Raw genomic sequence first — 71,855 nt, forward strand, 5'->3', positions numbered from 1 at the left:
TGCAGCGATTCAGATAAAGTTCTTTAGCCTAGGGGGCTTTGGTAAAAATAAGTACGATACGATTGCATCCTATGCAGGGCTATTATGGCAATTAAATGAGTCAGCACATGTGAAAGCATTTGGAATGGTGCCTGGCACAGAATAGCGCCTCAGCATTTTATTTCCCTTGGCAAGGGAAATAAATATTTGTCTTCCTGATGACAAGCTTGAGAAAACAGACAACGCTATGAGTGTGTATGCATGCATATGGGCATATGTAGATACACGTGTAAACATGTTAGCTAGGTGGACTCGGTCTATAATTTGAATGTAACTGTAAATAAGACTGTTCTAGGGCTTCAAGACTGAACACATAGAGTTCAATCAGGCTGGACACGGAAGCCACCTGGGTTGAGCTTGCATGGGGATGGGGTGGGGGGTGGGGGGAGGGTGGGATGGGGGGGAAGTGAGAGGGGGGGTGAGGAAATAGCACAAGGCAGCCATATGAGAAACCTGTTGGGCTCACTGCCTTCTTTGCATAAAGACCCTAACAACTCTGCAGATAGACACAGTCTAATTTATCAATATAACTAGAGCCCAGGAGACAGACTTGACTATACTTGTAGACTTTGTGTGAAAGGAGGAGAACCTGGAGGAATTTAACTCAGTATCTTCCCAGCCCAAAGGTGAGCTTGGAGGAGACTGTAAGATTACTGCTTAATAACTCGGGAAATCCTCTGCCTGGGAGGCTCAGTGTGTCATGCCTTTAGGGCAATTCATTTGAAGAACTGTACCAGAATCCTCTTAACAGTAGTAGGGCAGATGTGTGAGCCAGGAAACTTTGATTTCAAAGAACTGGGTTTGCTGAGTTCTGCCTCCCAACACACAAAAGACAGTTTATGTCCTCTGGGAACTTATCTCGTCAAAGAGATCACGAAACTGTAGTTTTATTCGTTCATATAATTATGCAATAAACATCCAGTGCTCTTGATACATAAAACCCTGTCCTCAGTGTTCTGGGGAATACCCATGATGCAATAGCAGTGAGAGCCAAGTGAAATGACACCTACTCCTAAGTCCTTGAAGAGTTTCCGAAAGCTATCTGAGCCATGAGCAGAGGCTTTAATGGAGGAGGTGGTGAGAGAGGCAGGGCATTCCTTTGGAGAAGCACACACAATCACACTATGAACACGTATTCGGGGAATTTCTTGGGAAGGGATATGATTAGAAATATAAGCGGCCACTGCCAGTTGTTAAAGATAGCAGAAAACTAACGCTGCCGATGCTGACAATTTGCTCCTAATCCACAGAGAAACAATACTCAGGAAATGGAGCAAGAAGTCAAAGACTGCCTGAACCAAACCACGCAAATCCTGGGATTGTGGGTGGACTTCATTCAAACTCCAAGATAGTAAACTTCTTCTCTTTCATTTTACTGTGGGGAAATGCATCTTCTTTTTCGTAGCTATAATACTAAGGGTGTGGCGTGTAAAAGAACACTAGCTTATTTTTGAGTCACAGAAGGGATTCTTAACTTACATTTGTCAACTTGCTGTTTTTTAGTGGAGGTGCTTTTATGTGAGGTGAACACTACCCCTCGAACGTCAATGGAAATGTCTTACTGTAAATGACCAGCTTCTGAGCTGGGTTTCTCAACTGCAGACACCTTACTCTAGGGCAAACCTAAAAGTGCACTAGAAAGAGAGTTGAAAGTAGAAAAAAAAAAATGGTTGAGACCAATGACAGCATCTAAACTCTGTCTAAAAGGCAAGAATGTTTCTACCTGTAATGATTCTTCTAACATTACTATACTAAAATTTGACTAAAGAAGAAAATGACAGCAAAGGAAAGTGTACACACAGTTACTCCCACAAAGAAGTGGTCTGAAAGAAACTGCTATGGATGTATTGTAAATCCAGCTTTAAAAGTGATTTAACAGACAACAGTGGAATATGTAAGCCAATCCCCAAGTGCCTTGGTACAGCTACAAGATATATATTTAAGGTTGTATATAATGCATTCCTAACTTATTTTGTGAGCACTTTTGAAAAATATACATGCTGCTTTGTAACTATACATTTCTTAATAAAAAAATAATTCTCAAACTAATTTCTTATTCATGGTGTTTTTAATTTGGTTAAGGAATTTTCACACATACTTTTTCTAAGGGACACCAAGGTTGTTACATGTTTACCTCCACTCCGGCCAGCATCCCATTGGCCACAATTCCTTTTATATGCTACTAACCCCCCCCTCCCCCGCAGGAGAACAAGTCTTCATGAGCAGTTGGCTGCCATTAGACACATGATTGGAGTGCTTCATTTTCTCAAATATTTGCACTAATTACTCCTTTCCACTGTGAATCTTCCCTTGCCTAAGAGTAGATACAACAGATAAAAAGGGAGCAGTGGCTGCTAAATTCACTCCTGCACACCTGTTGTAAGACACCCTCCCTTTTACACTCAGAACCCTCTGAACATTGGTGGGAAAGGCAACTTTGGCTCTAGAGCTCAGCCAAGTAAGGGTATATATGGAAACAGCTTGTCCCCCTCTCCCTGACTCCCCATAGAGATGTTCAATGAAATAATGTTTTGAGTGTTGGAACTAAGCCATCAAAGAAAAGCTTAATGTCCCCAAACCTGTCTTACTTGCCAATGAGGAGCTAACAATAAACATCCAATGAACTACTCAAGAAGCGCTTGCTGTGGGCCAAGGGTTCTGGGCTGAGGTTTGAGTGGAAAACAGATACAATAAGAAGTAAGATGGGGCCGGGATGTAGAGAGGCTCAGAGTGGAGCTGAATGGACACTTGTCAATAGTCCTGAACAAACTGACTGGTGCTGGCCAGCTAGTTTTCTTTTACTTGGAGTAAAATCAGGTCAGGCGCACATCCAAAAATCATCCTCTACAGTCCCTGCCCAGAGGTTTAAGCATCACCCTAAGGAAAACTCTAATGGGTCTAGAAAAGGGCAGCAATTCATTCACTTTCTGAACAGAAGTTGTGGGGTGCTGATTTATGAATCCATTACCTCTGTCTTACTAGATGTTCACTCTACCTTTTACTAAAACATGAGAAAAAGTATTATAGCAGTTTTTCTTCTACCCTTAGACCCAATTGCCCTAAAAGTAGAGAAGAATGCCCTCTCTAAATATCACTAAACATCTCTGAGCGTTATGCCAGAAAATAGCATTGAGCTGTTCTGGAGTTTCTAGTGTTCTCTCTTTTCCCATACTGAATTTGTGTGTGTGTGTGTGTGTGTGTGTGTGTGTGTGTGTGTGTGTGTGTGTGTGTGTGTTATAGTTTTAAGAACATAGACTGAGGGGCCAGCAAGATGGTTCAGTGGGTAAAGGCCATCACACGTGTGTACGGGCACACACACACACACACACACACACACACACACACACACACACGGGGTTGATCTGATATATTCTGATGTTAATAAAAGGCCTTTACATCTGGGCAGGGCAAATGGGATAGACATGGCTAAGGTTCCTGGCCTTGGGGAGACAGAGAGAATCTTGGGAGGAGGAGAGTCTGAAAGAGAGGAGAGGAGGAAGAAAGGCTGCCATGGGTTAGCTGGAGGAGAAGCACATGGCCGGCATGGATGGAGGATTTGGCCCAGATGAAGAACATTAGCAAGTATATGGGATTAGGGATGGGAGGTAGCTTGATAGAAATTATTAGAAGCAGATGGTATGGGATTGGGGCAGGTATCCCATACCTGCCCCACTATGGGAAGTAGTTTAGGGGATTAATGTCTGCCCTGCCCCAGGTTGACTAAGGCTATTTTAAAACATATCAGGTGTCTGTGTCTTGATTGATTGATAGCGAGTAACACTGCCATAATAATAATTATAGGCCTAATGATAAACATTAGTGGGGCCATACTGGTAAATTACAAAAGCAAGTGGTACTCGATATGAGGCAATTATTATGCAATGCTGATAATTTAACAGCAACACACACACACACACACACACACACACACACACTATTGATACACAGTAAATAATAATTAAAACAGTATCATCTGCAGGCTGGAAATAGCTCAGTGACAAAGCACTTGCCTGGCGTACTCATGGCCTTGGGCTCGATCTCTAGCAGCACCCCCTTCCCCCAGTGACAAAAGAGCAAACAGGAATAGCTTCTGGCTGAAATTGCAATTTCCAAATATAGCTGCTGCACTTGTTAATATCCATTATTTGAAGAAGACCAACAGTGGTGGTTTGAATAGAAATGACCCCCATAGATTCGTCTTTTGAATGCTTGGCCCATAGGAAGCGGCACTACTGCAAGGTGTGGCTTTGTTGGAGGAACTGTGTCTCAGTCTCCTTTTGCTGCCTGCAGATCGAGACATGTAGAACTCTCAGCTCCTTCTCCAGCGCCATGTGTGCCTGCACGCTGCCATGCTTCCCTCCACGACGATAATGGGCTAAACCTCCAAACTGTAAAGCAGCCCCAGTGAAATGTTTTCCCTTATAAGAGTTGCAGTGATCAAGGTATCTCTTCACATCAATAAAAACCCTAAGTGAGGCACCGGTTGACCAAGTTGCAATGGCTGTTAGTATGAAACCTGTTTTATGTGACGACAATAACCTCTAACCATACGTCCCAGGCTCTGCACCTCTAAAAATAAAGCTTCTGGCAGTTTCAGGTTGTAGAACTTAAGCTACATAATAAGTACAGAGCCCTTGGAAAATGCTAAGAAAAATATTTTAAATGTCTCTCTTCAAATGCTTCTTTGATATCAAGTGAGAGAAATAAGGACTGGAACAGAGATGGGGCAGAACCTGGCAAGCCTCTGCCTTTGGGCTTCTAGTGCCTTTGGTGGAAAGAAGGCTAGGCTTTTTACGCGTGCAACTCTTGATAACCTGGCAGTTTTAATTTCTACCAAGTTGGTAGAGTTCATAGCACAGAGTGCCAAAGGACAGAGGTGCACTGAGGAAGAAACCTGGAGAACTCTGGAAGATAAATTCTTGGCTGAGGACAGCGCTTGCAAGCATCTGCCTTGAGAAAGCTACACAAGAGAGAGGAAGAGACGTCAGACAATTAGAGGGAAGAGTGTCCATTACTCACTCTAAGCCAGGAAAATGGCCTGTCCTCACCATCACCAGGCAGATGGGAAAATCTTGTAGCGCATTAGGCTATGAGTAGGCTATGTGCTGGCTACTTTGATGTCAACTTGACACAAACTAGAGTCATCAGAGAAGAGCGAAAATACCTCCATAAGATCCAGCTGTAAGGCATTTTCTTAATTAGTGATCAATATGGAAGGGCCCAGGCCATTTTGGGTGGTGCCATCCCTGGGCTGGGGGTCTTAGGTTCTACAAGAAAGAAGCAAGAGCAAATCATGAGGAGGAGCAAACCAGTAAACAACACCCCACCATAGCCTTGAATCAGCTCCTGCCTTCAGGTTCCTGCCATGCTTAAGTTTCTGTCCTGACTTCCTTTGATGATGAACAATGATGTGAAATGTAAGGCAAATAAACCGTATCCTATCCAGCTCCCTCTCTACTTCCTCTTCCACTGTCTATTCTGCTTCCCCATCTGAGTGAGATTCAAGGAAGGCCTCCCTTGGACCCTCCTTGTTACTTAGCTTCTTTGGGTCTGTGATCTGTAGTATGTTTATCCTGTAATATACAGCTAATATCCACTTGTAAGTGAGTACATATCATGGGTGTCTTTCTGGGTCTAGGTTACCTCATTCAGGATGATTCTTTCTAGTTCCATCCATTTGCTGCAAATTTCATGATTTCCTTGTTTTGGATGGCTAAGTAGTAATCCATTGTGTAAATATATTATATTTTCTTTACCCATCCTTCAGTTGAGGGACATCTAGGTTGTTTCCAGTTTCTGGCTATTGTGAATAAAGATGCTATGAACACAGTTGAGCAAATGTCCTTGTTGTATGGTGGAGCATCTTTTGGGTATATGGCCAGGAGTGGTATAGCTGGGTCTTGGGGTAGTACTATTTCCAAAGCACCAGATTGATTTCCATAGTGGGTGTACAACTTTGCACTCCCACCAGCAATGGAGGAGTGTTACCCCTTTCTCTACTTCCCTGCCAGCATGTGCTGTCACTTGAGTTTCTGATCTTAGCAATTCTGATGGATATAAGATAGAACCTCAGACTCTTTTTGATTTGCATTTCCCTGATGGCTAAGGATGTTGAGCATTTCTTTAGGTGTTTCTCAGCAATTTGACGTGCCTCTGTTGAGAATTCTATTTTTAGTTCTGTACCCCATTTTTAATTGGATTATTTGGTTTGTTGGTGCCTATTTTCTGGAATTCTTTATAGATTTGGGATATTAGCCCTCTGACAGATATAGGGTTGGTGAAGATCTTTTCCCAATCTGTAGGCTGCAGTGTTGTTCTGTTAACAATGTCCTTTGCCTTAAAGAAGCTTTTGGGTTTCATGAGGTCCCACTTATTAATTGTTGATTGTAGAGCCAAAGGTGTTGGTGTTATGCACTGGAAGTTGTCTCCTGTGCCAATGAGTTCAAGACTGGTTCCCAATTTTCCTTCTAATAAATTTCGTGTTTCTGGTTTTATGTTGAAGTTTTTGATTCACCTGGACTTGAGTTTTGTGCAGGGTAATAAATATGGGTTTATTTGGAGTTTTCTACCTGTAGACATCCAGTTATATCAGCACCATGTATGGAAGATGTTTTCTTTTTTTTCCATTGTATGGTTTTGGCTTCTTTGTTAAAAAATCAAGTGTCCATAGGTGTATGGGTTTATTTATGGGTCTTCAATTCAATTCCACTGATCAACCAGTCTTTTTCTATGTCAATACCATGCAGTGTTTTTTGTTTTGTTTTTTTTTTTGTTTTTTTGGTTTTTTTTAATATTGCTCTGTAGAATAGCTTGAAGTCAGGGATGGAGATACCTCCAGTTCTTTTATTGTATAGGATTGTTTTACGTATTCTTGGGTTTTTTGTTTTTCCATATGAAGTTGAGAATTAGTCTTTCAAGGTCTGTGGAGACTTGTCCTGATATTTTGATGGGAATTTCATTGAATATATAGATTGCTCATGGTAAGATGTCCATTTTTGCTTTGTTAATCCTACTGATGAGGCATCTTTGCATCTTCTGGTATTGTCTTCAATTTCTTTTTTTCAGAGACTTGAAGCTCTTGTCATACAGGTCTTTCTACTGCTTGGTTAGAGTTACACCAAGATATTTTATATTATCTGTGGCTATTGTGAAGGGTGTTGTTCCTCTAATTTCTTTCTCTGCCTGTTTGCCATTTGTCTACAGGAGGGCTACTGATTTTTTTTTTTTTTTTTTACCTCAAGCCCTGCCCTGTTCTTATCAATTAACTTGGTTATTTCACACCTAGGTGGAAGACTTCTTTTTCCTCTTTCCTGTGAACTCCACTGTGTCATCTCAACTTTAACCTTCCTTTCAACCACAGCTTTCCTCTCCTTGCAGCACATGTGACTAGCTGGCAGGGTTCACTGTCAGCTCCTTCTTCTCATTACCTGTGGAAAACTAGCTCCTGCATCACTTGTCTGTTGGAAATACACACTGGGCTTATTGCGCAAATCTCTTATTTCTACTCCAGTTGACAATTTTCCCATAGAATATTTGTTCCTCGTGGTACAACTCAGCTAACGATGGACAGATGATCTCCTACACCCTCTATCCCCAGAGCAGCAGTGGGACAGCCAGAGAGAACGAGTCCCACAGTGGAGAGAGTCAAGGACTGACAATGAAAAGAGTTGATATGTGATGCTTGTTTCCCACTATCTAGCTACATATTTACAGTCCACAGTGGTTCACTTGTGAAGGAAATGAGGAGGTAAATTAAAAAAAAAAAAAATCCCTAGAACCATGGGCTGGAGAGGTGGCTCGGTGGTTAAGAGCACTATCTGCTTGCTCTTCCAGAGGTCCTGAGTTCAATTCCCAGCAACCACATGGTGGCTCACAACCATCTATAATGAGATCTGGTGCCCCCTTCTGGTGTGCAGACACACATGCAGTCAATACTGTATGTAATAAATAAATAAATTAAAAAAAAAAACCTAGAAACCTTACATTTCTACCATATTCAGTTAATACAATAAAAAAGAAGCAAACATTTACAAATTGGGTAAGCCCAATGAACAACTATCTGAAAAGTTCCCCCAAAACTTAGTTGTCTGCAACAGCAACAAATATTTATTAGATGATATAGTTTCAGATTCAATTTTAAGAATGGCTTGATCCCTGGTGCTGGTTCAAATCTCTTTGGTTAAGGTGTCAGTCAAACACTGGGTGATAGTGGTGCACATCTTTAATCCCAGCACTCAGTCTCAAGAAGAAAAATATTAGCTCCAAGCGACACCGCGACGGAGCCATACATTTGTCGGGATATTATGAATCCCTAACTCATTGAGTCAAAGTGAAATGTATCATCTCTCAGCAGTGTGCCATCTCTGCCATACTGTCCCATGCTCTACTTCCCCTTTGTAGTTTGAGCTTGGTTTCGGCGTCTTTAGAGGCATCTCTAAGGGAAAAGGGTAGGACCCTTCATCTAATCACAGAGTAATTTATAGCAGGCATAGCAAGTAAGTCAGGAAGAAGTAAACTCTGGCTAACTGCTGAAGCTGTAACTCCCAATGAGTCCACAACACCCCCTTTCAAATGACGCAGCACAGCGGTTAACACACACACACACACACACACACCTGCAACCATGCTGATAGGCTTCATTTAAATTTTTAACTGTGCTTCACTGCTCAGCGATCAGGAAGCTTTCCGAGGCTCAGGAAGGTTTAGAAGGTTGCAAGACTCACAATATCCCTTCTCCCAGAGTTTTATAAGCAATCACAGTTGCTGGGGAGTGGATAATGGTGGTGGAGCTCACTGCAATTTAGAAGCACCAGGGATGCCCCTTTTGTGAGCTGTCACCCATGCTAGGGTAGCTTCTGGGTTACCCATGCTTCTGTAAGTGAGCTCCCAGTACTCATAGGTTCACCAACCAGGGTTTGGGTAGAAGTGTTTTGTTGTAGGCATCTGTTCCTATGTCCCCAGTGAAAGTATCTCAATTAAAAAAAAAAAAAAAAAAAAAAAGCAGATACAACTGTCAGACTTTCCTAAAGCCAAGCTGCTAAGCTAACACTTCTTAGGTAACATCTAGGAATCTTGGGTTCTTTATTTAATGAATCTAAACCCACCATATGACCCAGTGTATGCTCTTAAAAATATAACTGCTGATTGCACAGATCTTCCATCCCCCAACTGTCCTTCTGTGACCCCGCCTCCTTCTTCCTCTTTTTGAAATTTTGTGCTGGTCTGGATTTTAGCACTAAACAATTTTGCAAATTTGAGCAAGTCGCTTAAGCTCCATAAATAAAGTTTGTTCCTTTACGAAACAGTAATATAGTTTTTGGTCTAAACAGCTCCTGACATAGTTTGATGATATATTTTTAAAAAATGGGTGCCAAAAAGTTTTGTACATGGTATAGTCCTGGCTAGGAAAATTTTCAAACCTTTCCACAAAGTTAATCATGTATTGAAAAGTTTTTTCTTCCAATAATAATATCTTTTTTTTTAATACCTGATTACAAAACTTTTTTTGCATTCATTTTGCTGTTGGTTGTTTGTATTCTCTCTCTCTCTCTCTCTCTCAGAAAAAAATGAAAATCAAAAGGTACAAACAAACTAAAACAAAAAAGAAAACCAATAAGAGCAAAACAAAACATAAGTGTATTAATAAACAAGGAGACAATTTTGCATTGGCCAGGACTCCTGCCCTGGAGCATGGTTGATATACATAGTAGCATTCCATTGTATAAACCTAATTGATTTATTTTCTTTTTCCCAGAAGGTATCAGTTGCAAAAATCTTCTTGGCTATAGGGTGAGATTTTGTGTCCACTACTTCTTCTTAGTGCTGGGTTTTGTCTGGAGCCACACAAGACCAGCACATCTTTTAAAATATATGTATATTTAGCGAGGCAGTGGTGGCACATGCCTTTAACCCCAGCACTTGGGAGGCAGAGGCAGGCAGATCTCTGAGTTCCAGGCCAGTCTGGTCTACAAGACAGAGAGAATTCCGGAAAAAGAAAGAAAAATATAAATATTATGTATATATTATTATATACTATATATACTAATATATATAATATATATGGGTTATATAACCATATATATGGTTATATATGGGTGCTTTTAACTTTGGTTAGAGAAGTTCTTGTTTGTTTTGTCAGGGGCAGTAGTCAATATAGACCCTTACAACTGGTAAAAGTGCTAAGAATAATAAGAAATAATAGGTGTGTTGGTGCACGCCTTTAATCCCAGTACTCTGGGGGCAAAGGCAGGCAGATGGCCAGCTTGGTCTACAAAGTGAGTGCAGGATAGCCAAGGCTACACAGTGAAACCCTGCCTCGAAAACCCAAATAATAATAACAATAATGATAATAACAATAATATAAACAAATAAGAAAGTGCTAAGAATGTGATATCTTTATCAACTCCTTCCTCCTCCCCAGGGTTCTAGGCGCATTATAGAAAAGGCAAGAAGAATTTAAGAGTCAACAGATGAAAATGAGCGGTGTGACAGGCTGTCTTTAGTACACAACAAGCTATCACACTTATGGTCTCACAGCAGTCCTGGGAACCTGCACAGGATCAAGCCAGCCAGAATGCCAGCATAGATGGGGCAGATAATTTCCAGGCCCCATCTCTCACTGGGGAGCTATTGGCAATGGATGGTTGTTAGAGATGGGAGAGAGAACTATGTTCTGAGGATGTGACCACTAGTAGCTTTCCCATATTCCAGTACGTGGCCGCCTAACCATGTGCACATGGGAAATCACTAGCTGGTTTTACTGGGTTATTAAAGAAACAAAAGAATGAAGGTGGGAGGGGCATATTGGAGAGACACTGGGGGAGGGTGGACTGGGGGAGGGTGGAGGAGGGAAGTGAGGAAGCAGATCTGATACCCTGTCAGTTTACCCCTGTGCCATCCTCTAATAATAAAGAATTGCATGTCACAAGCGAAGTAATCTGTACATACTTCCATAGGCCTGGTGAGCACAGGAGATAGAAACTGGAAAGCTAACTTAGACAGTGACCCCCGCCCCAAAGCAGCAGTTCTAAGAATGCCCTTGCTTCTCCAGCTAGAAGGCCAAGGCAAGCTCTTGTTCTTTATTGTCTCTGAAATAAGCAGCTTGCCTAGAGGCTCCTTCTGTGTGAAAGGGCAGGTCCAAATACCAATCCCTTCTGGTGAGCAGCTTTGGAACTAAATCTCTGTGTTTTCTCGGTGGAAGTGGGTTATATCTCTAAGTCAATTTCAGCCCTGCATGATGCTCAGCTTAGTGGGTCAATCTTACATTCTTGATCAGAATTGTATGGAGGCCCATTAAGGGAAAGCTATTTCCTCCCAATCTACCTCTGGTCTTGGTTACATTCCAAGCTTTGAAAAACATCAGAGCTAATTCACCTTGGGCTATCTATCATCTAGCCAAAAGACCACCCTTCAGGAAGGTCAGTTCATTCAAAGCTCAGCTAAAGAGATAGGCAGAATACTTATCCCCTTAATGAGATAATGTACTTCTCCTTGACAGAATCTCTGCCCTCTCCCCAGTCACTTAGGAAGCCTAAGCTGCATCTCTGCTGAAGTACTCAGAAAAGTCTAACTTTCAGATACTTACCAAAGCCCAGGCATGCCTCCCCATGCAATGTCCTTCTTTGTGCTTTCTCAGAAGCCGTCACCCTGGCCCGTCTCATCTTATAAAGACATAGTTTCTCCTTCTCCTATCCATCTTTTCCCTCAGAGAGCTCCAACAATTACAGCTTCCCCTGCCTTGTTTTTCCTTTTAAATTCCGTTAAAATTGTCCTCAAGCTTCCTTATAAATCCATTCTTAATTTCTTTGATTGACTAAACTAAGACCCTTGACAGAGTATCTCAATTTCTTCAGTAATAATCAGACATTTAAAAAAGAAATACATCAATATTCTAATTTTATAGTGTAAACAAACTCAGTAAAAAAATAGAAAAATATTGGCCTCTGTTAGGGTAGTGGTGGTGGTGGTAGTGGTTGTGGTGGTTGTGGTGGTGGTGGTGGTAGTGGTTGTGGTGGTGGTGGTTGTGGTGGTGGTGGTGGTAGTGTTGTGGTGGTGATGTGGTGGTGGTGGTGGTGGTGGTGATGGTGGTGGGTGGTGGTGGTGGTGGTGATGGTGGTGGTGGTGGTGGTGATGGTGGTGGTGGTGGTGATGGTGGTGGTGGTGGTGATGGTGGTGGTGGTGGTGGTGATGGTGGTGGTGGTGGTGGTGGTGGTGGTAGTGGTTGTGGTAGTGGTTGTGGTGGTGGTGGTGGTAGTGGTTGTGGTGGTGATGGTGGTGGTGGTGGTGATGGTGGTGGTGGCAGTGGTTGTGGTGGTGATGGTGGTGGTGGTGGTGGTGGTGGTGGTGGTGGTGGTGGTGGTGGTGGTGATGGTGGTGGTGGTGGTGGTGATGGTGGTGGTGGTGGTGGTGGTGGTGGTGGTGGTGGTGGTGGTGGTGATGGTGGTGGTGGTAGTGGTTGTGGTAGTGGTTGTGGTGGTGGTGGTGGTAGTGGTTGTGGTGGTGATGGTGGTGGTGGTGGTGATGGTGGTGGTGGCAGTGGTTGTGGTGTGGTGATGGTGGTGGTGGTGGTGGTGGTGGTGATGGTGGTGGTGGTGGTGGTGGTGATGGTGGTGGTGGTGGTGATGGTGGTGGTGGTGGTGGTGGTGATGGTGGTGGTGGTGGTGGTGGTGATGGTGGTGGTGGTGGTGATGGTGGTGATGGTGGTGGTGGTGGTGGTGATGGTGGTGGTGGTGGTGGTTGTGGTGGTGGTTGTGGTGGTGATGGTGGTGGTGGTGGTGATGGTGGTTGTGATGGTGGTGGTGGTGATGGTGTTGGTGGTATGTGAATACAGTTTTTTGGAGTGGGTTTCCTCATTCCACAATGTGCATTCTGGGGGTTAAATTCAGGCTTGCCTTCAAGGTCCCCTCCGTGCTGAGTCATCTGGCCCTGCCAGGAAGTGTATGTTTAGAAAATTTCAGTCTTATACCAAGGTACATATATAAATAGGTGATAGAGGGAGAGAAAGGGACGAAGAGAGAAAGGGAAAGTGGGACCACTGAGACAGACAGACACGTCACACTATGTAGCCCTCGGTGGCTGGCCTTAAAATCAGAGATCTGCTTGCCTCTGCCTCCTGAGTTCTATGATTGAAAGTGTGGGCTACCACAAAGGCTAATACAATGAATTCTTACATTGTTTTAATCGCTTCAACAATTATCAATCTTATTCCAATGAAGCCCAATTATCCTGAAGTAAACTCTTACACATCGTATTGTTTTTCCGATCAGGTCACTTTATCGAGTTCAAGCTGCGGTAGAACCCACTTTGCAGCTCAGGCTGGCCTTCAGTACATCATCCTCGGCCTTCTACCTGCTGCTGCTCAGATTATAGGACTGTGTCAACAAAACAGCTGCTGCACCATGTGTACATAAGTCAGTGTGTATGCTCAACACATAAGGAATTTTAAAAACAGGGTCAGTCTATGTAGCTTTAGCTGTCCCGGAACTCTCTCGGTAGACCAGGCTGGCCTCCAACTCACAGATCTGCCCGCCTTTGCCTCCTCAGTGCTGGGATTAAAGGCGTTCACTACCACACCTGGCATTACCCTCAATTTCTTAACAAATATCCTGTGATCTCTTTACTCCTTTTACAATCCCTCATCCATTTCAGTCATTTAAATCTTTCCTGCGCTATAGGTCTTCTACTTCGATTGCTGCTGCTACCCAGCGGCCCGCCTGAAAGTGATTTCCCTCTACCAATAAATAGGAAAACAACGCTACCCAGAAGCAAGCCAGGGGCAGGGCGGGCGGAGAGGACGGGAAAGAAGCGACTTGCGGAACCAAAGTTGCACCTGGCCCGCGGGCTCCGTGGGGACCCAATTTTGTAGTACACCAAAGGCAGTACGTGCTAGAGCAATTGGCCCCGGATCCCGGAAGTAGTCCTCAATCTCCTGCTCCGGCATAGGCTCCTCCATGAGGCATCGAAAGCTCCGGGTGAGCATTATCTACTCTGCTGCCCCCTGAGCTGAACCCCGGCTGCGGCGGAGATGGAGAGCTCCGTGGAAGGCCGCGCGGCCAGCGTGCTGTTCGCGGGATTCCGGGCCCTGGGCCTGTTCAGCAACGACATTCCACACGTGGTGCGGTACAGCGCTCTCAAGCGCCGCTTCTACGTGACGACTTGCGTGGGCAAGAGCTTCCACACGTATGACGTGAGTGATTTCCTCCACCCGCTTCCCAGGAACCAGGACTGCCTAAGTGGAGTCCCACTTTCGCCTCCCACCTACCTAGGGTTTCCCTTTTTGTCACCCTGCCTTACCGTAATCACTGTCTTGGGCTGTCCTCATGGCATCCTTGTGCCCTCGCAGTCCACCTGGGGGCGAGTTTCGGAGGACTTTTCTGACCCTGGGGGAAACTACTGGAGAGTATCTCAGTGGTTTGGCACCCCTAAGGATGTAAACAAGGCAGGAGCCCATCCCTCGTTCATAATTTTTTTTTCCACAAGGAGACTTCTTAGGCGTTTTATGGTATAATTGGCTACAAAAGATTTGCTTGGAAACTCAGACTAAAACACAGTGGAAGAAATAGAAACGATGAGATAGATAAGTTTGAGGGAACCGTTCACATTTGATGTTTGAGCATTATAGCACCCTGAATAAACTAGGAATAAAGTCTTAGAAAAATTCAGTTACTTGCCAAGGGCCTTCCTCTTAGTGACGATGTTTAACTTTTAGTAGCTTATCAGTCCTTGCCCTCGTTTTCTGTTTATTTTATGCAAAAGGATGCAAGTTTTTAATAAGGACATCCGGAGGTTGGGAAGCAGATGAATTAATGGCAGAGTGGGTGTGGCCGAAGAGCTATTACTGTCTTGGGTTTCTGAAAGCCTGGGTTAGTAATGTTGAGAGGAGTGGGTTATAAGGAGCTTATTCACCCTGTAGGAGCAGCGTGTGTTGGTGCTTCCTCCTTGCTTGCCAGCTTTGGACTCTGCTCAAGTTTCCTAGCTGAAGCGTCACTTTTCTGTTTCTCAGTTAAACTTTCTTGAAGTTGTCTTTGGTCTAGTGCTCTCTTGCTACCCTGTTACACAGTTAGACATAAACACAGTTTCCCCTACTCTGCTTCCAGGCAAACCATGTGGTTAGAAAAGTAACACATCCAGAAATGTTAATAAAAATGCTCCCTTTGCATGTCTATTGAAGTTTACTGGTAAGAAATCAGCTAAAGTCTCCCCTTTTTTTTGAATTTTTACATTTACTATTACCATAACAGTTTGACATCTGAAGACTGTGCCGGTCATACCAACCAGTGCATTGTCTGAAACTGGAAGTAATTTAAAGGTAAAAATACGAGCCTTTTGTGTTCCCGTCACTGATATGTCCAAGACATTTGTAACGTGCTTTGGCCTACCATTTGCCTCTCCTGTAGCTTTGATTATGGTGTCAGACTTCGTACAGAATAGCTTATTTATTATACAAGAAAAATAGGCAGATTTTTGGATAGCTAATATTTATTGAACATTTACTGTATAATTGGCCCCATTCTGTTCTACAAATGTTTACTCAAAATCTCATTGATCCTATAATGTGCATATGTATTTGAGCCCCCGCCCCTCTTTTTTCCCCAGAAAGTGGAATTTGAGGCACACAATAGTTAAGTAAAAATTCCTGATGTTGCACAGCTGGATTACTATCCATATACTAAGATCACTGACTTACAGTGTGCTAACTAGTCACGTCCACTACTGTGTGGTCCAGGAGTTACAAGTGGTTTTCATATTTTTATTAAAGCTGGTAGAAGATCAAAAATATTTGGTGATATGAAAACTATGTAAAAATTAGATTTTCATACATAAAATTTATTGGAGTCCACCCAGGCACATTTATTATGAGTATTTGCTTTTATGCCACAAACAAAATCTGTGTGGCCCAGAAAGCCTGAAATTTTACTCTTGGACATTTACAGAAGCTGTTTCTTCTCTTTCTTCTCTCATCACTGCTGGCAAAGCAGGGGAAACCACCAGCATTATTAGTAAAAGAGCTGAGGACCAGCGAGGAGCTTTCTTAGGAAAGGACAGCATAGCAGATTCATAAGGAGCTAGCAACCTAATTGTAATTGTTTTTGTTAATGAAAACGTGTTTAATTCTTTTTCTTTTTTAACAACAGGTTCAGAAGCTTAGTCTGGTTGCAGTAAGTAAGTGTACTTTTTTGTGAATTGGTGTTTGCTATATTTAGTTTTTATTTTGTCATAAATATTTTGTTTGTCTTGTTTTTTTGTTTGTTTGTTTTGTTTTTTTGATTGAGGCAGGGTTTCTCTGTGTAGCCTTGCCTGCCCTGGACTCGCCTTGTGGACCAGACTGTCCTGGAAGTCACAGAAATCCACCCGGGTGTTTTGTCTTAAATTTAAAGGGCAGGACAGGATCATGTTTTATTGTTAGTTGTCATGCTACTTACTTGTAATTTATCAGAACTTGTTTTTATGATCTACATGAATTTATTTATTTATTTATTTTTGGTTTTTTTGTGACCGGATTTCTCTGTGTTAGCCTTGTCTGTCCTGAACTTACTTTGTAGACCAGGCTGACCTCGAACTCACAAAGATACACCTGCCTCTGCCTCCCAAGTTCTGGGATTAAAGGTGTGCTCCACCACCGCCCTGCAAAGATTTATTTATTTATTATGTATACAGTGTTCTGCCTATATGTGTGCCTGTACGCCAGAGGAGAGCACCAGATCTCATTACAGATGATTGCTGGGAATTGAACTCAAGACCTCTCATAGAGCAGACAATGCTCTTAACCTCTGAGCCATCTCTCCAGCCACGTGTTGGTTTAAGTAAATAAGCAAAAGAGAGTAAACTAAGTTGAGTAAGAAAGTGAATTAATTGGTAGTTCTAAAGAAAGTACTGTTGTGGGATCTAAATCCCCAAATGGAATATACAGGATAAAATGTACTTAAGACTATCCTCTATCTGCTAAACTCCTTAGTCCTTAGAGAGGAACAGAAATGAAGGCCAAGGAAATTATATCGTGTGAGAGTGCGTAGAGGTAATAGGCGTGCTTACTTTGGAAAAGACTGAGTTGAAACCACATTGTACATGATTATTTTAGAAGTCAACATATAAATACTGTATAGAGTTTGTCAGAGTTACTCAAAGTTATGATTTACTTTAAAGCTATTTTTGAGGAGCTGGAAAGATAGCGCAGAGGTTAAGAGCACTGACTGTTCTTCCAGAGGTCCAGAGTTCAATTCCCAGACACCGCATGATGGCTCACAGCCACCTGTAACGTGATCTAATGCCCTCTTCTGGTGTGCAGGAGTACATCCAGGCAGAACACTGTATACATAGTAAATAAATCCTTTTTAAAAAGAAAATATTTTTGAGTCACTAAAAATCTTCACACTGTTTAAGATGTTACAGCTACATATACCATGTATCCATGTGCCTGAAGTTTGTATATTAAGTGTTGATTTTTCTTCCAAACTCTCAAAAAAGCTTTTTCTTTCTTTAGAATGCTGTTATATCTGCACACCATATATGTTTATAATACTGAAGTTAAAATTTGATGCCAATTCTCGTTTTTATTTAAATGCATACTTTTGAATTATACTCATGAAAATATTTTACGTATACTTAAGATTTCTAGTCATTCCACAGTCTTAACAACCCACATTTCCTTTATGTTTTTTCCTAGGTAACTCTGTTCCACAGGATATCTGTTGCATGGCAGCTGATGGGAGGCTAGTCTTTGCTGCATATGGAAATGTTTTCTCTGCGTTTGCCCGTAATAAAGAGGTTTGTATTATTTTTTCCTATTATGGCAGTTTCTAGAGGAAGAGAAGATGGTGTGTGTGTGTGTGTGTGTGTGTGTGTGGTGTGTCTATGTCTGTATTTGTGCATGCTAATGAAAAAATTAGTGAAAAAAACTGTAGTCACTGTGTATTCAGGGGTTAGGGGAACAAATTAGAGACAGGGAGACATCAGGAACGTCAGCTGTGGAGAAACTTACTCCCTCCTGGGCCGAAGAACCAAGTCAAAGAGTAGAGTTACTGGGTCCTAGTGGGGACTGGAGCCCTGGACAAGAAAGGAATTTAGTTATGGAAGGACCAGCTATGATAAAGTGTTTCTGTGTCGAAGCAGAAAGGTGTAAGGAAAAAAATCATCTACTGTTTTCTCCAAATCATCTGGAAGTCAGTATTGGTAGAGTATGTGGAGGCCAGTCTTCTGGGGCGTACCATTTCTCTAGGGTGCACACTGTCACCCTGGTACACTGGGAGAGGGGCCTGTGTGTTGCATGCCACTTTTTTTTTCCTCTGGTTTTTCTAGACAGGGTTTCTCTGTGTAGCCTTGGTTGTCCTGGACTCGCATTGTAGACCAGGCTGGCCCCGAACTCACAGGGATCCACCTGCCTCTGCCTCCCGAGTGCTGGGGTTAAAGGCGTGCACCACCACCACCCGGCACTTTTCTAACTGCAGCGGAGAGGCTGAGCTCTCTAGCTCTCATTACTGATGTCTTCCTACTCCACACTTCACTTCCTTATTGAGTAGCCTGAGTGAGCAGCTCAACAAGCCTGGTTCCTTCTTATTTCCTCATGTAATCTCAGATAGTTAAAAATTGGACTGCATTTCGTAACATGAGTATTTTAGTTGCTGGCATATTTTCTGGATTATATAATAATATTACATGATGGGCTGAGTAACATGAATTTCTTTTAAACTTTGGCATTATAGATAGTGCATACTTTTAAGGGCCACAAGGCAGAAATCCGTCTTTTGCAACCCTTTGGGGACCATGTTATCTCAGTGGACACCGACAGTACTCTTATTATTTGGCACATATATTCAGAAGGTAAGACTGTTTCTTTACCTTGGGATAATGTGTATATTTATGTATGTAGTTAATGAAATCTATGAAAACCATGTGTTCTGTACCAGAGTTTTCACATACACACAATAAAACACTGGAGAATATTTAAGCATGTATGGGGGAAAAGGTTCTAAATAAGCAGTTTTACTTAGATTGTGAACTATTTGGACATATTAGAAGTGCTCACCTTAGGTGACACAGTCTCCATTGTACTTCGCCAAGGTTGGGGATGTGTTATGATGTGGTTTTCTCTGCGTCATAAGTTTGGAAACACCTGAGACATTCTTGGGTAATGTCTTCAACTTTAAGGAAAAGAAATTATAGTTGTCACCTTGAAGATCCTGTAACCTGAAAAAAATATTCATCCTCTTTCAAAGGATGAGACTCTGATTCTCCTTTGCAGTAGCACTGTGTTTAAGGGTGGTGTAATTGTCACAGGTTCGGAGTTTACCACCAGGATGTCCCTAGCTTTCCTTAGTAAGGTAGTGTGGGTCAGTCCTGCATTGGATCTATTGAGTTACCTGCTTGCGTTTTTAGTTACTATTATCTCTCAGTGATCTATTGGCCAGTGACATGTGTTTGTTTTTAGTAACTCTTTAGAGAGTGCCTTTCTGAGAGGTATACTGTGTCCTCATTGAAATTCCTTTTTTTTTTTTTTTTTTTTTTTTTTTTTTTTTTTTTTTTTTTTTTTTTTTCCCGAGACAGGGTTTCTCTGTGTAGCCTTGGCTATCCTGGACTCACTTTGTAGACCAGGCTGGCCTCGAACTCGCAGCGATCCACCTGCCTCTGCCTCCCGGGTGCTGGGATTAAAGGCGTGCGCCACCACGCCCGGCTGCCTCATTGAAATTCCTAAGCCTCTGTTTTCTCTTGTTCATGTAAGAAAGTATTTTCTGTGGAGACAGGTGCTCATAAGGTCTCAGCATCTGGTTCCTTGTTGATGCTAATGCCAGGTGTTGGTATGGCTGTTACAACTGCACAGTGAAATAGGTTCTTCCTGGAGCTGTTTTTAGTGACTTTAAGTAAAACTGCTGGTTCAAAAAGGCAAGAATCTCTCAAAGTAGCACTCTAAAGTTTGTACACATTTTCCTTTACTTTCCTTCTCCATTGTGCCTTCTTTGATACTAAACTTTTGGCAACATATTGAAACATTATTTTAGTCACAAACTAAATTAAAACCAAAATAAATAGGAATTTTAAATGTAGTAAACACTATTTCTAAGAGGTTTCTGATTGTCCAGCAAGTGACTGGCTGTTGACTGTGCTACTCCCTACTCTGCAGGGTGATAACTTGCCTTCTGTATTGGACACTTCTGAGGAAATGTAGTCATTACTGTGGGTTTTGATGAGGTTTGCCTCTTTGGGGTTTCATTTAAGTTGCTTGTAGAGCTTTGCAGATACTTTGTGTTTCATTTAGAACTAAATCATAGAAATCCTAATGTTAACCCCCAGGATCATTTTTAATCCTTTCTGTAAACTGATTTGGCAGGATAATTTTGAGTAGTAGTATTTACACTTCATTTTTGATAGTCTTGATGGCATTTACAAGTTGCCCTATCACATTTTGTTTCTCAAGAAATTTTATTGGATAAAGGGCTGGTGAGATGGCTCAACAGCTAAAGGCATTTGCTGCCAAGCCCAGTGATCTGTGTTAGTCCTGCATGGTGGAGTGGGAGAACAAGCTCTTGTAGGGTGTCTTCTGACTTCCACATGCACTCTGTGTACATGTGTGTCCATCACATACACACACAAAAAATATTTTTTAAGACAAGTGCTGATAGGTTGAAATGTAAGTCTCTTATTTATAGTAAGTCTTTGGTGTGATAGTGTGTATAGTAGATGTGAGTATATGAAAAATGCATAAAATTATTTCATAAACAGTAACTGTGTTCGTAACTTTTACTTTTATAGAGGAATACCTTCAGTTGACTTTTGATAAGTCAGTTTTTCAAATTTCTACAATTTTGCACCCAAGCACCTACTTGAATAAAGTCCTACTGGGCAGTGAGCAGGGAAGCCTACAGTTGTGGAATGTAAAATCCAAGTAAGCACTTAATTGTAAATGCTTTTAATTCTCAATTTGTCTTTATCTACTGCTCCCTCAAGGATTGTGAAATCTCTGTTGAAATATTGCCCTGACATGAGCATACGTGAATGCCGCATATTGTCCTGGCACATGGTGAGCGGCACAGAAATGCCCGTTGACCGGTGTTCACCAGTGGCGCATGATGGGGAAGAACCCGTATAGAGTGAATTAACTGCACAGTGGCTGGGAGAAATGCTTTTTAAACAGCTAGTACTTTAATCACCACCAATCTAATTATTATCTACTATTAGTAGAGAACGGAAGACCGCCTCAGTGACTTTAAATATATAGTTAATTACCTGTTATGTGAACACTAAGCCAAAGAGAAGGGAAGGCAGCTCAACCTTTATGCAGTATTTTAAAAAGCAAACAAAGGGCTGGAGAGATGGCTCAGTAGTTAAGAGCATTTTCTGCTCTTGCAGAGGACCTGGGTTTGGTTCCCAGCACCCACTTCAGGCGGCTCACAACTGCCTGTAACTACAGTTCCAAGGGATGCGACGCCCTTTTCCTCAGGTACCAAGCACGCATGTGGTGCACATCCATACATGGGGACACTTACACATACAAATACAATATTTGAGTCCTCCCTAGTTATCCTGTCTGAAGCCGTTATAAATTTGCAAAGGGAAGGTTTGATGTTAATCCTGGTTCATGGTTTTCAATCAGTGTTCAGTTCAACTTTCCACCGTTGACTGCCTGCCCTGTGCTAGGTTCATGGTTATTGACCAAGATCTGTTTCAGTCTGTGAAGTTATTTTCTTAGGTTTTTTTTTTTTTTCTTTTGCATTACTTGCTGTACGTTTAAGTATCTATTGCATAATTACTGAGTAAACTAAACTATGCTCATTTGCACAATTGAATGTATGACTTAATACTTTGGTGATTGTTGTGTTTTCCAATCTTCGCTTTATGAACTTATTTTGTTAATGGTTTGATTCTGAAATCATGTATGTACAAATACTACTCACATCAGTAGTGATGTTTCTAGAAATAATTAAATTGTAGCCAAAAATATTTTTTATTTTATATTTGGCTTTTTGTTCAGAATGTCACTGAAGAGCTGGAGTTTCAGCTTGAGATCTAAAGTCCAGCCGGGCTCTGTTACTGACTAGCTATGCCAGCTTAGCTTAATTACTTCACTTCTCTTTTGTTTTCTGGAAAATGGTGAATGCAGATCACATTTACTTTCTGTGATTACATTTTGAATACTAAGTAAGTTGACATATGTTCTGAGAATAGGGAGTGCTGAGGCAGGAATTTAATAACCAGCGCTGGGGTGCTGAAGAGATGGCCCTGGGCTTAAGAGCATTGACTGCTTTCCCAGAGGACCTGGGTTTGCTTCCCGGCACCCACATGGCAGCTTACAATAGTCTGTACCTCCAGTTCCGGAGGAATCCAACTGCTGTCTTCTGGACTCTAAGGGCACTGCAAACATGTGGTGCATAGATATAACATGCAGGCAAAACATCCATATACATAAAAGAAAAATAAATGAATCCTTAAAAAGAACATAGTATCCCTTGATTAAAAAATAAAAATAAGCCAGGTGTGGTGGTGCACTCATGTAATCCTAGCACTTGAGAGGCAGAGGCAGGTGGATCTCTGTGAGTTAGGGGCCAGCTACGTCTACAAAGTGAATCGAGGACAGCCAGGACTATAAGAGAACTCTGTCTCGAAAAATACAAAAAACAAAACAATAAAATAAAATAAAAATAATAAACAGAACCTATTGTTTTTCTTAAATGCATAGTTGATTTTGCTTTCCTTGAAATAATAATTTTTATCTTTCTTCTTATAGTAAGCTCCTGTATACATTTCCAGGGTGGAAGGTTGGAGTGACAGCTCTTCAGCAGGTTAGTTCTTTTTTGTTTAATTAAAGAAGAAACAAGGCTAGTAGGAGACAGTCTTACTTTCCTAGAGTAACCATGTTTTTAGACTTCAATAAAAACTAATGCGTAGCTTTGCTTCTCTTTAAACTGTTGCCCTGAGGAAACAGTGTTCTAGAAACTTAATTGAAAATAAGAAATAATGTCTTTGCTATGAAGGTTAGTATAATCTTACAGAGTTGGAATTTCCTTGTGATTTCATTCATGAGCATGTACTTTAGTGCCTTATGTGGAACAGAAATAGCAGGGAGACTGGCGACTACAGAGTAATTCATCAGGGTACTGAGTTTCGCTATTTGAAATGTTGGGACCCAAACTCTGCTGTTTATTAGATGGCAGGGTCTTCCATGAACAGCTGCTTTCGTTTTCACGGTTAGTCAGGCGCGTGCGTGGGTGTGTATCTGCAGAACAGCTGCTTTGCCTGCTGCTGCACTGCCTGTGCCAGCTCAGTTTGTTTGCATTCCACCATTGGCTTAGGTTTGTTTGATGGTGTGCCCTGAAGACTGGAGTATCTGAGGGCGAGGACCCCGCTTGTTTTGTTAGCCTTGGCTTCTAACGTTTAGAGTGTAGTAGGCACTCAACTGCCTGTTGACGAAGTGTAAAGCCTGCCTCACTGCATAATGATACACTGGATAGTCCTCGCGTTAACTCTGAAGGGAAGCCTTCTCTTTTAGACCATTATAAAGGCCACTGTAATTATTGACCATCAGCGCTAGGATAGACTAATTAGAAAACGTTAGTATGTTTTGTAGCTTTTCCTCTTTTCTTCTGATAAAGTCGGTTGCTTGTGTTCTCATGTTTCTCGCAAGCCTTTCCATGTGTTTAAGGTTTATCTTTCCCCCGCCCCCAGTTCTTCTAGTCAGAAACTAGTGAGTTCACGTACAGCCCTCTTTTCTGTGTAACTGTTTTCTTAACCAAGTCAGTGTTGCTTTAAGGGTTGGGAAGAGACTGACTAGAAGAATTGAAGCTGCAAGTAATTTGGAAAACATTGTTAACTACTGATGGTAATGCCAGAATGATTAGATGGGTGGGCTTTTCTTCTTCCTTTTAGAGGGCATTGCATTTCTTTTTTGATCGCACATCATAGTGTACATCATCAAGAAGATATATTGGTTAAGAAAATAAAAGGCTGAGTCATTTACTTTCCAGGCACCGGCTGTAGATGTCGTTGCTGTTGGTCTCATGTCTGGTCAGGTGGTCATCCACAACATTAAGTTCGATGAGACACTAATGAAGTTCCATCAGGACTGGGGACCCATTACTTCTATTTCGTTTTGCACAGGTAACGGTTTACTTTCTTAATCCTAAGAGTTAAGAATACTTAAAATTCATCACTAGAAAGATAAGGGTATTTTTAAAAACATATTTTCTTGCTGGGTGTGATGGTGCACGCCTTTAATTCTAGCACTTGGGAGGCTGAGGCAGGTGGATCACTGAGTTCAAGGCCAGCCTGGTCTACACATGACAGCCAAGGCTACACAGAGAAACCCTGTCTCAAAAAAGAAAACAAAACAAAAAAACATATTTTCTTGGAGTTTAAACAATGGAAATTAGTAAGTATAAGGCATAGAAATATGAGCAGTGTCTTGGGGAGATGTTTTTGTTAATGTTTTTATTTTATTAACAGATGGGCATCCAATAATGGCAGCTGGAAGCCCATGTGGCCATATTGCACTCTGGGATCTGGAAGACAAAAAATTAGTCAATCAAATGAGAAATGCACACTCCACAGCGGTCGCCGGGCTGACATTTCTCCATCGAGAGCCGCTGCTTGTTACAAATGGCGCTGACAATGCTCTTAGGGTACCATGACTATTGCTGTCCTCATCTAAGCACGTATGGCCTGGGGTGGTTACAGTTCGTTTAACCTATCAGCCTTGGACTTAGACTGGAGGAATGGGGGGAAACACAAGCATAGCTGGGTGCGTGATTGAGACAAAGTGGGTTAGAGCTACAGCTTATTTTCCCTGAAACCCCCAATGGGACAGTGGCATTGCAGGCACTGCCCCGTGTTGGTTACTGTGTTCAGAAGGTGACTTAACTACCTGCAGGTGGCACATGGATGATGCAACTTACCATTGTATTTCTTTGAAGGTTTGGATATTTGATGGCCCTACGGGTGATGGACGACTGCTGAGGTTCAGAATGGGACATAGCGCTTCTCTCACCAAGATCAGATACTATGGACAAAATGGACAGCAGATTTTAAGTGCAAGTAAGTTTCTGCTTTCTAGCATTGGTTTTGAATAAATATTTAAGAGCTAGAAACTCAGATTCAGTTGGTTTAGTATTTACAGACTTTTTTTTTTTAATGGCTCTTAGAAGCGTTCCAGCTGTGGTTTTTTGTAGAACCTAGCTCTCCAATGTCTGAGGTTGGCATTGTTTACCCCTCTAGCTTTGGTGATGTGAACATGGGAGAGCGGGCCTCTCATGCAATAGCCAACTCATTCAGAGCATCAGGCAGCTTACACTCTGAAGGTTAGGAAGAGTCACATGAGTAGGTATTTAATCACAAGGACAAGACATATGTGGCAAAACATTTATTTCCATAGAGGCGCATGGATGACAACAGCTGAAGTAAACTCACTCCTGTCCGCTACACTGGGAGGAGCATGCAAATGCACCCAAGGGTTCCGTCCTCAGCTCTGAAAAGAAAATCAAAAAACAAAACAAAACACATCCAAGAACAAGTCTGTGTTTTGAAAAAAAACTGAGGTCATAAGACTTGTCTTATTTTCTTGGAGTGTTCTCACAAGCACTCAGAATTCTCACATGATTCCATCTTGGGCTGTTTTCTGACAGGCATGTTCTGTTTCAAAGAACTCTGACTGGCGTTTTATGTTCATATCAATAGGTCAAGATGGAACTCTGCAGTCATTTTCTACTGTCCATGAAAAATTCAACAAGAGTTTGGGGCATGGTAAGTGAGTTACAAGGTAGAAAACAAGCTGCTGGTCACAAAAAAGAGGAGGGAAAAAAAAGAAAAGATAAAAGAAGTCCAAGATTCTGTAAGAGGCCCAAGTGAAGCTCTATTAGTTCATTTCTTCTCCTGGGTAATGTTTTGAGCCGTGTGTGGAAGAGGCTTTATTTAGACAAGTACCCTTTCATACCCGTGTGCTCATATCCACACCTGAAATAATCCCTTCCGAAATGGAACTGGAGAGCTGGTCGCCTCACAGTCTTCCCGCCTAAGAAGGTGTGCTCTTCAGAGATGGTTCGTGAGTTCATGTTGCTGCTACTGCTGCACTTAGAATGTTACTCAGTGGCACCTCACAGGTGTTTGTTTTGTTGTTTTGTTTGCTAATATGCATGCAGCATTTTAAAATCTATTTTCATCTGATTGCTGCTACAGTGTTGACTGCTTAGCCAGGTTCCCTTTGTGTTGGTTCTATAACGTCCCAGTGAAGCCGTGACTGCCACTGTTTGGTTCTGTAACGTCCCAGTGAAGCTGTGACTGGCACTGTTTGGTTCTTTCGATTCATTCGACTCCGACTGTAGTATCCTTGAAAAGCAATAGTGTTATCTTTTTCTGTTATTTCATACAATTTATTTTCATAACTTACTTCAGAAATTAGTAGTATTGGTAATAACAACTTTGCTTTGCTTCTAACTTAATTGGGAGCATCTTGTTTTGTTTATTTCTTCTAACAATAAGTAATTCCTTAACATACTTTTTCATTAAGAAACTTTCCTATTATCTCTTTCACCCAATCCCAGGATTAATGAATAAAAAGATAGTTAAACGTAAAGGACTTCAGAACACCATGTCGGTACGGCTTCCTCCCATCACAGAGTTTGCTGCTGGTGAGTGACGTGATGCTCTTTTGTTTTATATCTTCGTGTCCTCTATTGTAATACATTTTTCTGTTTGTAAAATACTCAGAAGGTGACCTCAAGTGCATGCTGCTCTTGTGTGAACACTGAAGAAGTTACCTTTAATCAGAACGTGTTTTGTATCAGTCTTTTCTTATAACAGCCATTAGTAACATTTGGTTTTATAGTCCCTGTTGTAATTAGGGTTTTATTGCTAAGAAGAGAGACCATAGCAGGTAATTCTTATAGAGGAAAGTATTGAATTGGGGCTGGCTTACAGTTTCAGTGGTTTAGTCCATTATCAGCGTGGAGGGAAGCGTGGCAGCAGACTGGCAGACATGGTGCTGGGCAGGAGCTGAGCGCTCTGCATCTTGATCCACAGGCACCAGAAGGAGACAGTGTACCACACTGGCTTGAGCGTATGAGGCCTGAGACCTCAAAGCCAGCCTCCACATGGACACACTTCCTCCAAGAAGACCACACCTCCTAGTGGTGCCACTCCCTGTGGGCAAGCATTCAGACACATGAGTCTCTGGGGGCCATGCCTCTTCAAACTACCACCGGTCCCCAGAGGCTTGTAGCCATAACACAATGCAAAATGCAGTTCCCCATAGTTTATCAGTCTTAACAGTGTTTAAAAGTTCAAAGTCTCTTCAGAGATTCATGTAGTCTCTTAACTGTAATCCCCTATAAAATCAAAAAACAGATCATATACTTTCAACATGTAATGGCACAGTATATATGTTACTGTTCAAAACATAGGGAAGGGGGCATAGCGAGGAAATAATGGACCAAAGCAAGACTGAAAACCAACTGAGCAGACTCCAAACTCTGCACTGTCTGATGTCAGAACATTCCTCAGATCTCCAGCTTCTTTCAGCTTTGTTGACTGCAACACTTCTTTCTCTTGGATTGGTTCCACTTCCTGTCAGCAGAGTTCGTTGGCAGATAGCCCACAGCTCTGGCATTTCTCACCCCTTGGGGTGTCCAAGGCCATCCAGGCTTCACCTTCACAGCTTCTCACGGTGGCCTCTCTGGGCCACCGTCCAGGGACGCCCTGCTGCATGCTCTCCTTAGTCCTGGAGGGAGAGTCCACAATACCTTTCTTCTGTCCTTGACTATAAATCCAGAAACACGTGGCCAAATCTGCCAACTTCTGCTGCTTGCTGGGGCTGGAACATGGCCTCCTCTTTCAATGACATATTCCCAGCTTTCCCCAGCTTTCTATTTTGCTCGTTTTCTTCACTGCCTAACCTGGCTGTCCTGAAACTTGATCTGTAGACCAGGTTGACCTTGAACTCAGAGAACTGCATCTCCTGAATGCTGGGATTAAAGGTGTGTACCACCAGGATCGAACCTAAACTCTTCTTTAATTCCTTTGCACAAGATGGAAGTTTAGCTGGGTGAGATCTTGCCCTGAGGTCACCATTCCCTTTATTCCATTTCACAATCTGTTTATTTCCTTGGGTTTTGTTTTGTTTTTGTTGGTTTTTGGTTTTTGAAGTCAGGGTTTCTCTGTGTAGCCTTAGCTGTGCTGGACTCACTTTGTAGACCAGGCTGGCCTGGAACTCTGAGATATCCACCAGCGTCTGCCTACTGAGTGCTGGGATTAAAGACGTGTGCCACCACTCCTGGCTTGTTTATTTCCTTGAAGATAGGATTTAGCTCCATTCCACTTTTTGGTGCCCTTTCCCCCTTCAATCTGTACATTTTTATTTTTTGTTGCTGAGCTCCTTTTCATCAAAACATTCTTCATATGAGTGAACATTAGAAACCATACAACAGAGTCTATACTAGTCCTTTTTGAGAGATTTCTTTGCTAATATAATTAATCTAAATCTCTTCACTTTAGCCTCAGGCAAGACTCTTCAAATGAGGGCACAAAAAAACCACATTCTACACCCCCCCCAAAAAAAAATCACATGAACAATCCCTAGGCAACATACTAAAATTCTCCTCTGAAACGTCTTGAGCCAGGCTGCCACAGCTCAGCCCACCGTCAGCACCACTGCCTTCCCTGCGTTGACTAGCGTGCACCAGTCAGCAGCTCTTAACGTGTTCAGCTGCTTTTCTAATCTTAACTCCCATGGTCCACACTCCTCCAGACAGACGCACAGTCAGCTGTCAAGCCTGTTACAGCAACGCCCCAGTCTCTGCCACCAACCTCTGTCCTAGTCAGGGTTTCTATTACTGCAGTGAAACACCGTGAGCAAAAAGCAAGTTGGGGAGGAAAGGGCTTATTCAGCTTATACTTCCAGGTCATAGTCCATCATTGGAGGAAGTTGAGGACAGGAACTCAAGCAGAGCTGGAACCTGGAGGCAGGAGCTCGTGCAGAGGACATGGAGAGGTCTTGCTTACTGGCTTGTTTCGCCTGGCTTGCTCAGCCTGCTATCTTTTAGAACTCAGGACACCAGCCTAGGAGTGGCACCACCCACCATGAACTGGCCCCTCCCATGTTGAGCACTGAGAAAATGCCTTACAGCTGGATCTCATAGAAGCATTTTCTCAACTGAAGCTCCTTCCTCTCTGCTGACCAACTTGTGTCAAGTTGACACTCAGAACCATCCAGTACAGTCCCCTTTACTTATGCCTGCTTGTGAAAGCTCACTGAGACAGCAATGCATGGGGGTACAGTTCTGTCTAAAGTTCCTGACACTTTGGTGTCCTATGGATTTTTTTGTTTTTCAAGACAGAGTCTCTCTGTATAGCCTTGGGTGTCCTGAACTCACTTTGTAGACCAGGCTGGCCTCGAAACTCACAGCGATCCGCCTGCCTCTGCCTCTCGATTGCTGGGATTAAAGGCGTGTGCCACCACACCCAGCTTTATCATCCAGTATCATCCCGGCATTGGGTAGAGCTTTGTAAGAAGGAGGCATGCAGATAAGAAAGGGGCCATTGAAAACTACCAAGAAGTAACTCAGTAGACCCCCGTCTATTTTAAGTTATTTCCAGGTGTCTTAGTTTGGGTCTCATTGTTGTGACAAGACACCATAGCCATGGCAACTCTTAGAAAACATTTAATTGGGGCTGGCTTATAGTTCAGAGATTTAGTGCAGTATCATCATGGTGGGAAGCATGGCAGCGTGCAGGCAGACATGGCGCTGGAGAAGGAGCTGAGAGTTCTACATCTGGATCCACAGGTAGCAGCAGGAGACTGTGTGTCACACTGTGGGTAGCTTGAGCATAAGAGACCTCAAAGCCTGTCCCCACAGTGACAACACTTCCTCTAATACGGCCAGGCCTCCTAATAGTGCCAATCCCTATAGGCCAGGCATTCAAACATGTGGATCTATGGTGGCATACCTATTTAAAGCACCACATCTAAACATGACTTTCAAAATCCTTTGTGTTTTGGCCAGTTTGTTTCTTCTCCCACCTCTTCCAAGAAGATACTTCACCTACTAGCTTTCCTTAGTTTTTCTTAGTCACTTTTAGAAAACTGTTTTTAAAAATAAAATTAAAATGTTTAGAATGTTGAATTCAGTTTTTAATGTGTATGTGAGTATTTTACCTGCATGTATATATGTGTACCACAAATGTGCCTGGTACTCATGGATCCCTTGGAACTGGAGTTACAGGTGGTTGTGAGTCTCCATATGGGTTCTGGGGGTTGAACCTCCGTCCTCTGGAAAGGCAGCCAGTGGTCTTAACCACTGCCCCATCACTCCAACCCCTACTTAGTCGCCCTTGGGCCCCTATCTATAGGGCCCCATCAAGCCTGCTAATTTCTGTCTTATTACCACTCTCTGTGAGCTATTATTTTTATTCTAAAATCTTAGCAAATTCTTCTTGAGTTGCCTTAGAAGACACTGTTGTGCCATCACATTTTATTACTATAATTTTTTTTCTCGACAGAATCTATAGCGAGAGATGTATTAGCTTCATTTAACCATTTTATGTTGCATTTGTCAAACAGTATAAAATAATATGGTTTTTATGTTGCTTATAATCCATTAAATTGGAAAGTTGATTATTATTAAGATAACCTGCTTATTTTACTCTTGTGTCCTTGGTGCCATATGTGCATGGGGACTATTGGTGCCATATGTGCATGGGGACTATTGGTGCCATATGTGCATGGGGACTATTGGTGCCATATGTGCATAGGGACTATTGGTGCCATATGTGCATGGGGACTATTGGTGCCATATGTGCATGGGGACTATTGGTGCCATATGTGCATAGGGACTATTGGTACCATATGTGCATAGGGACTATTGGTGCCATATGTGCATAGGGACTATTGGTGCCATATGTGCATGGGGACTATTGGTGCCATATGTGCATGGGGACTATTGGTGCCATATGTGCATGGGGACTATTGGTGCCATATGTGCATAGGGACTATTGGTGCCATATGTGCATGGGGACTATTGGTACCATATGTGCATGGGGACTATTGGTACCATATGTGCATGGGGACTATTGGTGCCATATGTGCATAGGGACTATTGGTGCCATATGTGCATGGGGACTATTGGTACCATATGTGCATGGGGACTATTGGTACCATATGTGCATGGGGACTATTGGTGCCATATGTGCATGGGGACTATTGGTACCATATGTGCATGGGGACTATTGGTGCCATATGTGCATGGGGACTGTTGGTGCCATATGTGCATGGGGACTATTGGGTGCTTGGCTGATGGTAAGTGAGTGGGAGGGTAAACATTGTGATCTATGATTCTCCTGTGTTTAAGAGGAAGCCCGTCAGAGTGACTGGGATGGCGTCATTGCTTGCCATCAAAGTAAGCTGACTTGCTCAACCTGGAATTACCAAAGGTCGACAATAGGTGCTTATTTTCTCAAGCCAAAAGGAATGAAGGCAGGTGACGCCACTGCAACAGTAAGTGACCTTGTTGACTGTATAGTATCTCACCATTAAAAAAGCACAATTAGCTAATTTTGCTTTAAGTTTACTAATAATACTAATGGGGGAAACGAGGTTTAACATTTTGGAGATAAAATGCCTTAATAGTATCAACTTTTCTAATTGGAGAGATTTTTATTAAATTTGGGATTGGATGTACTGTCTACCTAGGGTTGTGATTTGCATTCCCTGTAGGACTTGCGGTGTCGAGCATCTTTTCATGTGGTCTTGGGCAATTTGTATGTGTCGGTTCTGACATAAGGCGACCACCCTGTCCTATGTTAGCTTTTAGTAAGATTTGAGGACAGGAAGTGTGTTTCCGCCAAGTCTGTTCTTGTCTGAAGACTACTTTTGGCTCCTTTGCTCCTATGAATTTACAAAAACAACAATTAGCATTTTCTTTTTAAAATTGTTGCTATTATAAGTGGAATTGCTTTTAAGTTGTACTAATTACTGATGAGTTAAGATATAATTACATTTGCATATCCATCTTGCATCTTGCAACCTTGATGAACTTGTTCATTCTAATGATCTTTAGTGGGTATCTCTGCTTTTGAAAATGCTTATTGCAGTATATTTTAACATTTCACCCTATTTTATGCAAATTGCTCTATAAGTATGTATGTAGTATGTTCTTGTATAAGAAAACTTTTTTTATGAGTTTTTTCAACTATTTTAAGCTTCCTTAGGAAGTTTACTTGTATAGTTTTGAATTCATTGTATAGAATTCAATTCTATAGTATAGAATTGAATAACAATTCACATAGAAGTAGTGAAAATGGTTACAGCTACTATTTATTCCAGCTTCTTTCAGATATTGTCTTTCTCTCTCTCTCTCTCTCTCTCTCTCTCTCTCCTCTCTCTCTCTCTCTCTCTCTCTCTCTCTGTGTGTGTGTGTGTGTGTGTGTGTGTGTGTGTGTGTGTGTGTTTGAGACAGGGTTTCTCTGTGTAGATCAGGCTGGCTTCTTCTGGAGTTAAAGGCATGTGCCGCCACCACCTGGCCTACCTTAGAAATTTCTTCATACTTATTTAAAATGGAAATAGAATTATATACTATAATATAATATATTATATTTGATAAAGCAAATCAAGATGAGACAAATAATAAATTGAAAAACACTTTGGAAATCATGATATATAATAAAGGCAATGTTATATTCTGTGTGATTATTAAACTTAACCTCTCTACCCCCTCCCCCCCCTTTTTTTTTTTTACTAAAGGCAGTAGATATAACTTCCTGTGGAAACTTTGCAATAGTTGGCCTCTCCTCAGGAAATGTAGATGTATATAACATGCAGTCTGGTATACATCGAGGAAGTTTTGGAGATGATAAAGGTATTGATTTTTTTTCTTTTAAAAATATGGTTTAGATGGGTTTCTACAACTCCATCTGAAACACCATATTAAAATATTCAAAGAGGGAAAAGTCATGAATACATTAGGGGGAAGTAGATAGAAAATATTTTTCTTTTTGTATAGTTAATATTAGTTCTATATTTAATAGTTGAATATTTAATGATGGTTAATATTATAATATACTATACATTTAGTATTATAATACTAAAATATAAACTAGTAGTTAAATATTTAATAATTAGTTTAATAAGATTATCTTTCATGGCATCAACTGTTTTTTCCTGGACGGTCTGATAACTAGAGTTTTCTTCCTAGTTTGTAATTCAGTTTAATGTCAAGATTTTAGGTTTTATCAATAGTGGGACATCAGATAGTCACATAAAGGAATATCTCTTGGTGTACTGTTTGGACAGATCCTGCCAATTCTGATTTCTTTTTTCTTGTATTTAAAAAGCTCACACAGGCTCTGTAAGAGGTGTTGCGGTGGATGGACTAAACCAGCTGGCAGTTACAGCTGGCAGTGAACGCTTACTCAAATTCTGGAACTTTAAAAGCAAGTCTTTAGTCCAGTCTTTGAGTCTTGATTCATCGCCAAACATGATGCTGCTACATAGGGCCAGGTAAACTTCCCCTGTAACAACAGATTTTCGTTTGGATGTTTCTAGTGAAAACTCCTAAGGAGAGCAGATTGCCAAGTAAATAGTAAATAACTGCGTATAGTTTAGTTTTCTCAAAGATAGATTTTATTAACAGATGTTTTTCTTTGTTTATTGAAATCCGTGCATTTGTCTCCCCAGTGGCATTCTGGGGCTTGCCTTGGATGACTTCTCCATTACTGTCCTTGACATAGAAACCAGGAAGATTGTCAGAGAGTTTTCTGGACACCAGGGCCAAATAAATGACATGGTAAAATGAAACAGCTTTTTTGTCTTTAAAAAAAGTTATATGCCTTGTAGAGTGACTGTCCCACTGAGTGTGAGTGAATATATACTTTTTCATTTGGTTTTAAATTAAGCTGAGAGAATGTGTTTCTTCTTTCTATTTGTAATAGTCTGAGACAGTACATTTGTTCTGATGCAGTGTTACTCTAGAATTTATATAACTCTGAAGGGTTTCAATAAAAATATGATGAAGTTGGCATTGTGTTTGTCAGTGGGATCTGTGATACTGTTAAAACATAAGCTGCCTTTAAAATATATTTTATTTAAATAGACCTAAAATTGTTAACTGAGGACTGGATTAAGTATATGTAGCATTTAGTGTTAGTTGCAGATCCACTATTTATTTGGAAAGAGAAAAAAATAAGAAAATGGTAACTACTGGATGATAAAGCTAGTAATTAACAGCCATGTCCCTTATCAGTGGTAGACAGTTGGCATCCTCACCCTTTCCTTCAGAAGTAGGAGAAATGGGTAAGGGAATTGCATTGTGCAACTTGGAGGTTGGCGGAGAGAGCCTTCAGCAGATTTTGTTTTGATGGTATCTGGAGGAACTTGGGTGGGGTGGGTGTTATGATGAAGTGGCATTTTAAAAACATGTGTCCTTGTCAGCCTGCTCTTCCCTTTCCCTCGGTAGCTTCTACTTCTCCTCTGCTGTGTGTCCTTTCTCCTGCTCGGAAGTCTTTACTTCTGTTTAAACACATGTGTTAGCATCTATACGACAAGCCTGTCCCTGAGAGCGAGTTTCCCCATCCTATGCTGTGTGCACCACCACTCCCTAAATTGAGCTGTCTAGACCCTCAAGTTTGAATATTAGTAATCTTGCTGCAACCTGTGAGTAAATTAGCATTGGATTTACCGCAGTAACATTTGCTACTAATAAAGAATCCCTGCGATAATATGAACCCTTGGGTACTGTGCTGCCATAGCCCTGCAGTTTCCCTTGCACACTAAAGCTCTCACTCAGCACTACATGCAAGAGGAGTCCTTGACCATTCTTTTTTTTTTTTTTTTTTTTTTTGTTTTTCGAGACAGGGTTTCTCTGTGTAGCCTTGGCCATCCTGGACTCACTTTGTAGACCAGGCTGGCCTCGAACTCACAGCGATTTGCCTGCCTCTGTCTCCTAAGTGCTGGGATTAAAGGCGCGCGCCACCACGCCCGGCTTGACCATTCTTTTATGGCTGGAAACAGATACGTAAAGTAGCATCAGGGCTGTTACTTCAGTGTGTTCTGAAAACATTTTTGAGCATTGTTGCTTCAAACTATTTTGGAAATAAAAGTTTCATTAAGGGAAGAAAGGTGATTTTTAAGTAAAGCTGAAAGTAAAATTAGGATTTCCTTACTAACATTTTCAACAGAATTTTTATTCACTTTCTTCAGAATCAGTGATTTAGAGAAATTCTTAGAGTGTAAGTATTGTAGCTACAGCTTTCAGAGAAACAACATTGGCTTCCTTTATATGTAAATTACAGCTGAAATTAGACTGCAGAATATCCTTAACCATGTATTCTCAGAATATTTAAATATTTTTAAAATTTTACTTTTAAAAATGATGTGTAACCACAGCCTATTAATTCTTTAGGTAAATACACAATGCTGAAAAATTTGGCAAAATATTTTTAATTTCATGAACTTAAAAACCTAACACTTATGTAAGTCTCAGAGAATTAATGTAGAGAAATACATTTTTTTTTTATAAAAGCTAAAGGTCTGAACTTTGTGTGGTCACATTTATCATTTTATAAAGCTTAAAATCTTTTCAAGTTCTATATGCTTTAGGTGTGCATGTATATACATGTATCCATATATACATACTGGTGAGTATGTATACTAATAATGTATACATTCTGTTGTTTTAAAGACGTTCAGTCCTGACGGCCGCTGGTTGATAAGTGCTGCGATGGATTGCTCTGTGAGGACGTGGGACCTTCCATCAGGGTGGTGAGTTCACTTTGAAGTCCCATGGATGATTTCTCATCCACTGTCTGAACACAAGATTTCCAACTGTTGTTTGTGCCTCTGTAGTTGGCACTGTTTTATTTGTGGATCTCTAAGTATCAGGCACTAGCATGACAAAAAAATAGCAAGGAAAATGCAAATCTGCTATACTCATTACTGCAAAATAGAGATACAGAACTGGCACTCTGAGTGGAGCCAGGACAAATGTTATTTCGGATTTTTGGGGTAGTTCATAGGTTTCCCATGGCTTTCCTCAATCTTGTTTTCTCCCTTCTCTCAGTAACTCACAGGTTCAGGGGCAACACTTACTGCTAATCCAGCACCTTCTCAGGAACTAGTTACCTTCAGATGTGCAACAGTCTGACCTTTGAAAAGGAAAATCCCACATTTCTCATTTCCCTGTAAGTTTGCTATAGGCAGAGAGCACACCCACCTTGCAGCACATGCATCTGATTTAGAGTAAGCTTAGCTGAAGATCGTGTGAGTGAGTCCAGCTCTAATCACCAGGGACTTTTGTCCACGGGTGTGTCACTTTCTCACTTAATATAGAGTGAAATAACAGGTAGTTAGTTCAGCCTTCAGCTTCAAAATTGAAAACAAAGTTTGAAGAGACTTAGACATGTTGATAATGTATTACCTCCTAGCCTTCTGCAATTTTCTAATAACTGGTATTATATAACTGGAATTATATAAGAACAGTGACCTTTTTGGTAACAAGTTTATCTTTGGAATGAAAAACTAGGATCTGAAAGTAGCAATTAAGCCTTGAAGCTTTGATTCATGCTGAGCTTTATTTCATTAACTAGTTGAGTAGATTTAAGTCTGATACGTTTTCAACTTTTTAAAAAAGTATATACTTTTTTAGGTGAACACTATTTAAGGTTAATGCAAAAGACATTGAGACATTAAGTTGTTATAAAGAATTGGACAAAAATATTTTTTTATTAAAGAAAAAACAAGTAATTCTTTGACTTAAATTTGGAGTGCAACAAATGACTTGAAAAGCAATATCAAACAACTAATGCTGTGTCCACTAAGCTAGCATTTACACTGGTATTGGGTACTTCTTTCTTTTTTCGAGTCAGGGTTTTGTTTCTCTGTATAGCCATGGCTGTCCTGGACTTGCTTTGTAGACCAGGCTGGCCTCAAATTCACAGGGATCCGCCTGCCTCCGCCTCTCTGCGTGCTGGGATCGCAGGTGTGTGTCCCCGCACCCAGCTTATTGGGTACTTCTACATTTTTAGTATGCTACTAAACATGGTACTGTTGTTACTGTTAGTTCTGTTGGACAGGATAGGAAAATAAGCCTTAAAAGAGATGGATAGTACTGTAAGTGGCTGAGCAAACAATAAATACAGGAGGGAGAACCTCACTCTCAGCTTTGCTCGGTTCGTGCTGTGCTGTCTGAGGCTGCAGCCAGTGTCCTGGTGTAGACTACGGCAGTAGAGGAGTCTTATTGTCTTATTGAAGAAACTTAAGGAACTGTTTAAACTGTTTGGATTCCTGCTTTTAAAAACATACCAGGAGGCAGGCAGATTGCTCTGAGTTCGAGGCCAGCCTGGTCTACAAAGTGAGTCCAGGACAGCCAAGGCTACCCAGAGAAACTGTCTCAAAAAACCAAAAAAAAAAAAAAAAAAAAAAAAAAAAGAAAGAAAGAAAGAATGAACAAGTGTGCTTACTGTGGTGACAGGTGAGTAAGCAGTTGAATGCTAGAGGAGCTGTCTGGAATTGCAGAAATAAATTGATGTTATTTCGTATATGCAAGGGCTCTGATAATAAAAAATCAGAACCCTCTAAACAGGAATGCTCCCAGTGTCCGTTAGGAAAAAGGACAGTGTCCCTGGGACTCCTCATTTAAAGGGTTTTCAGGAGGCTTCACTCTGGGGCTAAGCTTGCACACTGAAGTAACTCAGTCAAAGGGACAGTGAAAATACGCTGGATATGTGGAAACTGCCTTCCGCAATTCAGTGGTTTTACATAGTGGAAGGCCAGTCTACCCACACAGCACAGCTGTAGAAAGGAAGTTACACAATGAAATTGACAAAACTTAATTCTCAGTAGAACACGTTTGCTCAAGCAGTTAATTCTCTGATTAAACCGTGGTAGGAGGTTTCACCCCTGCCTGCCAAACCTCTGCTTTGCAGCAAGACAAAGGAGAAGTAACAAAACGAGGAAGTTTGTGTTTCACATACTGGGGTAACATTGACCACTCTGGTTGTTTAGACTAAGTGAATTAAGACGAACAATTTGCACTTTAATCATCACTGGCTTTTAAGTGGCTGAGCCTCTGCTTCCTTCTCTTCAGCCCCAACACAAGTGTTTCTTGTGAGGTCCCATGCAGACTTAAGCACCACCAGACAGTTTATTGCTCCTCTTTCCTCTGACTGAGAATTGCCAGCAGCAGTTATCTTGAACACACCCTGGCATTTGTTACTTCCTGATTGGGGGGGGGGGGGGGTCTCTATTTGGGTTTGTTACTTAAGGTTTATGAGTCCTTCAGCAAACAGGTCATTTAATGTCTTCCCTGAAGAGCTGTCACCGATGACTGCTCGTGTCCTTGGGCAGTTGCTTTCCATTTTAAACAGGTTTTTAAATCTTTCTGAGACTTGGTTATCTGATCTATGGTAAAGTTGATTGTGTCTCTGATGACATTAATGGTTTCACTCAAGTGCTCAGATCAGGCACTTGTAAGTAGGTGACAAGGACAGGGCGAGGCAACTGCTAGTATCTGGATTAAATCACTTGTATGAGCGTAGAGCCCGAACTTAGATATTTCTTACATGGTCCTGTGAAAAATGCAGTGTCTTTGACATAGTGGCTTTTTTTTTTTTTTTAAATAACAGCTGAGTTTAAAACTAACCACTCTTCTGTGGTACTAGAGAGGTGGCTCAGCGCTTAATAGCACATGTTGCTTTTGAAGAAGACCAGGGTTGGATTCTAGCACACATAATAGTAATTCCCATCCATCCATAACCCCAGTCCATACTTTGTGCACATACATGCATACTTACAAAACATTCATACCTATAAGTAAAATTAACAAACACAAAACAGCAGCAGCAGCAATAGCAATAAAATCGAATCTGCTTTTCCTGAGGGTATCCCTACTCCCCTCAGCCTGAGGAGCCGGTGCTCTTGTCCTCTCCTGCTCCATAGTCTGCTTTTACTTGCTGCAGCCAGTAACCATCCTATTAAGATTTTTTTTACTGCAAAACGATTACTACCGTAATCCCATTGTTCCTCTGTTCAAAATATATTCTGCATCCTGATGGTAAATTTCTTTACTAAATAGAAGAATCTACTATAATCTGCTCAAAAACATTTAGAGGCTCACTATCAAGGTGTGCACGGTTGTGTTGATGGGCCTCACAATGGCCCCTCCCTCCTCTAAGTGTCTGATGTCTTTGAAATTGTTGGCAATAAGCATACCAGATTGAGGTAAGAAAAAACAGTATTCCCTCTAGTACTCTTCTTACTGCTGGATCCAGCTAACGAGTTTTGTTTAATGTTGTGGTTCTTTTCCATTAGGTTAATTGTTTTCACATAGGAGCTTAGTTGACAAAACAGTGGTTAGTGATCATTTTCTGGATGTAATTTGTTTAAAAAAAAAAAAAAAAAAAAACCAAACAAACTTGTGTTACTTGTTGCTTTTTAGTAAATGATACTTTTTTTTTTTTTTAAGTATACCTTTCAGACTAAAGCTTAAGTACTTACACTTTTTTTGTAGCCTTATTGATTGCTTTTTGCTGGACTCTGCTCCTCTCAATGTTACTATGTCCCCGACTGGAGACTTCCTAGCAACTTCCCATGTGGACCACCTTGGAATTTACCTATGGTGAGCTCTTTCATATGCTTCTGTTATTTTAGGGAGGAGGAGGGAGATTACAATGGTCAAGACTGGTGGTTGTTAAATTACCATTTAGTTTATTTTTATGCGATGGAACTATCACACAGCCTAGTCTACCATAAGTCTACAACCGATGGTTGAGAATTTAGACAGCTTTGTTCAAGTGCATACTCTAAATTACATAATTTTTGTCTGTTATTATATTTCACACACACAGAGAGAGATATACATACATACATACATACATATATATGCTCTAAGTCTAGAACCCTGATCTTTGCTAAGCACTTCTGAACTTCAGTGTGCTTTATAAAGTAAGGCACACATGTGAGCAAAATGCCTGGTAAGATGCATCCTAGCTGCATGTCTTTCCACAGCCATTTAAACAATGCGTGCTTCTTCAGAGTCTGCTGGGTTGAACCTGTAAGACACTGGAGCTAACCTGCACCTAGAAAACAATTAATCTCTTTCCTGAGCTTACACATTCAGTTCTTTTAGCTGTCCTAAAATGTGTGTATTTATTGCATGCTGGTCTTAAGCTTGTAATCCTCCTCTGTTAGTTTGATGAGTGTTGGGACTACACGGGTATTCTACCTTACTGGTCCTTTTTTCCTCTGGGGATCGGGGGGGGGTGGGTTTTTTTGTTTTTGTTTTTTCAGACAGGGTTTCTCTCTGTAGCCTTGGCTGTCCTAGACTCACTCTGTAGACCAGAGTGGCCTTGAACTCACAGCGATCCGCCTGCCTCTGCCTCTTGAGTGCTGGAATTACAGGCATGTGCCAGGCTCTTACTGGTCTTTGCTAATTCTAATTAAAAAATATGTTTCAGCTTTAAGAAAAAAAGTAAATTTGATTTATAATTTGGCCATCTTAAAAAGCAAAATGTGTTGTTGTCTGGAATCAGTGACACTTTAACACTTAATAGGTTAGTAGCAGTTGTGAGGCCTGTGTAGCAGTGTGCTGCTTCTCTGTAGAGTACAACTGTTAAGATAATTCGAGATCTGAGTTCCCAACCTTTGTTTTCCATTAAAGTTCATAATATGACTGTAGGGAGAATCTGTCCCTACTTTGGAGCAGGTATTTATAGCCTGAATACTCACCCATGGCTACTTGGCTACTTAGCCATTTCAGAAATGGGCCCCCAAAATATAATTAGGGTGTTTACTTTAACTTACTTTCTCAATCTTTCTTATTGTTGTTGTTTTTTTTTGTGGTTTTTGTTTTGTTTTTTTCTTTTTTGGTTTTTGGTTTTTTGAGACAGGGTTTCTCTGTGTAGCCTTGACTGTCCTGGACTCACTTTGTAGTCCAGGCTGGCCTTGAACTCACAATGATCCACCTGCCTCTGCCTCCCGAGTGCTGGGATTAAAGGCGTGCACCACCACACCCAACAGTCTTTCTTTTTGTTACACCTTTTTTGGGGGGAGGGGTAAAGATTGGTATTTGTCAAACACTATGTGGAAATTATTTTATCTTATAAAAATATTATCTACTACTAGTCTCTCTTCAAGTTTTTGTAGTATGTTAAAAACAGAGTCTCAGACCTGGAATGGTTGTGCAAGCCATTAATTAATCTCAGCACTGAAGACATAGAGGCAGGCATATCTCTATGAGTTCAAGACCATCCTGCTTTATACATAATGCATTCCAGGCCAGCCAAGGCTGCATCAGGAGACCCTGTCTCAAAAAATCAGAAACTTCATTTATTTTATGTGTGTGTGTGTATTTAGCCTGCGTGTATGTCTATGCACCACGTGCATGCAGTTCCCACAGAGGTCAGGAGGGGCCAATTGTGAAACATCTGTGAGAATGCTGGGAGTTGACCCCCAGTCTCCTTGAAGTACTCTTAACAGCGTGCTGTTTCTCCATTCCCCATTAATGCTTTTATATAGCCTTCTTTAAAATGATGGCATTTTCAAAATAATAACCTCTCTTTGAGGTCTTAACTAGTTAATGATTGTCACGGTAAAGATCATTCCCAGGTATTAGAGCTTCTCTGAAAAGACTGTTTCTCTAGTAGTGCTTTTATCATAAAAGACTTGTTTTTTTGCTTGCTCAGGTCGAATGTTTCCCTCTATTCAGTTGTGTCCTTACGGCCACTTCCTCCAGATTATGTCCCTTCAGTAGTGATGCTTCCTGGAACTTGTCAAACCGAAGGTAATCACACAACAGCAAAGTAACGTTTGTGGTCTATTGTAAATCTGTTAGGTTATTGCTATAAAAATACCAAAGTTTAATGCATCCAGTCAAAGTTTTTAACTGATTTATATATGCCGAATGACTTCAATTTATAGAAATCTACAACTAATGATATCTTTTAGATATAAAATAATACTTGAAGTCTGCTGATAGGAATTAAGGAAACAGGTGAAAAGAATTTACAAAGCTCTATTGGTGACTGCTGTAGGACACAAATGAGTGCGGAATGAAGCGGGTTCTTTTGTGTAATAGTTTCTTCTTGCCTTCATTTGTCTAACCTGAGCATGTGTTTTTAAGGCATGGAAGTAATAGAAGAACAGATTGAGCCAAGTGATGAAATGATAGAGTATGTGTCACCAGAACAGTTGAGTGAGCAACTGGTGACTCTCTCGCTTCTCCCTGAGTCACGCTGGAAAAACCTTCTGAATCTCGATGTTATCAAGGTAACGTTATAGTGCTCTTGATACTGCGCTCTGGCCTGTGCTCCATGGGTACTTCCTGCTTTGAGGGTTTTAGGGAAATGACAGTCAAGGCACTGCTGTTTAACTGAGTGCTGTTTTACAGAGATCTCATCTATCTGACCACTGTGGATGTTTGGATGTAACAGAAACACAGTCTTTAACTATAGCGTTTTCAGACTGAGCTGTTTCAGTATCCACCCTAATTAGTTACATTTCTTGCTTTCAAAACAAAAGGGAGAAAAGTTGGTATCTGCGTGTGATGATGATGATGCCACAATTGACCTTTTAGTGTTCTGTCATATTTTCTCTGCTGCTAAGTAAACTTTCAGAGCTTGTGGTATCAGGGTCAGCTAGTGACTCATGAAATAGGACTGAGAGCATGTATAATATGCTGCAGTGTTGAAAACAAGCCCATTTTCCCTTGAAGACAGTACAATCTTAAGAATATTTTTCCAGCTGAAGAGGTGGCTCCATGGTTAAGTGTTGACTCTGTTTCTTAGCAATTAAACTTTATTATACAACCCAACTAGTTTATACAAGAAGGAAAAAGGTTAAAGGGACAAAAGAGTGAATCTTCCGGTAGCCGTTCCACGGGACCGGTCCTTAGGTGTCTCTCTGGCCCGCGTGCTGGTCCAGCTGGTCCACTGCTCTGCATGCTCTCTCCGCGCTCTCCCGCCCAGCTCACTTTGTTGTTCTCTCTTCCCCAACTCCCTGAGTCACGTGGGAAGGACCGTCTCCTTCTCCTGGTGAGGGTCCATTAGAAAGACAGTAGTCCAGATGGGGTTCCCAGGTCTGCTTCCTGAATTCCAGACCCAGGATGGTTCCACTCAGTCTGTCACAAGGTATTCATGGGGTGCCCCAAGGGTAAAGCCCACCAAGACTGCTCCCACCTGTGACAAGGCTTATTCTTTCCCACAGTTAAGAGCAGGTATTGCTGTGCAGAGGACCAGAGTTGAGTCCTCAGCATCCACATTGGGTGACTCGGAGCCAGCAGTACATCCAGCTCCAGAGGATCTGACATCCTCTATGGCCTCTGTGGTCACTGTCGTCAGGTGCACAAAACCACAGACACATACATGCACATAATTTTAAAAATAAAAATAATATTTTGCATAAAAAAAGAAATTCTGTCAGCTGAAATTCCATCAGAATTTTACCGACATGAAATATTTTATAAATTGGCAATAGTATTTTCTTTTTAGAGTACCAAAGAAAAGTTAAAATTCCTACAAAATAAAAGAATTATAGTCATACTTCTCTAAAGTATTAACAATTATTTCTAATGGGGGAGCCTGCACTTCTGGTTCTGCACTTGGTTCTGGAGACAAGCCAGTTTCTGGTTGTTTTGTTTGACTTAAGAGATACTGATTATGAGCTGGGCATGGTGGCACACGCCTTTAATCCCAGCACTGGGGAGCCAGAGGCAGGTGGATTACTGTGAGTTTGAGGCCAGCCTGGACTACAAAGCGAGTCCAGGACAGCCAAGGCTACACAGAGAGACCCTGTCTCAAAAAAAAAAAAGAGAGAGAGAGAGAGAGAGATGCTGAGCATAGCAGTTCATTTTGTGGAGATGAGCCTTGCCTTAGAGCTGTTCTTTTGACTTCTGTGTTGTTGGGAAGCCTGGCTGAAGGACAACGCTGCTCAAACGGGTTTTATTTTAACATTCTAACTTGGGAAGGTTTTATTCCTACAGCGCATCTTGGTGTTTGTTTTAGACTTCATGTGTAATAAAACATTAGAAACTGTGTATAGGATAAGCATTTACTCACTAGTCTCCTCGTTTTCTCTTAATCAGAAAAAGAATAAACCAAAAGAACCACCCAAAGTGCCCCAGTCAGCTCCATTTTTCATCCCAACAGTTCCTGGGCTGGTACCCAGATTTGCTGTCCCCGAGGCGAGTGCTGACCCCCAGCAGGTAAGACCACATCAGCCTCCAAGTTCACAGGGGATCTGCTTCTGGCTTGTTGTGTAGTGCCCAGTGCCATAGACAGGATGCATCAGTGCTCCTTTTCAGTTATAAGCTGTATTTTGGGTGACATTTATGTTCTCTAAGTAATATGTACTTGTTTTTATTAAAGTCTAAGGTGGTAAACCTTGGGATTTTGGCTCAAAAATCAAATTTCTACCTGAAGCTTGAAGAAGGATTGACAAATAATCAATGTAAGTTAAATTATAACATATTTGATCAGGTATCTTCAGTTTTGGTTTAGTTTACCTGAAAGAAAAATTGAGCAGTTCATAGTAGATAAATAGAATATAGTAAAAAGTAAAGGTACATCAACTTAGCTTTTAAAGTATGCTGACTGAGTAATACTAAATTCAGATGATGTTAGTGCTAAGTCTAGTGAGACTCCTGGATGGAAACTCGGATTATGTTTGGAGACGGAGAACTTACAACATTTAGCTTGTGGTTTTCATTTGCTTCATTGCCAGAGTTTTGCCCAACAGGAGCCTCAGGCTTCTTGTTTTCATTTGAAAATCTGGTTAGTTATATGGTTCTTAATCCAGCAAAGACACATGGGTTAGGTAATTTCACATGTTTCCAATCACCTTGTAGAAATGCAATTTTAAAAGAAAAGGAAAATTAAATTTTATTTTCATTTAAGCTTTTCGGTTACTGTGTAACTAATAGTATATATGTGCAACTTTTTACTTTATTTATCTATTTTTTTTAATTTTTGTTTTTGGGTTTTTTGAGACAGGGTTTCTCTGTGTAACCTTGGCTGTCCTGGACTCATTTTGTAGACCAGGCTGGCCTCAAACTCACAGCGATCCACCTGCCTCTGCCTCACAAGTGCTGGGATTAAAGGCATGCATTACCACGCCTGGCCACGCAATTTTTAAAATGTTTTAAAATTTTTTAAAAACTGTCACTTTGTTGAGAAATTTGACTCATGTTGTTTTATCATCAAAACACTTGTGTTTTCATATCAGTGTCACTGGGGTAAACATGGACAGAAGCCAGAAAGGTACTAATGACTTATTGTTTATTAAGAAATGTAGAATAAACACAATTGCTTAAAACATACTAAAGGACAGAAAGTGAGAGTGATCAGGTTCTTGTCCTGCTTCAAAAGCTACAATCATAGCTGTCGCCACTGAAGTAGCTCAGGGCTGATGGGATCGAGGGTGTTGGTGGGTCCTATGGACACGGTGGGATCCATCAAGGACGGCTGTATGCATGCTGGTCGTCTTAACCAAGTGAGAGTTTCATTTTTATAACAGAGGGAGAAAAGGTAATTCCTGGTGGTAATCACTATTCATACATTGTGCACTGTGTTCCTTGATGACCTAATGTTACAGTTTTGTTTGTTGTAATTGATTTATGACTAATAAAGTATCTACTGTGAGGCATTAACTTTTCTTTAAAAGAAAATGAGAAGGTTTAAACTCCTGACAGTCTAAGACTTTTAGTCCTTTTATTGGTATTGGATTTTTTTACTGTTTCATTTATCTTGGAGTTCATTGTGCTGTAATGTGAAAAATTATGCACAGAAAGAACTTCTAATGCCATTTACATATATATTGCTTGGGTATGAAGGGAGATCATAGTTTCTTACATTAAGTAATTGTAAGAGATAACTAGATTATTTTTACAATAATGCAGATGAAGCAGCTCTTAACCTCCTGAAAGAATTAGGCCCATCGGGCATTGAGACCGAACTGCGCAACCTGTCTCCTGACAGTGGGGGATCAGCAGAAGTGATGTGCGGCTTTCTGAAAATGGTCGGGATGATGCTGGACAGAAAGCGTGACTTTGAGTTAGCCCAGGCATACCTTGCTTTGTTTTTGAAGGTGAGTAGATGTAAGGTACTTTCCTTCCTTTGTGCAGTGTTACTGAATGTATTCTGCTAGGATGGGCCTGTTGTGCCCATGGTGTCACGTAGGCAGCCGCCCAACATGTGGCTAATGGATACGGGAAGTACGGCTGGCTGGCTGACTGAACCGTAGCTGCGTGGGCCTGGTGTCTGCCACCACCTGAAGTCGCTGGGCCGTGCGCTTGGTACTCTTTTATTTTTGTTATTACTTGATGGTATAGTTTGACTTTATCCATATTTGGTACCTGTTTATTACCCGTATTGGACCTTAACTGTTTTTTTTTTAAGTATTTACCTTTTTTTTTTTAACATTTTCTGTGATTGTAAAGGAAAGTTGGGCTCTTTTGCTTGTTCATTTTTGTCTGCTGCTGAAATCAAAATACCTCCACCAGCTCAAGTAATTTGGCACAACTTGCTTTTTTGATTAACAAAATAGGGATGTTCGTCATAGGTCCACTCTGGCGCTGTAACAGGATGACGGAGTAGACAGAGCTGGTGTCAGTAGTGAGTGACTCTCCATCGAGGCCTGGAGAGCCTAAGGCCAGTCTTTACTCGATGCAAGCCGTGTAAATTTATTTAAAAGCTGGATATTTAGGTAGGACCAGAGAGGTTTTGTTTTGTTTTGTTTTGTTTTTCATTAAAGAAATGCCAGATTGTCTGTATCAGTTTTCCTGTGGTTATCAGATGTTAGTCCCTACAAATGAATTTTACATAAATCTTTAGGAAATAAAGCAAATGACTTATTCATCATCAATGGGTTTTAGAGAAAGGAAACATGGAAGCACAGAAGCAGTGTTAGCTGCGGGTTCTGTGTTGTTGGAGGTTATATCAGTTCTGTTAAGAGAGCTCATGGCTTTAAAAACAACAACAACAACAAAAAACATGATCGAAAAAATACTTTGGAACAGCAAGAAATCAAAGAATAAACCACCACTTAAAGAAAGAAATAGATAGTATCTTCTAAGATTCCTTGGTAGAAAAAAAAAAAGCAAAATTTTGAGTACTTTTAAATAAAATGTGCAACTTACCCATTATGCTTTTCTTTTCAGTTACACCTCAAAATGCTTCCTTCGGAGCCAGTGCTTTTAGAAGAACTGGTAAAGTTGTCGTCACAGGTAGAAGAGGATTGGACTCATTTGCAGTCACTCTTCAATCAAAGCATGTGTGTTTTAAGTTATATCAAGAGTGCTCTGCTGTAGAAATAAACGTTAGTGATTACAGCAATGAAAGCAGTGTGTAAAGTGGCTGTCTAACTGGCCTTCGCTCCCAGTGCAGTGCAGTGGGGAATGGCGCGCTGGCACTGCTAGACCAGCGGGGGTTCTATATTCACATGCAAAACTCTCTGGATGTAAAATTATGCCTTCTTTTTGCTCTGAACACCTAGGGAGTCTAAAGCCACCTGAGCTCATCACACTGGTCACATACACGAGGCCTTTTGAGTTATTACCATTTTGTAATTTTTCATATGTTAGATATGAAAGACTGTGCCTATGTGGTGTGAAGTTTTACCGAATTAAATTGACAGTGCCGGGTAAAGCAGGTCCATAATACAGTTCTAAAAATGCTTTTATCATCTTAGGAAATTTAGTGTTTCTTTTCTGGGTAGCTTTTGATGAAACGTAGATTGTCAATTCTTGAAGCTGTATTTTATGTCTGGTGCCATTGGTACAGCCCTCCTGTGTTTATAGAGGAGTCAGAGGTTGGCTGGGATCTGTGGCATGTCTAGCCTTACAGTACAGGGCCTGGAGCTATTCCCAGTGTCTTCTTCCTAGACAAGTTTTCAGTGGATGGAAATGTGAGCGGTACTTGCTCCAGGCAGGAGCAGCAGGAAGAAACGCACCGACATTTGACTAGGGAGATTCCAGGCTCTGCTGAGGCCTCTTCCACAGGTTTTCCTCCTCCTCCTCTGAAGACTTGTTTATTTAGAAAGAAACTGCTGACTACACTTGTCATGGGTGTTTTTGTTTGGCTTGGTTTGGTCTGGTTGTTTTTTCTTATGGCCAAATGCTTTAGCAACACAGGAATTAAAATCACCAGTACCAGGCTTCATGGTATAACACCTGCAATCCCAACACTTGAAAGGTAAAGATTGGAAGATGAGAAACACACTGAAAATCATATCTGAGGCTAGCCTGGAATACACAAGGCTCTCTTTTTAAAAAAAAAAAAAAATGAGAAATAAGCGATTCTTAAGGCCCCTGTGCTTTAAAAACAATTCCTAGGTGTTCCAAAAACAGCTTAAACCTGAATGCATATAACACCTACTTACAACTACTGTAAAATTAAAAATGATAGGAGCTGTCAACTAAAGTGTTTTTTTCTGTTATAATTCATGAACTGAGTTTTGCCTTTTTAAGTAAAGTGCAAAGTTGATTGTGTCATTTTTATTAGAGATGTCTTTAGACAATATTACCACATTACTTTGTCAATAACCTTCCAAAATGTTAGACATTTGCCATCAAGGAAGAGAAGAAAAATATACAAAATACTATTTTGTGTACATATTTCTTAAAATGTTACCATCTCTGCATGCTTCTTTTGGATTTCAAATTATATGCATCTATATGACTATATTTTACTTATAAAAAATATCACAGACCTTTTTTTGGACAACAGTTTTCAATTCCAGTATATAGCCACAGAAAATAAGGTGTAGTGTTTTTTGTTTTGTTTTAAGAGGTAGTCTGTAACTTGAATATCTTTATTTGTACATCATGTGTCTTACACAGAGAGAGAGAGTGTGTGTGTGTTTACGAACCACTGCTGAAGTAAACATCATGTTGCTTAGGGCTGTGCATTTGAGGATTTCTGTGTAGCATACGCTAAGGATTTGAATCTGTGGGCCAGCGTATTAACATTTTTAATTTTAAGAGACACTTCTGTCTTGAGGTTTTCTGTTTTGTTTCTTAGTTCCACTTAGCAAAAGTGGTATCTCACAATGTGAGGGGTATTCTGTATCATGTGTTTACCACTTGGGTTAATAGAATAAAAACTCTTTTATCTTTGTTGTAATTCATAAACTCGTCACAGTGGTAAGGATGCACATCTCCTCGTTTATGTTAGAACTCACATTTCCATGTTCTATCTATTGAGTCACCTGTCTTTATTATAGATTGTCGAAGGGTTTTTCTGTTTTAGTTTTTTAAGACAGGGTCTCGCTGTGTAGCTCTGGCTGGCCTAGAACTCAGTATGTAAACCAGGTTGGCCTAGAACTCAAAGAAATCTCCCTGCCTCTGCCTCCCAAGTGTTGGGGTTAAAGGTGTGTGCCACCACGCCCACTCTTGTTGAGGTTTTGTGTGACCTAAGCATTGATCTTTGTTACCACTGCGTCCTCTGCTAGGCTGTGTGTTTCTAGCTTGCCTGGATTCCTCTACAGGCATTTCACATTTTTTATATATGGTCAAGTTGGTAATGTTTTACGTCTTATTCTAAGTAATAGAGTAAATCCTCCATTCTCCAAGCTATGTGTTCTGTGTTTATGTATAGGCTTGTGTCCATGTGAGAGATTAATGGCCAAGTCTTCATCTGTGATTGATCAGTGTGGTGAAGAGAAGGTATGGAGTGCACTTAGTTGGTCATTTGTTTGAAAATCATGAAAGTCCAGTTATTTCGTCCTTGAGCAGATGCTGTTTCATTGTATGCTAAATTTTTTGAGCTAGTAGGTGTTTGACTAAATACAATGTACTCTTGCTTACAGTTTGGTGGAATAGATCATCTTAAATATTTCTCGTCTCCTGTTGAGCATATTTTCTTGAAACCTGGATTTGGGTAGCATTAAATTATAGAATTGATTTAGAAAAAATACAAAACCAAGGTTTTCTTTTCAAGAACAGCAATTGTTATATAATATTTGTGGGTAGGTTATCTTAGTGTCTTAATTTTACAGTTTGTGTGTGCGTGTGCATGCGCGCTGGTGCACATGCTACATTTTTGACATTTGAAGGATTTTTTTTTCATTATGCTGTGATTTAAAAACATCTGTTTTTATGTGCTGATTTCTCATGACAATACAGAATTATTTGTAAAAGTGTTTGTCTTATTTTTATTTATTTTGTATACAGTGTACACTTGCACGCCAGAAGAGGGCACCAGATCTCATTATAGATGGTTGTGAGCCACTATATGGTTGCTGGGAACTGAACTCAGGACCTCTGGAAGAGCAGATAGTGCCCTTATTCTCTGAGCCATCTCTCCAGCCCCATGTTCTTCCTGGAAACTCCAAGACAGCCTCATCTTTTTTTGTTTTGTTTTGATTTTTGAGACAGAGTTTCTCTGTGTAGCCTTGGCTGTCATAGAACTCTCTTCGTAGACCAGGCTGGTCTGGAACTCACAGAGATCCATCTGCCTCTATCTCCCAAGTGCTGGGATTCCTCTCCCCGTCCCTCCCTTCCTCCCTTTCTCCCTCGCCTCTCCCTCCTTTCTTCCCCCTCCCTCCCTAGAAAGCTATAATCTCACTGGAAATTTTTCCTTTTATTCAGTGTCTGAGTATTAGTTGTTTCAGGTTATTTTACCTGACAACCCTGTTAAGAACATTCTAGACTCTGGTTGCTTCAAGCAGCCTAAGAAACTGATCTTTCTGGAAGGAAAAGGCAAAACGAGGTCCTTGGTCTGAAAGGTATTTTTCGCACAGACTTTGGTCAGAGTTTTGCCCTGCACTCTGTCTTGTTTTCTACTGATAACTATTTGAGATCCTGAGATTCCAAAGCCACAGTCATTTGTATCAAAAAAAAAAAAAATAGTAGTTAGCTGAATGGAGTGTGCTGCAGCCCTTCCTGCACTGAGGGAGGCTTATTCTTGAAATTTACTGCAAGTGCTTTTCCTTCGAAATCCAGTGATGCAGAAGCCTGTGATGTTCATGTCCAGCTATGTGAAGAAGGCAGTGCCTGTGTGAGCCTCTAACTGCAGATAGGCTGGTGTGTGGCCATCCCAGAGAAGGACCCTGGTTCTCAGTAGGAGAAACACACCAGCTACCCATTGCCCGAGTTTGTGTGGAAGACGGGTAGTTTTCATTGGTGGTTTGCCTTTCACTCAAACGTACAGGTGTTGGGCATAGGAACTTTAGTTACATGAAGAATTCTGTAGTGACTTATTTCCTTGTCTTTACTGAATCTTCAACCCCAGTTAATGTGCATTTCTAATTCCACTTGGACCTGTTAAATGTCTCTGAAAAGGTCCTGTGCTGGCTGGGTTTGGGTTTTTTGTTTGTTTGTTTTTTGTGGTTGTTTGTTTGTTTGTTTGTTTTTCAACTAGAAATAAGTTAGGGTTACTGAAAAGGAGGGAAGCCTCAATCAAGAAAATGTCTCCAAGCCGGGCATGGTAGTAGTACAGGCTTTTAATCCCAGAACTCTGGGAAGCAGAGGCAGGTGAATCTCTGTGAGTTCAAGACCAGCGTGGTCTACAAAGTGAGTCCAAGACAGGGCTAAACAGAGAAACCCTGTCTCGAAAAACAAAAACAAAAACAAAAAAAGAAAGAAAGAACATGTCTCCATAAAATTGGGCTGTAGGCAAGCCTGTAAGGCATTTTTTTTTTTAATGTAGTGACTGATGTGGAAGGGCCCAGGCCATGGCGGTTGAGGACTGCTTGGGCAGGTGGTCCTGGGTTCTTATAAGAAAACACACTGAGCAAGCCATGAGGTCAAAGCCAGGAAGCAGCACTCCTCCGTGGCCTCTGCATCAGCTCCTGCCTCCGGTTCCTGACATTTGAGCTCCTGCCCTGACTTCTTCAGCATAGACTACTGGATGTGTATGCTATTACGTGAGCCCTTTCCTCCCCAGCTTGCAGTTGATCTCTTGACCGTGGTGTTTTGTCTCAGCAGTAGTAACCCTAAGATAGGCCCCCGTGGTGTTCAGTACCTAGTTTTCATCTGGTTGTTTTGTTTGTACTGCTGTGGGTGGTGTGTGCATACGTACATATTCATGAGTGTGTCTTCACACGAGTGTGGGAGGCAGACAGAGGGTGATGCTGGCCATCCTCCTCAGTAGCTTCTCCACCTCATGTTTTGAGACAGGATCTCTTGATGAACTTGCAGCTCACTATGACTAAACTGGCTGGCCAGCAAACCCTAAGGCTCCTCCTGTGCCTTTTTCTCAGTGGGCTAGTGTGCCCACACCTGAGTTTCACTGGGTGCCTGGGATCAGAACACACACCCTTGTATTAGAAGTATGCTGGTGGGTCACCTTGACAGACTTCTGAAGTGATTTTCAACACTACAGATAAGTAAATAACAATTCAATGTGCATTGAAAAAACAAGATAGCGTGTACTTTACCCCTCTCCTTCCTGGGTAGAATGCCTGACAGCAACTTAGTAGGAGGAAATTCGCTTACATTTTCAGGCCCTCAGCGGGGAAATTGCAAAGAAGTCTAGAACACCCCACCAGGAAGGGGGAGAGAACAACGTGTTATCATGCAGGTCACCTCAGGTTAGATCTTTCCCCACTCTTGCTCATTAGTTAGTCCTCTGTGGAGACTACCTCACAGACACTCCAGCTGTATGCTTCGCAGTCATATTCTTCTCATTCCAATGAAACTGACAGCTGAGACGACCGCCACAGCATAAATATTAGAACATAATTCCCTTTTCAAAAACAATATGAGCCAGGCGTGGTGGCGCACATCTTTAATCCCTGCATTTGGGAGGCAGAGGCAGGCGGAATGCTGTGAGTTCGAGGCCAGCCTAGTCTACAAAGCTAGTCCAGGACAGCCAAGATAACAGAGAAACCCTGTCTTGAAAAACCAAAGGGAAAAAAAAAACTATGTACTTTTCTACCACACCTAGTAATAGGTTAACTATTTTTATTTGTTCTGCTATCCTTGACTAAATTCTATTCTTTACAGCTAATTTATTTTGGTTCTTGGCAAGTCCGGCCTCTGTCCCACAGTTCTGTCCCCTTTATTTCCTCCTGGCCACATGCTACTTGAGCACATATTATGCAAGGGCAGCCAGTGAGTGAGTGGTAAGTGGATTAGCTATGGAAGTCTTACGTGTTTCCATAACTCATCAGCCTCTCTCTGGCAGGCAGGGTGCAGCGCTGGCTGTTGCACCACAGGCTGCTGCTCAGTGTTCTTGCTGCAGACCGCACAGCTGCACCGCTCACTGGAAAGCTTACATGCATGCAGCATTCTGCTTGCCTTAGCTTTCTGCCTTTCTGTCTCGCAGAGCTATAATGAAGAAGAAGTCATCATAGTCTGTAAAGAGTCCATTCTGGGAGTTTCTCTTGTATCAATGTGTGTGTGGGGGGGGGGGGGTGTGCACGCGCGTGCGTATGCTGGAATTCTCACTAGCCTTAATATGCATGCACAACTGCATGCAAAAAGGATAAAATGTCAGAGTGTCATGGTTTTAACAAGAAGTTTGAATGATATGGAAATACACAGTGCATGTGAAGAAAGAAAATGAGGAGAAAAGGAACCCGACTTTCTTTGGAAAAGACCACTTCTCTATTCTTTGGTTAATAGATGCTCACATTTGGAGATGAGAAGGCCAGGCATCAGCTTTGCTGATGATCAAACATGGCTTCAGGAGTGGAGAGCCTCTGCACAGTTTTAGTTCCCGCCTCATTGGGTAGAAAGATGGAGATGGCGCCAAGATGGGTGGCTCCTTGCTGCTACTGTGGTACCACCTGAGGTGAAGACACTTAACAGGCAGGGCCTCAAACGTGTGGAAATTTCCGTGGGACTCATCTCTCATTCTTCCCTCGGTGTTTATTCAGTCCACCTGGAGGAGAGGAAAGCACGGCAAGGTTTTCCAAACACCAAAGCAAAAGAGACGAGCTCTTTGATGTCTCCAGGTTCAGAAGATGAGCAGGGTGGAGAGAGCACACGTGTCCATCTCTGAGAGGCAAAGAGGAGCAGAAGTCATGCCCTGGGCCCCGAGGAAAGGCAGTGGGATGAGTACAGTGAAGATGGGACATAATGTAAGGCAACTAAGCAGCAGCAGCAGCGTGGGTCCTCAGCTGGGCACAAAGGAGATGAACTATATACAGGATATGCTATTTTTTTATTTTATTTTAAAACAGTATACAGTATTAGCAACTTTATTCAGGTGTTACTGTATATAGCTTTAGTACTTTTAAGATTATTCTATTTTACATCTGGTTTAGTTTTTCAGGTAGAATGTTTACACTTGTTGTAATATGTATTTCTATAATATTGTCCACCCACCCTGTTACAAAGGTATACCCTATGTGGTTGATCCAATGTCATTTTCTCCCCAGAAAAGTACGCCAAGAAGCTAGTGCCATGTTAGTTGCTTGAGTCATTGGAGCTTCCCCCAAAACTCCAGGCTCCTCCTCCACCTGACTGCAGTCATTTGGAGGTGAGTTTCTGGCGCTGGCTTTTTGGGAACGGAGCGGTGGGTGGTCTCCAGGTTGGTCTGGCATGAACCGAGAGGAGACACAGGCGAGGAGCCGTGAGTCACAGGGTGACTGCTGAGCCAGGCAGCTCTCCAGGAAGTGGTGGGAAGTACAGCTCTTGTCAGATGAGCTTCTCACCCAACACTGTTCAGGCCCCATATTTCCCAGGAAGTGGGTGGAATATGCGTGTTGAGTTTCACTTTCCTTCAGCAATAAACAAAAATAGCCCACCTGACTCGAGGCGAGCAAATCGGCGAAGAGTTATCTCACACTAGCTTATCTCTTTGACCTTTGCAAGCACTCAGAGGAAGAGATTACCGCTCTCCTTCCTGCTGAGAAGTCACAGTCACTGCAGGTGTACCACACCTTCTATCACCTGAAACAAATTTTATTTTTAAAATTACTGATACTGGGCTAACCGTATAACTCAATGGTAGAGTGCTTTCCTTGATTACAACAAACTTGGGCTCAATCCCTAAGACCACACAGACAGACAGACAGACAGACAGACAGACAGACAGACACACACACACACACACACACACACACAAAATTGTCCTTTAAGGAGAAAAGGCCGTTTATTATAGTTTTTATATAGCAAAGTTTATCAGATGATAGCCTTGCCCAGAGACACTAAAGGTACATGAACATGTCCTCCATCTTTATTTCCCTGTATCTTCAGCATGTCCCAGGCCAGGAGCTGATAGCATCTTGTGCTCTGGCCTGCTCTGTCATCTCATCTGTGTGTCAGCTTGCTCAGTCTCTCCGTGTTGTGTCCACACGATGATCTCCTTCCCATTGTTCTGCCTTCGCTTCTGGTTCCATCTTAGCTGAGTTTCCACATTTTCTATAGAATTCACTTCAGTCTTTGTACACAATGGGCATTAAACAAATACCAAATTTTTAGTGGTTTTTCAAAGTCTAGTCCAGGGTCACCTGGGGCTCCCTGAGACTCTTTTACGAGGCCAGCAAAATATTCTGAAAAACTGTTTTCAGAATCACTGTATTATCTGATTCTTTTCATATTCAGTATGTCAAGGACAGCAAATACCAACAGAATTTAATGGAGCTAAGTCAAAGCTTGCCAGGCCCCTCACTCTGCAAGCCTGAGGGAGCTCTAAGACAGCGACAGCAGAGTTGAGTAGCACTGCCTTACTTAATTGGTTGAAGAGTCATGGCCTCTCCGTGCTGTATAAAAACCAAGATCTGTCTCCAAATGCCTTCCTTCTGACACCTGCAACATACCACTGTCAGGTCCTTGGTGAGGGCCAAAGGGCCGAGGCTCACAAGTAGTAAGACTGCATTGAACCTTAGCTTTAGATGGTGTCAACTGTTCCTAAGTTGAAGCTCTGGGAGGAAATAAGCAGTAAATGTTTAAACTGCTGACTACATGAAATACGTGAAACAGTGAAATACATCGCTGTGGGTAAGCAGTCTCAGTACAGACTTTTCAGCATACTATTTTTGAAGACTTCTATTAGATAACAATCTAAATCTCTTTTATCCCATGTGGCTGAGAAGAGCATTTAGACCAACCCAAAGTACCCTGCCACAGCTGACAGGAACCTGAGTGTTGGGGCCTCTGAACACGGAAAGCCATGGCCACCACCCTCCCTGGTCTACATCCACAAAGCCCTTGTTTCACAGCACACACAACTCATGGACTGTTGCCAGCTGGGAAATGGAGTTCAGAACACTACAGTGCAGTGCAAATTCCTGAAGCATAGAACAGGTAGTCACAAGGTGTCTGTCCTCAAAACCACAGTTCTGGAGCTGCCCAGCCCCCAGCCTGTTTCTTTACATAGAAACTTCTTGGCCACAGCAACAGGCAGTCCTGCCCTCCATGCTGATAAAGGAAAACAAGTTCTAATGCAAGTCCATGTAGGAATCGGTTTCCTCTGGGTCAGGGACTATGGAGGCAGGCAGTTACTCACCGCTGGCTCTGTTATTCGGTGATAAGATGCAGATGTAAATGACAAGGCTTTTTGTTTCTCATAGCTGACATTTTGTCGTCTCAAAATGGCTGCCATCTCTCCAGTCACCAGACCGAGAAAGCCTTCCCAAGCAAGGAATCCAAGAAAAATGGGGGAAAGTTCTCTGTCCACAGGGACGAGTAATTCAGGACTCCATTGGAAGGAAGGAAGCCACAGAACTTGCATGACTTGCAGCACTTGCCCGTGGCTCACTGTGTATTGGGGATTTTTAAATGTAAGTTGTGGATAAATCTTGATTTCAACTAGTGAAATTTGGTATATACACTATCAAAGGTAAACCTGTTTAGTAGGAAATGGTATGTACCTATTACAAGATGGAAAAATAGCCCAATCCTTACTGGTCTATGGATATCGTGTGTTCTCTGAGTAGCTGTGAGTGATGACCAGTGTTTCTAGAGTTGACAGGAATGTGGCTTTTGCCGGAGGATACAGAGGATGATGTTTGTGGCAAAGCCTAACTAGTCTTGCTTTGAGTAAATTTGCGCTTAAACAGCTGCCCAAATTCCAGGCTTCCTCCTGCTTAACTGCTGCCACCAATAGGCCTCTGGCTCTTACCGGACACCGCTCCAAGCCCCATGCCACCGCTGCTACAGGTTTATGTCAGCCTTTAGCAGAGCAGCCACTGGAATAATGAAGGACAGGAAGGGCCACATGCTGACTGCTTGCCTGCTGTAGGACTTGAGGGTTACAATGTTCTCTGCAGCCCACACCCGTTTAGCCTAAAGAATCCAAGTCAACTTCAGATCCAGCCCAGGATGTCGGGCAGAAAGTTCTGGAGAGGCTAATCTGTCTTCTTACCACCTTATCTGTCAGTAGTGACAGCTACATAAATCAAAGATGAAAGAGGTGTCAAGCTAGGAATGGCAAACAGCTGGCTCCCTCTCTCGCTTTCTCACATCTACATATGTAAAATGACCTCATTAGGAGGACACTTGGGAAATCTTTTGAACATAATTCAGAATGTTACTTTAAATGTCACCCCGGTAGAACCTTCATGAAAATATGCTGCATTGGTGCCTGCTTTTAACAATAGAGACAGCTACACATTGCCAATTTTTATTAAGCAATAACAAAAGAGAACATGACATTTTAATGAGGAAGAAAAAAATGTTCTGCTACTTCCCTGGACAAATAGTGCTGTGTTTTCATAGTTGCATATGTTTCTCGTTAGCAACTTAAAATATATCTCTTCTCTTCCTTCCTCAGTGTGGTAACCACTGAACTGCCTCTTAGAAAACCCATATCCTTTGACACCTCATTGACCTATCGCAGTTCGAGACATCACGTTTTTAGTTACGATATTTAATAAAATGCAAGTGTAATGTCAATGTTGTCGTGCTAGATTGTTATAGAGACCTTTATATTTTATCTTGTACTCCTGGTTATCCTGGACTCGCTTTGTACACCAGGCTGGCCTTGAACTCACAGAAATCTGCCTGCCTCTGCCTCCCAAGCTCTGAGATTAAAGGTGTGCACCTTTATTTTTTGAGACAAGGTCTTGTAAAGTCCCTACTTGCTACAGGGCGTGGCTAGGCTCTCCAGCCAGGGGCGGGGCTTCCCCTCTCCCAGAGGCTCTTCACTGTATAATAATTTTGGTTCCTGTGATGTTCTTCTTCCCCTCCCTCTACCTCTCCCTGTATCTCCCCTTCGCGCCCCCCCATCCTCTGCTCCCATCTCTCTTTCTGTCTTCCTCCTCCTCCCCTGCTGCTTGCAATAAACCTGCGTTTATATATATATATATATATAACTTTCGTCTCGCCGTTAGCTCATTCCTGATAGGTATATCAGGTCTGTGTAGCTCACACTGGCCTCAAACTTTCTATGGAATGAAAGGTGACTTTGAGCTCCTGATTTTCCTGCCTCACCTCCCAGATGCTGGGATTAGAAGCCTAAAGAATGAGGCTTGTATAAGAAACATAGAGGGAGACAATAACCTGAGTGAAAATGAGGATCAGTGGTCATTACCTCAGAATGAGGTTTGGGCTGGCAGAGACTGGCAGCTGATCTTGGGTAAAATGAAATCAAAAGTTTCTGACTATGGTGTGTGGGCTTGTGAGATCACTTAGAATCCAGACACATGTCGCTGTTGAGTTTGTTTTTCCAGCCCACGATGTCCTTCTCGGGGGCTGTACGTCGGTCAGGTGTGTGTGGCAAACCAGAGCAGGAGCAGTGAGAGGCTCATTGAGCTGATGTCCCAAGGGCTGGTCAGAGGGAAGGACCTGTCTACACACTGCTCTGACCTAGCCATGAACATATTTGAAATCAGAAATGATCTGAAGCTAGTAGGAATATGTTGACAGAGTATGAAAAAAATGGATGGGAAGTTGAATATTTACAGAAAAGTTGAAATTCTGAAAATTAACCAAAATAATTCCTTTAAAAAATTGTAGGTAAGAATTCACTGGTTTGTGGGAAAGGCAGGTAGAGTCATAGCCTGACATGCAAGATGCCCTGATGTCCACCCCCTCCACAGAAGCCAGTGGGATCCGTCATTGTGCTGGCACCCACCTCTAAATCTCAACATTCGGAAGGCGGCAGCAGGAGGATCAGGAGCTCAAAGCCACCCTTAGCTACAAAGAGACTTTGAAGCCAACCTGGGGTACATGAGTCTCTGTCTCAAAACAAACAAAAAAACAAGAGACAAAAAAATTCCCTGGGTAGATTAAGCAGGAGAGACAATATAGGAAATACATTTTGTTGTTGTTTGGTTTTTGTTTTTCGAGACAGGGTTTATCTCTGTAGGTAGCCCTGGGTGTCCTGGCCTTGAACTCACAGAGATCCGTCTGCCTCTGCCTCCCAGTGCTGGGATTAAAGGTGTGCGCCACCACCGCGCAGCAAAACAATTTTCTGGAAAAAATTAGGCATGAAAATCTGGTATATCACTGCATGAAAAACATATTAAGAGGGTGTTTAGAAGCAGCAGACCTGGTTAGATCTGAAAATAAGTTAGCAGTGTCCAGTCCTGTCTCTCCCCCTCCCCAGTCCCTGAGCTGAGGCTTGAGGGAAACCTTGCTCTAGCTAGGCAAGTGCACTACCACTGGCCTACATTCCCTCTCCCTTCAGTCTGGCAGGACTGAATACATTACTGTGTCAATCACCGGACTGGGCATGAGAGCAGCCGAACGTGAAGTAGAAGGTAGTTCGATTTGAAATCCAAACACATGTTCTCACTCTCCCACATTGCATTTTCTCCACCTGCACCAACCAAAACCCTTTTTTTCCTGTCTGTCTGTCTGTCTGTCCTCCACAGGCAGCTCTTCTCATTCCAGATACAAATATTCTCACATTTTTCACAATTAGGAAACCACAAAAGTGGAGAGCCTGGTAGAGCAATGGATAACTTACAGAAGACCCAGTTAATGTTTCTGACTAAGTGTTTTCCTTAGAAGAAAACCACAGTTGTCTTTCCACACACTCAACGGTGGGCACACATCTCCAGAAGGGAGTAGTGAAAAGCCCTAATCTCAAGGATTGATTTTATTGATCTCAACTGGTAACTTAACACATCATCGTCATCTTCTTCATCATCACCACCACCACCATCATCATCATCTCACCGAGCCCCTTCTGTTGCTTCCCTCCTGACTTGGAAATAGTTTGAAGTAGTTCAGCAAATTCCAGCTGAAATTGGAAGCATATGCCTTTCTGTTTGCAAGCATTCTGGTTAAGGACATCAGTGCAGTACCACTAATAGAAACACAGAGATTTATGAAAAGCCCGTAGAGATTAAAGCATCCTGCCTTGGACTAATTAGCACAGCAAGCTCTGTTCTTCACCTGGGGGGAAGATACGAATGTGGGTAGAGAAACAAAGTGATGTATTCATTCACTCATCCACCGGAAAAGCCTTTCCCTGCAAGGGAATGGCTGGGAAGAGTTCCCACCTCAACTGTTTCTAGTCCCCCTTTGCGTAGGAACTGCATCAAAAGATAACCTGGCTCACCCAGAGCAGGATTCATCAGTCCTGGCTTTGTTCTCCTTCTCAGCTCATCTCTGCACAGTATGTGTAGGGGTATGGAATTTTTTTTTTGGAAACTGACTCCCTACTACCCACCCTTCTGATGACCCTCACGGTTCCTGGTGGAGAGAAAATCTGCCGAGAATCCCCTGTTCAGGGTCCTTGACTTAGGGAGCTTCTTGCGAGGCTGTGGTTGGTCCCTGGGATAGCTCTTCATTTTTTCGGAGGTGGGCGGGTGGGGGATGGGGGAGAGACACGGGAAGCTGTTATTTGAGTAGTTAACCACACAGATATTAAGTGTTCAGTTTAACAAGTGTTGGCAACTGCCAACATTCATCAAACTATCAAACAAGATGCAGACCATTTCTGTCACTCCAGACATCCCCTCTTGACCTTTTCCAGTCAGCTCCCATCTCTTCCCTTCGCTCTGTACTAACTGCTGCTGCCCTAGATCAGTGTTAACCATTCTTGGATTTCATTTACATGAGATTAGACAGCTTGCGGGTTTGTGTGCATAGTTCCGTCCATTCATTTATCACATGCTAGAGTCCCTTTGGTCAGCTCACTCAGTCATTCCCCTATTTACTACATGCCAGAGTTTGTTCTCTGAGCTTTGCCATAGGTTGACATTTAATGAAACCTCTTCAAGAGTGACTGACTAGCTGAAGGCCCCTGTTTGGGGCCCATTTGAAAGTGTCCTTGAGACGCTAAGCATCCAGGGAGGTATAACATTTTTGTTTTGTTTTGTTTTTTTGAGGCAGAGTCTCTCTGTGTAGCCTTGGCTGTCCTGGACTTGCTTTCTAAACCAGGCTGGCCTTGAACTCACAGCGATCCGCCTGCCTCTGCCTCCCGAGTGATGGGATTAAAGGCGTGTGCCACAACGCCCGGCTAGATATAACATTTATTAAGACAACAGCCGGCCCTGTGTTTTCTGCAGAATTGAAGTCCTCCAGCCCACATAGGGTAGGGTGATCAGATCTGCCTGGGAGAAGGGATTGTACAACGTCAGCTCAACTCCTTTTCCTGTTCCTCTTTTGGGATCTTCTCTAGTTACTTTTCTGTTGCTGATAAAATGCCAACCAAAATCAGCATGGGAGGGAAGGGCCTCCCTCGGTTTATGTTTTAAGAGAGTCTGTCATGTAGGGAAGCAAAGGGAAGGAAGTCAAGGCACCTGGGAGCAGAGACCATGGTGGAGCAGTTGTTTGGTTTGCTCTCCATGGCTTGCTCCGATTCCTTTTACTTTTGAAATTAAATTAAAACATTTCTCTCTTTCCTCCCTCCAACCCTTCCAGGTGTCCTTTTCTTTTCCCCGTGGCTTCTATTTCCTTGATATATATATAGAGAGATAGGTATTCATGTGTATATTTATTCCTAAGTATATTTACATATATATAATACAACCTGCTCAGTCTATTTGGACTTAGCTTGCTTTCTTACACAACCCAGGACGACCTGCACAATGGTGGCATCCACAGTGCCATGACCCCACCTACATTAGTCATCAGTCAAAAGCTGCACCATAGACATGCCCACAAGCCAATCTGATGGAGGCGGTTCCTCAGGTGAGGCTCCTTCTTCTCAAGGGATCCTAGTTTGCATCAAATTGACAAAGACTAACTAGTGCCTCTGCCTGCCCCGGGGAGAGCATCGTTATCCACAGACGCCATAAGTGAATGGGGGCTCTGCTGTGGAGAGTAGAGACTGTTGCGGGCTGAACTTAGCTAATTATGCCAGAAACTGGCTGAGCAAGTAAGTTCCAAGAGTGAGGCACCGGGAAATCACTTGGCCCCGTCTCCATTTCTGTGCTCTCCACACGAAGTTTCCAGTAAAGATAGATGGTGTGTCGTCTCTGACTTTCATCTATTTTTAACTTAGTTTGTACTAAGATAAGAAAATGCAGCGTGACAAAACAGTTTCAAAAGACTGAAAACAATTACACAGAAACACCTGATGAATACCTGTGAAAGGTGTATTTAACTCATTTTTGATGGCGCTATCAGGAATGCTGTTTAGTATACTACTAAAATACTAAATGGTAACACTGTTCCTTAAAGAACGAAGTGGGAAAACCCCCACAGTGATTCAGAATATGACCACCTGAAAGCCACTGGCACATCAGAGACTACATCCTCAAACCAATCCCACACTACAGCATCTTTTCACCGGTTACTTTTGGGTGGAGGTCTACCTTTTAGATGAGTAAGTTATAAAATGTGCCTTCAGAGAAGTACGGTAACTGATCTGTTTGTTCAGTGATAGTCACTGCCTGGTCCATCGCTCATATTTGTGTAGGCGTTAGCCTCCGCTGTGATTTCCCCTATAAACACTAAGGCAGAGATTGGAAACAAATCTAGGTGTTATCAGGAATCGTTGATATTTGTCTCTCCTATCAACAATGGGTTTAAAAAACGTTCTATTGTTTCTTGAACTAAGCCTTGGGGCGTGGTGCTAGTCTAGTGTTGTTTAACATTGTATTGTCTATTTCATAGAATACTTAGCTGAAAACTTTTACTACACATGATTGAATAGAAAACCAAGGACAGCTGGGTGTGGTGGTGCACGCCTTTAATCCCAGAACTTGGGAGACAGAGGCAGGTGGATTGCTGTGAGTTCAAGGTCAGCTTGATCTACAAAGTGAGTCCAGAACAGCCAAGGCAACACAGACAAACCTTGTCTCTAAAAACCAAAACAAACAAACAAACAAAAAACTGGGTAGACTTAAAGAAAATCTAATAAGAAATAGTTGTTGCCCTTTTCAAAAAGAAGAGAATTGTTGTGTAATAAAATACATATCTGAGAAGAGCAGTTGAAGCATAGTTAGTTATACAGCAAGCCAGCACATACCCTCTCTCACAGGGTTTTGGTTCAACTGCTTCACACACTTATTTTAGTGAGATGCATTAGACTAAATTCCAACCCTGGTATTTTCTTCTTTTATAGAAAAAAAAAATATAGCAGGCTTTAAAATAAGCATTGTTAAAGTGAAAGGTGACAGAAGGCTAAGTAGAAGTCTATGACTGGGAACACTTATCCTTGTTAACCAGAACTTGATAAATCTGTGCCAGTTGAATGGGAGACCACAGAGAGTGGAATTCGGAGAAGTTTACAATGAGCAGAAGCGTATTGCCTCATGGTTCTGGAGTCTGGGAAATCCACGACTGAGCTGCTGGTCCTTGAGGGACGTCGCTTTCTTACTGTAGCATCCTGGGCCTGAAAGGCAAAGAGAGAGACAAGGAAGAGCCAAAAGAAGAATAAACTCATCCTTTCCTAAGGAACGCACACTAGTGATTGAAAAGTTGCTCTCGTGATGGTATCATTAACTCATCCTTAAGTGCAGCATCCATATAACCTGATTGCCTTTTAAAGATTCCAGCCTCAGAGCAAGGCATGGTAGTGTATTCCTGTAATCTCAGCATCCAGGAGCAAAAGACAATGAGGATTGATATAAGTTCGAAGCAAGTCTATAGCTAGTTCCAGGACAGTAGAGCTATATAGCAGGATCTGGTCTCAACAGCTGGGCAGCGGTGGCGCACGCCTTTGGTCCCAGCACTTAAGAGGCAGAGGCAGGTGGATCTCTGAGTTCGAAGCCGTCCTAGTCTGCAGAGTGAGTTCCTGGACAGCCACAGCTACACAGAGAAAACCTGTCTTGAAAAACCAAAAAAGAAAAGGAAAAAAAAAAAAACAAAAAAAAACCCAGCAACCAAACAACAAAATCCCACCTCTTAATCCCATTACAATAAAATTTTAGTTCAGGAAGAAACAAACCACATTCAAGCCACAATAGTTGGAACCTTGTAAGGCATACGAGACAAATGTATGTGCAAACTGAAAATGCCAAGAGGACCAAGTAGACACCGAATGCTTCTCAGTTATTGACATACTGGATGGTTTTGAGTCTTTCAGCCAGATATACAGTTTGACACCCATTCTGGCTTCACTAAGAAACACTGTGCCCAGGTTAATTAGTGAGCTGCACTGAAGCTAAGGGACTTGTCCCTGAAATAGCTTGCCAAAAGTGTATTGGTAGGTGGCCATGCATAAGGGTATTTCCTATATGAAACCAGACACTGGGAGAAATCATATTTCAAGTGTTTGGCGCTGTAATCATATATCTTAGGAAAGGTGTTATCTTTGTACCTAGTGCTTTCTTGTGTTTTCTTCATCCTTCCATCAGTCTCTCTCTCTCCAAATCAAATGGTTTAGCCTGCAAGGGTCTCCATTGTTTAACTGCGTGTTTCCTGTCGTTTCCCTCCATCCTTTCATGTCCCTTTATTCTTCCTTTTCTGGGCTGTTTCTCTTTCTTTCTCTCTTTGATCATTCTCTTCTTCTTTTCCTTCTCGTCCTTTTTCTCTTTTCTCTCTCTCTTCCTTCCCTCATTTTCTCTCCTTCTGTCTTTGTTTTGTTTGTTTGTTTTAATGGGCGGCAGTGTTGTAAAGAGGTTTAATGGGAGGCACACAGCAAAAAATGGCGTTTATGGAAATAACCCACTCATTTCTGGTGACCCTCTCGCCTTTTATCTTAACACAACATTCTTTATGAGTCCGTTCGGCTAGCAGTGGGAGGGCAGACTGGACGCTTCATGCTGGTGCCTCCTGCGGCCGCTGCCTTTGGCTCTGGCTTGAGGGACTTCAGTTTGCTTTGGGAAAGCTGTAGGCGTTCCTCTCAGCTAGACTTGGTTTTGGCCACAGGTGGAGAACTGATTTCCTTTTCTTTTTCTTTTTTTTTTTTTTTTTTAAGATTTCTTTATTTATTATGTATACAATATCCTGCCTGCAAGCCAGAAGAGGACACCAGATCTCATTATAGATGGTTGTGAGCCACCATGTGGTTGCTGGGAATTGAACTCATGACCTTTGGAAGAGCAGTCGGTGCTCTTAACCTCTGAGCCATCTCTCCAGCCCCGAGAACTGATTTCTTAAGGCATCAGTATGAACTTTCAGCTCATCTCTCCCAAGGACTGCTTTACAAAACCCAGCAGCAAGGGACACACACACACACGGTTTGAATTTCCCTGTCACTCTGATGCTGAAGCTGACACGTTTTCTTCATGACATAAAACTTCTGGATTGCAGCAGCTGGGACTAAGCTGTCTAGGTCTCAGCCTCCTTTATAAACTCGTACTGGGTGACGTTGTACAGAACTGACTTGTGATGCCTGAGTCATTCTGCTTATAGGCTCTGCCTTTAGGCATCGCTAAGCCTGGCATGCTGTATCTAAGTGAGCATGGGATCATTTCGCTAGGAAGCTACAGTCGACTTCCATACACATTAAAATGAAAGCCAAAACCAGAGCAACAACAAAAAACTAGAACTGATTTCTCACACCTCCAAAGCTGAGAAATCCAATATCAGAGATTCTTTAAAAAAAAAAAAAAGTTTTTTGAGATCTCATTTTACAAGGCCATTAATCCTACCAGATTATTTGCCCCATCCAAAAGACTTATTTCACTTTAATTAATTCCAACACCTATGCTAAAAGACCATATGCAGGCATTAGAGCTTTGACCTACAATTTTGGAGGAAATGTACCTCAGTAATGGCAGGGTTATTTCCTTGTCATAGGAAAGTTTAGAAGGTTGCTCAAGGTTGATACAGCAACTCCAGGAAGGTATCACTGTCGCAGCCAGGCTCTGCCTGCTTCCCTGCCTAATCTTTAGCATATGTCTTCTGTTCCCAAGGCTACAGGAGGCCTCGTACACATCTGCTCACCTTACTGGCAGAATGGATAACACGGTGGTTGCTGTTTATTAGTTAGTAGCCATTCCTCCCAGAAATCCTTGGACATCAACATTTAGTTAATGGTGGATGGCTTTGCTATACAGAGGACATTATCACACTTAACTGAAGGGATAGGATGCCAGGTAGTCAGTTTTGTAAACCAAGATAATTTTGGGGGGGGGGGTTCAAGACAGGGTTTCTCTGTGTAGCCTTGGCTGTCTTGGACTCGCTTTGTAGACTAGGCTGGCCTCGAACTCACATCAATCCACCTGCCTCTGCCTCCTGGGTGCTGAGATTAAAGGCGTGCACCACCACGCCCGGCTGATAATTTTGCTTTAAGCAGAGCTGGGATCCTGCTAGTTAAGTGATGGTGACAACAGATTTGGGAAGTGCTGATTGCTGTCCCCCAGGGAGCTAATAACACAGAGATGTAATTTGATAAAAATAATAAGTAAAGCTTCTAATAGGGACCTAGAACCCTTAGACATTTTCCTCTGAGCTACACAAATCTCACTTTTCCCTGTGTACCTGTTTTCTGTATTCTTTCTGTATTAAGACACAGTCTAATGGAACACTAGCATCATTTTGAGGTCCAGTGCCAGAGTTAGTCACCATACTAGGCTCTAGGTAAGACTTCTTGGAAGCTAGAACCCACGTCCTGGAATGGAAAAAGTGTACGTTTCCCGGGTAGATAGCAGTCCCCGCTGGCCAGAACTTCCTTACTAACCCTCTTCCCAGAAAGCTGAGACAGTGCTGCAGGGGCTGGGTCACCCTCCCAAAGTAGATGGAAGGGGAGGTAAAGGGGGTTTCATAGGGCCCCATCCCTACATGAGAAGCCGCAGGTAACTAATGGCCTCCAGAATCGTCAGTTTTCTCAGGGACGAGGCCCTGCCCTATCATTAAGTTAACTAACCCTGAGTACTCAGTTCTAAATGCATATACATACAAAAAACACTAAATGGATTCAGGAGGGTGTGTGTGTGTGTGTGTGTGTGTGTAACAAGTAAAGAAAAAAAAAAGACAAAGAAGTCATGAATTTAAAATGGAGTAGGGGGAACATGGGAGGAGCTGGGGCAGGGAGAGGAAGTGATGAAAATAAATGCAGTACTCCTGCATGAAATTCTCAAAAAATAAAATAAATGTTAAAAAACTAAACTAGTAAGCAGAGAAAAGAGAAAAAGGATGGTGCTGCAGTAATCACATTTTGCCACTAGATGACACCATCTAACACTTGAAAATTCCTGTTTGGCCTCACCCTTTAATGAACTGTGAGGGATCATTGCTCTCTGCCACCAGTTACATTATTTCCCCTTTCTACCAGTTGATTTTATTTAGGATGAGAAATGCATGTTTAAAAAGTCACACTAGAGTTCAGTTGCATATTCACCTCTTAATTAGTGCTAATTACTGCCCTAAGAAAACTCCCTTGAAGACAGTATTACAGAGCACTAACTTTCCAGGTAGACACATTGTCTCAGGAATGAGTTAGCAGAACACTGATTAGGTGAGTTTAATTGTGTGGCTGCAAAGCTTTATGGTGGCTTTCCCATCTTGGCTGCATATTGGAATCATCTGGATAGTTGACAAAAATGCTAATGCCTCCTTCTCATTCAAGAATCCTGAGTTAATAGATCTGGGGTGTGGTGTTTAAAGAATCAATGCTTGGGGCTGGAGAGATGCCTCAACAGTTAGGAGTGCTTGCTGCTCCTCCAAGTGATCCAATGCCTCTGGCCTCTGTGAGCACACCTGCACACACCCACATGCAAATGCACCCCCACAATTTTAAAATAAGAAAAATAAACAAAGAGTCAATTCAAAAAACTGAAAAAATTTAAATTTAAAAAAATTTTTAAAAATTTCCTGGATGATTAGGTTGTGTGCAGCTGGGAGTAAGAACAGCTGGCCACACTTGAGGCTCCCATCTCTTCATGTCTCAGGACTTATTTAAAGGGGCCAATCCCACCCAAAATACACAGTGGTTGACTACCTACTGGGCATGACCTGTGGGGACTAGGAAGGGCACCCTGCCTCCTGAGTGACAAGCGTAGGCTATGCACATCGGCTCTCATGGTACATGTCATAGCAGAGGATTCCACTCTGAGCTTTATCAACTGAGCTGCTAATCTGCTGTGTGTTTTCAGTGGATGCTGTTTCTGTGGAAGGAACACAGAGACTGGTTTGGAGCCTGACCACGTTGATGGAGCATAAGCACGAGTGTGGAAGCCTGCAGCAAAGTTAGAGAGGAGGCCCGGCTCATGGAATATGTGCAGTAGAGACAGAGCTAATGAAGCCAGAGGTTCGGACAAAAATCATCTCCTCCCTTGCTACCAAACACACCCTTCTCAAAAGATACTCTTGTTTCTACATCACATATGAGATCTGTTGTTTCTACATCACAAGTGTAAACAAAAGTAGCTCAGTAGCATGGCCAAGGTCAGGCAGCCAGTATGTGAGAGAGGCAACATGGCTGGGGATCCCACTGATGTCCATCCATGCTTATCCATACCCAACCACCTTAGGAGCCGAGTGTCTGCATACACACCAACAGGCTCTGTTTCTCTCTTCTCGTCTAATACCTTGTTTACTTCCACAGTGTGGAAGCCTGGGATGACAGATGAAGTCTTCACACTTTAGATCTGTGTGCAACCCATCACCAACGAATGACCTTCCTGGCTCATCTGTCTGTCCAGGCTTGTTGCCATAGTCTGAGCGCACGCTCCGCCCCTCCCCCTGCCCCCCCCCCGCAAAAAATTTGCATGTTGAAATTTTAATCTCCAATGTAATACTCTTTGGAGGTGAGTGCTTTGGATGATAATAGGTTATGAGGGTACATCCTCCATGGACTGTGTTGGTGCCTTTATAAAAAGGGCTCTTACAGGGGGAGAATGTCCTTCTCAGTCACAGTCAGGAGAGTAAGGGGAAAATGGGAGGGAGGAAGGAATGGGAGGATACAAGAGATGGGATAACAATGAGATGTAATATGAATAAATGAATAAAATATATTAAAAAAAAAAAAAAAAGACCTGCCCAGACCCTTCACTAAGTAACAACACAGCTGGAATTGACATATGTGAACCCGGAAAGTCCATGGCAAACATCAAATCTTCTGGTGCTTTGTTCTCATGTTTTCCAGTCTCCAGAACTGTAAGAAATCAGTTGCAGTTCTTTAAAAGTCAGTTTTTAATGCTGTTTTGTTATAGCTATCACGTAGAGTATGACAGCTAAACACTCTGAGCAATAGAACTCTTCAAACAGAAAAAGCAGCGCATTAAATCCGAGAAGTCGTCAACATAAAAAACGAAACAAAACAAGACACAGAAACAACAGGCTCCATAAAAACAAAACAAAACAAAACAAAACAAAAAAACTCCATTAAAGAAATAGTTAACTGAGTCACAGATCCCGCCTCCCAGAAACCTGCCGTCTAGAGCTTAGGCAGTGTGAACTTGTAATTGCACGATGTGCTGTAAACCAGACCTCCAAAGCACTGACAATCATAGCTCACAGCAGCCAGAGCTGATTAAGTCCCGACTGTGTGTTAGGTGTGACGCTCAGTGGACACAGTTGAAATGAGCGCTGTAGAGCCGGGTGGTGGTGGCACACATGTTTAATCCCAGCACTTGTGAGGCAGAGACAGGTGGATCTCTCTGAGTTTCAGGACAGCCAGGGCTACATAGAAAAACCCTGTCTCAAAAGACCAGAAACCGGACCAAACCGAGCAACCAGCCAAACCAATGAGTCCTTAGGGATTTCTTATGGAGTGGGAATTAATAATATGTACACACTAAGATGGAGAACCTAAGGCAGAGGGTTAAAATAATGTGACTACAGTCCTCAATAGTACGGCTTTAATCTAGACTGAACCCTTGCACTCTCAAACTGGGAGGACCCGTGAGTTTCCTACAGTGTGAGCCCTGAACACTTGTACAGTCTCATTTTCAGAACCTTCCAAGAGATGTGTGCTAAAGTCACATGACAGCTATTTGCCATTTTTATTTTACTTGCATTGATCCCATTGGCCGATATCTCCATTTGAGAAATGACAGTCACACATGCCAGCCCTCGGGACTGCCAAATTTGCACTTGAACAGGCAGCTTATTTATATCATAAATAGGATCGGATGCTTATGCCTAACATAGACACTATGTCCCTCAGGGGAGAATATGAGAGATTTTTGCTTAGGTTGGTCTAAGGCACTGAAAGGAGATTCAAGAAGGATCCAGTAAGGACAGTGGTGAGTCACCACACTCTGCTGAGATGTACGTACAATAAATACTAATCCTTTTCAACATAAAAAACAAATCTCACATTACAGTCCAAATATACAGTCAAAGGACCGTGCCTATCAAAATGCAAGCAAAAAGAACGTAAACAGGTCAGTGACTTCCGTTTTCTAGCCGTCCCTTCCTACTTAGCTAAGTGGAAGTCATACAGAAGATAAAGGACTGTGATCTGCAGGTGCCACAGTGGATAGAGGAGATGAGGACAGAACATGAGAGGAAAGACAGGCCAGAAGGAAGCGGCAGGATTCTGCCATGACCCCAGCACAGTCTGCAGTCTCCAGGACCAACTTCCATTAAGGAATTTTCTTTCACTCAGGAAGTGGCTACCCAGGAATACCCAGATGTCTTTCTTTCACTCCCTCCCTATCTAGCAGGGAGAATTTAATGAGGTGTAAATAGATCGTGTCTATAGACAATTAATGCTTTCATTTTCTCTAGAATTTATCATAACTGATCATAGGCAGGTTTCATTTCTGTCACCTTCAAGGCCTCACTCAATTTTCTGTCTGCTTTTTAACCATCTTTGTCCTTGTAGTCTCTTAGAATAAATTCCCAATAAGCAATTTTTAGTGTCCCGTTGACTCGTGTTTTCACGGTTCTCTCATCTGTCCCTGGTTTACAGGAGGCATGACTCTGGCCTCCAGTTGTAATATCTAAACTAGCCTGTTCTTCCTGGGCAGTTACAGCCTGACCTTGTTTTTCTTTCTTGCTGGAAAAGTACAAGCAGAATCAATGGGCTCAAACTCGAGTCCCAGATTCCCTAAATGTGGTCTTCGGCTTTTAAATTAAGACATTGAAAAGATAACTGATTTACAAGGTCATTGAGAGAATGACACAGAGTGTGATATGGTAGGAAACTTAGCATGGAGAAAGTCTTTCATAAATTTCTTTTTTTTTTTTTTCTTTTTTGTTGTTTTTGTTTGTTTGTTTGTGTAGCCTTGGCTATCCTGGACTTGCTTTGTAGACCAGGCTGGCCTCAAACTCACAGTAATCCACCTGCCTCTGCCTCCTGAGTGCTGAGATTAAAGGCGTGCGCCACCAACCCCTGCTCCATAATTTTTTTTTTTTTTTTATTTCAGACCATACTGTTCAACACTGCGTTGGGGGACCTGGAGGCATGGTTTAGCAGTTAAAAGCACTTGTTCTTTCACAGAACTGGAATTTTGCTCCCAGCAATCACTTTCAGGCATCTCATAGCCACCTGTAATCACAACTTCTGGGGATCTGATGACCTCTTCTGGCCTCTTCAGGCATCCTTGGCCATGTGAACACGCACCCATTCCCCACATGCATGAAAACAAAACAAAACAAAAAGCCAATTTTGAAGAATATCTTTGTTTCTCTTGGGGCTGTCTTCTTCAGGCTTGGTCAGGGTTACGCAACAAGTTCCTTAGAGACTGAAGCATTCCATTGATCAGGGAAACTCCTTAAACAGAAAGGTAAATTCAA

At 42.0% G+C, this 71,855-nt stretch overlaps 2 protein-coding genes across 2 annotated transcripts in view; both read left to right on the forward strand.

Annotated features, from left to right (window-relative positions):
* The window catches only part of Tslp (thymic stromal lymphopoietin), a 160,214-nt gene extending 158,582 nt beyond the window's left edge, over positions 1 to 1,632 (forward strand). The window contains exon 5 of the mRNA XM_051163981.1: positions 1,290 to 1,632. Within this exon, the coding sequence (XP_051019938.1) occupies positions 1,290 to 1,391 (102 nt within the window). The 3' untranslated portion in view covers positions 1,392 to 1,632. The remainder of the gene's footprint in view (positions 1 to 1,289) is intronic.
* Positions 1,633 to 14,044: 12,412 nt separating this feature from the next.
* Wdr36 (WD repeat domain 36) lies at positions 14,045 to 47,370 on the forward strand. The gene is made up of 23 exons (XM_051163103.1): positions 14,045 to 14,224; positions 16,173 to 16,200; positions 17,702 to 17,802; positions 18,738 to 18,855; positions 20,782 to 20,914; positions 22,754 to 22,808; positions 23,991 to 24,123; positions 24,469 to 24,644; positions 24,936 to 25,056; positions 25,696 to 25,761; positions 26,559 to 26,645; positions 31,359 to 31,504; positions 32,750 to 32,864; positions 33,340 to 33,505; positions 33,683 to 33,791; positions 35,685 to 35,764; positions 39,510 to 39,617; positions 41,683 to 41,780; positions 42,120 to 42,265; positions 44,079 to 44,198; positions 44,362 to 44,443; positions 45,891 to 46,078; positions 47,151 to 47,370. The coding sequence occupies exons 1-23, from the start codon at positions 14,063 to 14,065 to the stop codon at positions 47,298 to 47,300; spliced, it is 2,688 nt and encodes an 895-aa protein (XP_051019060.1). The 5' UTR covers positions 14,045 to 14,062; the 3' UTR covers positions 47,301 to 47,370.
* The last annotated feature ends 24,485 nt before the right edge of the window (positions 47,371 to 71,855 follow it).

This window comes from Acomys russatus, chromosome 20 (genome assembly GCF_903995435.1).
Source record: "Acomys russatus chromosome 20, mAcoRus1.1, whole genome shotgun sequence".
In the NCBI taxonomy this organism is placed as follows: domain Eukaryota; kingdom Metazoa; phylum Chordata; class Mammalia; order Rodentia; family Muridae; genus Acomys; species Acomys russatus.

Excerpts from the sequence above, each read along its gene's own strand:
- Wdr36 (XM_051163103.1), top strand. The coding sequence starts at position 14,063 with ATGGAGAGCTCCGTGGAAGGCCGCGCGGCCAGCGTGCTGTTCGCGGGA. Across the intron at positions 22,809-23,990 it reads GAGTGACAGCTCTTCAGCAG|GCACCGGCTGTAGATGTCGT; the intron begins GTTAGTTCTTTT and ends TTTACTTTCCAG. Across the intron at positions 24,124-24,468 it reads TTCTATTTCGTTTTGCACAG|ATGGGCATCCAATAATGGCA; the intron begins GTAACGGTTTAC and ends TTTTATTAACAG.